The 72,089-nt window shown below is 37.3% G+C and overlaps 2 protein-coding genes, 1 long non-coding RNA gene, 1 other non-coding gene and 2 pseudogenes across 4 annotated transcripts; 1 reads left to right on the top strand and 5 right to left on the bottom strand.

Annotated features, from left to right (window-relative positions):
- Window positions 1–19,191: 19,191 nt before the first annotated feature.
- Window positions 19,192–21,999, bottom strand: LOC147505658 (uncharacterized). Its single transcript, XM_086558135.1, has 3 exons — window positions 21,757–21,999; window positions 19,878–20,069; window positions 19,192–19,719 (listed from the first exon to the last, which is right to left on the bottom strand). Exons 2-3 carry the CDS (start codon window positions 20,049–20,051, stop codon window positions 19,648–19,650), a joined length of 246 nt encoding a protein of 81 aa, XP_086414261.1. The 5' UTR covers window positions 20,052–20,069; window positions 21,757–21,999; the 3' UTR covers window positions 19,192–19,647.
- A 6,757-nt stretch (window positions 22,000–28,756) lies between these two features.
- LOC147505657 (cytochrome P450 94A1 pseudogene) lies at window positions 28,757–37,573 on the top strand (annotated as a pseudogene).
- A 1,163-nt stretch (window positions 37,574–38,736) lies between these two features.
- Window positions 38,737–42,789, bottom strand: LOC147505656 (putative linoleate 9S-lipoxygenase 5; annotated as a pseudogene).
- Window positions 42,790–45,064: 2,275 nt separating this feature from the next.
- On the bottom strand, window positions 45,065–49,606 carry LOC147505655 (uncharacterized). The gene is made up of 4 exons (XR_015220640.1): window positions 49,374–49,606; window positions 48,975–49,082; window positions 48,079–48,117; window positions 45,065–45,479 (listed from the first exon to the last, which is right to left on the bottom strand). It is a non-coding gene; the product is annotated as an uncharacterized LOC147505655 (long non-coding RNA).
- Window positions 49,607–51,480: 1,874 nt separating this feature from the next.
- LOC147505654 (uncharacterized) lies at window positions 51,481–52,155 on the bottom strand. Its single transcript, XM_086605599.1, has one exon. It carries the CDS (start codon window positions 52,153–52,155, stop codon window positions 51,481–51,483), a length of 675 nt encoding a protein of 224 aa, XP_086461725.1.
- Window positions 52,156–59,664: 7,509 nt separating this feature from the next.
- LOC147505653 (small nucleolar RNA R71) lies at window positions 59,665–59,773 on the bottom strand. The gene has a single exon (XR_015194059.1). It is a non-coding gene; the product is annotated as a small nucleolar RNA R71 (small nucleolar RNA).
- Between the last annotated feature and the right edge of the window lie 12,316 nt (window positions 59,774–72,089).

Genomic DNA, 72,089 nt, shown 5'->3' with positions numbered 1-72,089 from the left:
ATCGGGAAATGTCAATTTTTTAGTAGTGTATAGCCCCATAAGGGGTGACAGCAGAGACAATGAAAGGATCAGACCATCGAGTTTTTAATTTTCCTAGAAAAATGTGTAATCTTGAGTTGTACAACAAAACTTTTTGACCAACTTTGAAATCTTTTCTCAATATGTGCTTGTCATGCACTCTTTTCATGTTGGCTTTATAAGATTTCGAGAGATCATAGGCATCACTCCAAATTTCCTCGAGCTCATTTAACTGCAATTTTCTCTTTGCGCCTGCCGCATTAGTATTATAATTGAGGCTTTTGATGGCCCATAGAGCCACGATGCTCAAAGTTCAACCGGGTAATAAGGTTTTCCAAAACGAGGCGATAAGGAGACATCCCTATATAGGTGTCTTAAAAGTCATTCAGTATGCCCACAAGGCATCAGATAATCGTAGAGACCAGTCTTTTCTAGATGGATTAACAATTTTTTCCAAAATGGATTTGATCTCTCTATTAGAGACTTCTACTTGGCCACTGGTTTGAGGATGATACGGAGTTTCCACTTTGTGCGTGACTCCATATTTCTTTACTAATGATTCAAAATTTTTATTATAGAAATGTTTTCCCCCATCACTAATAATAGCTTTCAGAACGCCAAATCGAGAGAAAATATTTTCTTTTACAAAAAAAACGACAGTTTTATGATCATTAGCACGACATACCAATGCCTTAATCCATTTTGACACGTAGTCGACTGCTACCAGTATGTAAAGGAAACCATGAGAATTTGGAAAGGGACCCATGAAGTCGATGCCCCATACATCAAAGATTTCCACAATTAAAATGGGATTTAAGGGTATCATATTACATTGCGTAATGCGTCCTAGCTGCTGGCAGCGGTTTCATGCTTTGCAATGCTCATGTGTTGGCCAATAAAATCCACATTGTAGAACCTTGGCCGATGTTTTCTTACCACTAAAATGACCACCACAAGATTGTTCATGGCAGAAGGATAACACATCATTGTGTTCCCAGTCGGGAATGCAACGACGGATTAGTTGGTCGAAACAATACTTGAAGAGGTAGGGATCATCCCAGAAATAAAATTTCACAGTGGATAAGAATTTTTTTCGGTCATTACGAGGCCAAGATGAAGGGACTTCCTCAGTAACTAAATAATTTACTATGTTAGCATACCAAGGGGACGAAAAAATGGAATATAAGTGTTCATCCCTCGGAAGGTTTTTATCTCTAATTTCTTGATAACCACATTTTAAATCTCTAATTTCTAGAGTAAACTCTTGCAAAAGGAGAATCCATCGGATCAACCTCTGTTTTGCATCTTTTTTGGCTAATAGGAAACGAAGCGCCGCATGGTCAATGTGGACAATTGTTGAAGAACCCATTAGGTAAGGACGAAACTTATCCAAGGCATATACAACGGCAAGAAACTCTTTCTCAGTTGTTGTATAGTTATGTTGAGCTTCATTAAGAGTTTTACTCGCGTAGTAAATGACAATTGGCTTATCTTCTCGGCGTTGCCCTAGTACAACTCCAATAGCATAGTCACTTGCGTCACACATTAATTCAAAAGGTTTAGACCAATCAGGTGGTTGAATTATGGGAGCGGTAGTTAAGGCGGATTTTAAAGTCTCAAAAGCTTGTTTGCAATTGAAACTGAAGTAAAAAACGGCATCTTTAGGCAAGAGATTGGTTAAAGGTCAAGCAACCTTTGAGAAATCTTGAATAAATCTCCTATAGAAACCTGCGTGTCCTAAAAATGCGCGAATGTCGCGAACTATTTTTGGTATAGGAAGTGAAGCAATTTTTTCTATCTTAGCTTTGTCGACTTCAATTCCGTCTTTTGAAATGATATGTCCTAAAACTATTCCTTTTTTAACCATGAAATGACATTTTTTCCAATTAAGAACAAGGTTTTCTCTTCTGGCGTGTAAAACCTTTTCAAGATTTGATAGACAGCTATCGAAAGAATATCCCTATATTGAGAAGTCGTCCATGAATACTTCCATAAAATGTTCAACCATATCACTGAAAATGTGAAGCATGCAGCGTTGGAAAGTACTAGGTGCATTGCAAAGGCCGAAAGGCATTCGTTTATATGCAAATGTACCAAAAGGACAGGTGAACGTAGTCTTTTCTTGATCAGCAGGATCTATGACTATCTGAAAATATCCTGAATAACCATCAAGAAAACAGTAATATGCATGACCGCTAACCGTTCAAGCATCTGATCGATGAAGGGCAGTGGAAAGTGATCCTTACGAGTTACTACATTAAGTTTGTGATAGTCAATGCATATTCGCCATTTCATTGGAATATGAGCGGAGATGCATTCATCTTTATCATTGCGCACAACTGTAATTCCATATTTCTTTGGAACAACGTGTACTGGACTCACCCAAATACTATCAGATATAGGGTAAATAATACCTGCATCGAGTAATCTTAAAACTTCCTCCCGTACCACATCTTTCATGGTTGGGTTTAGACAACGCTGCGGTTCACGAGACGTCTTAGCATTTTCTTCAAGATGTATGCGATGGGTGCATACATTAAGGTCAATGCCCTTAATGTCATCGAGGGACCATCCAATAGCAGAACGGTGTTGTTGAATGACATCTATTAAACAAGATTCTTGATCATCAGTCAATTGAGATGATATAATAATTGGATGACTACTATCTGGATCAAGATGTACATATTTTAATTCCGAAGGAAGAGGTTTTAAGTCAGGGGCGGGTGGAGTGGATATTAAAGATTCTTGAGGAAAGTCATCGGCCATAGAGTAAACAGATTGATGTTTATCCAATTCGCTGGACATCACGATCGTATGTATGGTCAAATAATGGTATTGACTCTAATAATTTGTTTACTTCTTGTGTATAATCATAGTCCTCAAATTCAAAATCACTAAAGGAAAGAAATTGGTATTCTTCATCTTCAGGAAAAGTGTTTGTTAAATACTCTTGCACAATGCTATCAACCCTGTTCACCTCACCATCAATGTCAGGCTCTGGAATTTGTTTCATCATCTTGAACACATTTACCTCGACCGAAAGATTTCCGAAGGACATGGTCATGGAACCATCCCTACAGTTAATAAGAGCATTAGTAGTTGCTAGGAACGGATGTCGTAAGATGATAGGAATGGAATCACATGCAACTTCAGTATCCAAAATAACAAAGTGGACAGGATAGAAAAAGTCTTGGACTTTTACAAGGATGTTTTCCATAATTCCTTTTGGATACTTAATGGAACGATCGGCTAACTGTAGAGTCATAGTGATGGGTTTCAGCATATGAAGACCTAGTGGTTTAAATAAGTAATATGGAAGTAAGTTTACACTAGCTCCTAGGTCCAGTAGTGCAGTAGCCGTATATTTGTTACCTAAGGTGCATAGAACCGTTGGTCTACCAGGGTCCTTGTATTTGACTATACCATTGTGTTCGGTGATGGATGGAAATTGTTCGGTGAGGAATGCTTGTTGATGAACATTAGTTCTCCTTTTTGTGGTGCACATATCTTTTAGAAATTTTGCATGTTTTGGCAATAGCTTTAAGGCGTCGAGAAAAGGTAAGTTGATTGTCAAATTCTGAAAAGTCTCTCGAATTTCAGCAAAATTCTTATCAGGTTTATTCTTTGCTAAGCGTGCAGGAAATGGTGCCTTAGGGCGGAATTTGGCAAAGGGGTCCACTTGCTTGTTTCCTAAAGGCAGACCATTATTTTGAAAATTTTGAGTAGTGATTAGACAAAAATGGGGACCAAGACTTGGGTGAGTGGGTTCGAGATAACATAAATAACTTTTATGATCCTGTGCTCAAAAAATTTGCCGCTTTTAGTAAAACTTTCTTTAGGCAAAGCTTTCTTATCTTCTCAATCCTAAAGTTCCTTCCTATTCAGGTAAAATCCATCACTGCCTAACAGTGAATGTTCTGGATAGTGCAAGGAACTAGTTTCCCTTTATCAATTCTCTCTTCTCTTGTAGTCGGGTAAAATCCCTCACTGCCCAACAGTGAGTGTTCCGGTTTATTTTCTCATACAAGTTGGCATCTTTTGGTTTTCCTTGCTTTTAGGTAAAATCCACCACTAAGGTATAGTGAGTGTTCTGATTAGCTTCAGGAATCGGTCTTATCCTGTTTTAGCTCATGATTTCTTCCTCATTGGGTAAAATCCTTTGCTGCTGACAGCTAAAGTTCTGGAGAGGAAGGGTCAGTCATGGACATCTATGAGTTTGAGAACCCCTATAAGGTGTCCAATGAAAAGCTACAATCACCACTGCAATCCATCATCAACATGGTTCGAGCTGAAGATTTAGCTCAGAAAGAAACACAGAGGATTTCCTATGCGGATGCGACAAAGCAACACTCTAGGGCGCCAGTGGAATTTCAAGAGTTGCCAACTCCAGAAAAAATGGGAGAATACCCCGCTGTCACCATACCGGAAAAAGCTTATGAGAAAGGGTTGCTCTATTGCAAGCATTGCTTGGTGGGATGCATCGACCTACAAAAAGTCCCAATTGACAGGGTGTGAATGTTAGTGAAACAAATCTGGTACCCAACAGGAGAGTGGCTCATTACACCTATTGGTAAAGGGTTCATATTTCTAAGATTTTCGAATGTAGATGACCTTAACAAAGTTTGGGCAAAGGGTTCTTGGGATTTTGATAAGAACCCTATGAGAATCAGTCAATGGACTCCAAATTTCAACCCCGACAGTCAAAGACAATCTCATGGATTGGTCTGGATTCGGTTGCTGGGGCTAGGACAGGAATACTGGGAGCCCGAATCCCTCATGTCAATTGCACGTGGAGTGGATTATCCAATGCAAATAGATGAGAAAACACTTAATCGAGAGTATGGATACTACGCTAACATCTTAGTGGATGTGGATCTGTCAGAGCCTATCCTGGATCAAATCTACATCAAAGCTAAGAATTTCAACTTCGGCAAACAGTAGAGGTTGGGAAACTACCAAAAATGTGCACGCATTGTAAAATTGTTGGCCAGTTGGTCACAGAGTGCAGGAAGCTGAGAAGGGATATGCAGCACAACAAGGATAAGGATAGGACAAACAAGGATAAAGAGGTGGTGGTGGACGCCACACCCCTCCCGGAAAATGGTGGAGAAATTTTTCAAAGGAGGAAAAGGAGGAAACGAAACTCAGGGGAGAGCAGCAAGCAAGGGGAGACTATCTCGAGACCAAAAGCCTCGGAGAAACATAGAGGGGTTGATGTCCAGAACAGGTTTGACGGACTAGGAGAAGTGGAGGAGGTTCATGTTATAGAGGATCAGGAACATATGGTCTCTGACCAGGCAACAAAGTTTCCTACACGTTCCGCACCTGATCTTAGATTTTCTCAGCATGAGCAAGAAGCTTCTGGTCATGAGCAACACACTGAGACTCGGGGTACTCAGGGTGTTCAAGTAGATTATGGATATGTGCAGCAATATGATAGAGAGCAGGAAAACTCTCCTACAAATCAAGTTCTGGGGAAAGATGGTCTAGGTTCAGGAGATGAGGCCTGTGTCTCTAGGCAGAATCGAGAGGTCTGTGTCTCTAGGAAGACTCGAGAGGTCTGTGACACTGGGTAGACTTGAGAGGTCGGTGTCCCTAGGCAGACTCGATGGGAGGAAGTGATCCATCAAACTGACGGAGTAGCAGCAGCAGAACCATCACCTCATTTGAGAGAGGAATACTCTCCTATAGATCAAGTTCTGGGGAAAGCATGTCTGGGTTCCGGAGATGAGGCTTGTGTCTCTAGGCAGACTCGAGAGGTCTGTGACTCCAGGCGGAGACTTCGAGGAGGTTCAGGACTCTAGGCGCACTTCGAGAGGGTCCGTGACTCGGCAGAATCGAGAGGTCTGTGGCTCTAGGCAGACACGAGAGGTCAATCTCCCTAGGTAGACTCGAGAGGAGGAAGTGATCCATCAAACTGAGAGTGTAGCAGCAGCAGAACCATCACCTTATTTGAGAGAGGAGAATTTGATCATCTCGCGCAATGGAGACAGCCCGGTTTTTTAGAAAGGAGTCTCTACTTCAGAGTCTCTATCTCGTATCCATACGACTTCAGTGGGACTAAACATAGCAGACTCTGAAGCGGAGAAAGTGCTGCACCTACTGGTGCAAAAGCAACAAGTGAGGGAACTTGAATCTAAGCCTCCTGATCCTACCTCTCCGCAATCATCGAACTGGAATGATATGATTGAAAAGGAAGTGGATGATCAACTTCAAATCAGCAAAGAAAGATACAAACCACAATGGCAGTTACAATCTCACACTCTCCCAACCACCAGGTCCAGATCAAGATATAGGACTAAGGGTCGGGACGAATAATGCAACTTTCAACATCAACCAGAATAAATATCCAATATTCTCAATGAGGTGCATATATTGGAATATTAGAGGTATAACAAATGACAAGTCTCAGAATCGACTGTCCAAGCTTATTAATAAATGGGAACCAAAGATTGTGGGTATTGCAGAACCGATGATTTATCCCAATGATCTCCCCATGAGTTTTCTTCAATCATTGGGAATGAGTAATGCTTTCTACTCCAATCCTAATTCGGATCCTAAAAGAACTCCTAATCTTTGGCTCATGTGGAAGGATTCAATTTCACCTCCCAATATGATCCACTTTTCAAATCAGCATATTACAGTGATGGTCGACAATGTTCTAATTACCATAGTGCACGCCCATTGTCTATACGTGCAAAGAAGACATCTCTGGTTAGAACTATCCACCATCAACTCATTAAATTTGCCTTGGCTGATTCTCGGAGACTTCAATGCCTACTTAAGTGTCTCGGAAAAGAGAGGGGGGAATAACCCCACGACAGCATCCATGAATGATTTCAATGACTTCCTGAACAACAATCAACTGATGGAAGTTCCCAACTCTGGGTTTCAACTTACTTGGTGGAATAAGCAAGTTGGAGCATTTAAAAATTCGGGCAAGCTTGTGGAATGCTATGTAATCTGGTTGGAGTTCCACATTCGAGGATGGAGATACAAGGTGAAGAGCAGAATTTGCTCGGATCATTCACCCTTAATGGGAGGTAGTATAAGTATCCAGCGACCCAACAACATGCTATTCAAGTTCACCCATCCCATCCGAAATTCAAAGAAGATGTGATGGAAAGTTGGCGAGGGAGCCAATAATGGGACACTCTTTATATATTCTCACCGTAAACCAGAAGAGACTAAAGGCAGTTTTAAAGAAGTGCAATAAAGACTCTTTTGGTAATATCGATTCAAGGTAGAGGAAGAAACCAAGAGGTTAGAACTGATGCATGAGCATTTTGAGAGTGGGAATGTTACGGAGGAATTCATGATGAACATGGTGGACCAAGAAAATCAAGTGGGAGCTCTTTGCTTTCTGGCCAGGAACAAGAATTTTGGAGACAGAAGTCAAGAATAAAATGGGAAAAAGACAATGATCGGAACACAAAAAAATTTCACACAATGGCCAACAGAAATAAGAGCAAGTCCCTGATCACATAAATGAGAAATGAGGAGGGCGTCACCCTTCACACTCAGGAGGAGATCGGCAGACACATTGTCAACCATTACACTACCAAATCTAGGCGAGTGGAGCATAACATGGACTGGGAACTTATACATGCTATGCCTCAGGACCTGCATGATGAGGATAATGATTTCCTCACCACCATTCCATCACCAGAAGAAGTGAAAGCGGTCGTCTTTCATTTGAACCCAGACAGCTCCCTAGGTCCTGATGGGTTCTCCAGATGTTTTTTCCATCATTGTTGGGATATAGTAGGGTATGATCTTATAAGGGCCATCAGCTACTTCTTCTTAAAATCTAGACTGGCATTTGGTATTAACACCAACTTCATTGTGCTTATCCCAAAGGAGAAAAATGCCAATCAGTTAGGCAGATTTCGGCTGATATGTCTCTCAAACTTCATTTTCAAGGTCATCACTAAGATTCTTGCCACAAGGGCTGCCCGTCGATGCGTAAGCGAATCATCAGCAAGGAACAATATGGCTTCATCCCTAACAGAAATTCACAACAAGCCATTGGCCTAGCATCGGAACTGGTGAATGATTTGCAGACTCTTAGACATGGTGGAAGCATTGGGATAAAGCTGGACATCTCTCAAGCATTTGACACGATGGACTGGGATTTTCTGTGGGCAGTTAGGCAGGTGGGGTTCAATGAAAGATGGATCTAGTGGATTCAAGCACTTTTCCAAAGCAACACAATGTCTATCATGATAAATGGAGGTCCTCAAGGGAACTTTTCTGTGGGCAGAGGTCTAAAACAAGGAGATCCTCTATCTCCTTTGCTCTTTGCTTTTGCGGAGGATTGCCTAAGCAGAAGCATCAGTAGACTAGTTATGGAGAAAAGATACAGCATATGGTGATAAACTCCAAATCTTGTAGTCCCTCACATTTGATGTTTGCGGATGATATTTTTCTTTTCTCGCAATGCAAACATGAGATGTATTAAGCAAGTTGTGAAGGTTCTTAGCGTGTATCAAGACACCGGGACACTCAAAAATAAAGAGAAATGCAAGATTTTTCTAAGCCCAATGCAAAGCGAGAAAGAAGGATTTGATTCAGAAACAATGGGAATCAAAGAGGGAGCTTACGGAGAAATATCTTGGAGTACCATTGATCATGGGTAGAGTAACAAAGGCAGCACTGGCACCGCTAGTGGACAAGATTAGGAAAAGAGCGGCAGGATGGGTAGGGAAAATGCTATCATTTCAAGGAAGGGTGGTTTTTGCGAGACATGTTCTAAATAGTATTCAAATCCACAATATGGCGATCTACGATGGCCACAATCAAGTGATCAAAGAATGTGAGAGAATCATCGAATTTCATATGGAGTGGTAACCCTACCGAGAGGAAATCTTTTACGGTGTCTTGGGAAAAACTTGCAAACCTTTAGAGGAAGGTGGACTAGGCATTCAGAGACTAAAAGATATCAACCTCTCCATGCTCATGAAACAAGCGTGGGGATCGCTTCTGAGGAGGAGAATGACCGGTCGAAGTTTGTGAGAGGAAAATACACAAATCGATCTGGCAACTGGACAAATTACAAGACATCGACAGTTTGGGGGGGTATCAGATGGGCTCTTAAGGAAATGACCGAACTTCATGGATGGATAGTGGGTAATGGGGCTTCTATTAATATCTGGCGAGAAAACTGGTTACAGCAGAAACCCATTTGCGATTTCTTCCCAGCTGAAAGTAAAGATATCAAGAAATTCCAAGGAAGATTACAGGAGTTCATTCAGGGTCGGTATTGGGAATTCTCAGGTAACTTCTCACAAGTGCTTCAGGCAATCGGTATTAACCCCCTCTCTCTCCAACAACCTGATGACTCTAAGGCAGATGAGAGAGTATGGCTTTCTGATGGCAAGGGTTTATTTTCGGTAGCAGCAGCACACGAGGACATCAGGAAGAAAGCAGTGAAGCATAAGGGTTGTAAGTTCATATGGAGCGCCATGATACTTCCTAAAACGCAAGGCATTGCATGGAAGCTAGTAAGAGGGACATCGAGAACAGATGATCAGTTACAAAAGAGGAAGACGCAGCTTACTTCAAGATGCTGTATATGTAAGCAGGAAGAAGAAACTCTCGATCACATTTTGTACCACTATCCTCTGGCAAAAAGAGTTTGGAATCATGCGCGACAAATTTTCAGTATTCGACCATGTATTGAATATTTCAACGATATTATGCAACAAAGCAAGCATGATAGCGCATTGATCTTGGATATGTGGAAAGCTTGCTTTCGCCGACTTGCATGGTTAGTTTGTGGAAAAAATCGAACAAGGTGATATATGAAACGTAAGAAATCCAGTTTTGAATATCCGCTTCCTAGCCGGGAGAGCCATCATCGAGCCTACCCTGTTCGCTCATCGTGTACTATGAATAACCGCATGAAGGACATGAAAGCTCGCACACCTTCCATCTTCCACATAAGGCCGGAAGAGCTCCTCAAATTATCGAATGCTATCGGCTTCCCCAACACAGGATCCTAAAAGTGAATGTAGGCGGAAGCTCGTGGGAAATCCAGGTATGGCAGGCTGGGGAATAGTACTAAAGGAATACAAAGGAGAATTCTTGGGGGCAGCAGCAGGGGGTTTAGGTACTGCTACTAAATATATGGCAAAAACTATTGCGGTTATTGAAGGAATTCAGAGAGCTCTGGAATTAGACTAGAAATGTATATTTGTTGAATCGGATTCTTCCTCAGTGGTTAAAGTCTTTCAAGAGGACACAGTACATTGGAAAGTTAGAACCAAATAGAGGCAGCTGAAGGAGAAAGCCAAATGGATAAATGTAACTACAACATGGCGAGAAACTAACTTAGGAGCGGACAGTTGTTCGAGACATGGAGCAGCACTACAAAGGGGGGAAGGTAAATGGTGGGACACAAGGCCTCTTTTCATGAGAAACCTGGAGAACCATTTCACTACCTATTTTCGATTCTCTTATTGATTTTGGGTTGTAATAGGTGGGTGCACATATGATGTTACTCACACTAGACAACTTTTCTCTACTTATTCTTTTCCTTTGTATCTTTTCAAATTATTCTTTTAATCAATTACCTTTTAGCAAAAAAAATGCTTGTTTCCTAAATTTTGAGATGTTGACTTTGTTGTATTTGGTGAATCCTCCATAGGTTCATTATTGGAAATAGATTCATTTGAACCATTAGATTCCTTTAGTTGATCATCTGGCATACGTATTTGATTGTCTACAGTTTTTCCAGATCGAAGAGTAGTGATTGCGTGCACCTCACCTTGGTTGGGAGTACTTGTACCCGATACATTGGTGAGTTCAAAGGCAGTGTTTATTGGCTTAGGGTTTGGAACTGCTTGTCCAGGAAACACGCCTTTCTGACTCTTTTCTTACGCCAATTGTTGAAGTGATTGTTGGATAGACATTAAAATTTGAGATTGTTGGTTCATGTAAGCTAAGAAAGTCTCACTTGTCCTATCCGTAACGAGTGGCGCAGGTTGTGCAACAGGTACTAGATCACGATTATTGTTGAGAAGTTGTTGATTATAGTTGGGATTTGGATTGGTTGGAACAAGGCTACGGTTGGTTTGATAGTTAGCATCCGAAGTATTTTGAAAATGATTCTGACTTTGTTGGTATTGTTGATTATTGCCTTGGCGGTATGGAATAAAGTTGTTGGTTGGTCGAACAAGTGGATTAGCGAAACCTAGAGGAGCCCCCAGCTATTGGTTATTCTGGCGCCAAGCGAAATTTGGATGCTGTCGCCAAGGTGCATTAGGAATGTTGAATGCACATGCCTCTTCTGATGGTTGAGAAGGGGAGGCATATAACAAGGAACAATAAGCATCAGGATGGTCAGGAATGAGACAAAGAACGCATGGGGATGTGTCAACGTTCATGACCTATTTTGGGAGTTGATCGTTTACTTGAACTGCAAGGGCATCTACTTTTTTAGTTAGGGATTCTATCAAATTTTTTAATTCGGGATCGGGTTTTACCACAAAAATAGATGTAGCCTTTGTTATCATATCCTTTGATGATCTAGACGGCTCAGTGTTACCCCAGTGTGTACCTATTTTTGCTTGTTTTTCAAGAAAAGTATATGCTTTAGTAGCTCCTTTGTCCATGAAGCAACCTCCGTTCATTATATCAAGAGTTTCTTTTTTATGATCAGAAAGTCCATTAAAGAAGGAACAGACAAGGACAACTTTGTCTAGTTGGTGATGAGGACATTCTAAAAGAAGATCAGTAAAGCGACTCCATGCTTCCATAAACGATTCATGTGGATTTTAACGAAAGAATTGAATTTTCTGAAGCATTTTAGTATTTTTCTTTTGAGTGTAAAATTGAAGCATGAAAGCTTGAACAAGTTTATTCCATGTGTCTATGGATTGTGGCTGTTGTCCTGCAAGCCAAATTGACACTTTTTCTGCTAAGGTGAATGGAAATAGCCGAAGCAAGAGTTGTTCCTTAGAGATAGCTGGATGGTGAAATATTGTGGCCACTTGTTGAAGCCTATGAAGATGATTGTACGGTTTTTGTGATCCAAACCATGGTATTACGTAACAAAAACTAAAACGCGTTTGGTGGGATACGAAAATCACCGACAATGTCCTCAAGTTTGATGCAGGAACAAGGTCCTTCATGTAATGCAATACAGAAGTCCGACAGGGGCTTCTCAGCTGGTGGAGGATCATCAGCCATAACTGCAGAAGTTAATGGCGATGAAGGAACTTGATTAAGGTAATTAACAGAAGGAGAACAATTTTTAGGTGAGAACTTACGCAGTTGCTTATCGTATTTTTTTCGACGATAGGTATGTTCAAATTCTTTAGTGGAACTAGACCTTAATCTCATGCAAGGATAAAATTAGATCTAATTGATAGAAGGAACTTATTATTACTTGAATTTTATGATTCTCTTAAAGATTTTTGAGTTGAACAACGTAGGCCTAAGCTGCTACTAATGTAGCAGTGAAGCGAGGAATACGTGTATATAAACCAACGACCAGGTTACAAGAGAGATATGAGGGAAGCTTTCCGTGCAAGCACGGTTCTAATTAAGTAACATCAATCTTTCAAGTTTCCTAGACACCATTGGAATATGATTAAGATTTATGGAATTAAAATTTATGCAAGGTCGTTCTTAATTAATTTTTTTTTTTTTAAGATTTATGCAAGGATGAAAGTTCAAGCATGCAAATACGATCTACTCATACAATACTAGATACAGTAGCATGTGAAGATACTCTACTCATACGATATAGCTATACGAATAGGCAAGGTTGTATCATCGATAAATACTTCCATCGTCATACGGGCAAATATACATCGAATAACATATATGGACGCTAATTTGTAGATCGATATTACGTAGACGTATATTAACAGTAACAGGCAAATTTGAACCACTCATTCGTATCTAAATACAGTATCATGCGAATATAGTATACGTATGTATATAAATAAGATAATGCTAAAACTAAACATGCAACGTATTATACATAGACTAAAATACGACTCTTGTATTGCATAATAAAACGATTTCGGCAATACTCATGGAGATTGTGAGTGTCATATAGAGAGCAGCTTCACCCCGTAGGGTTTAGAAACAACTTACCCAACTTAGATTTTAACCCTCGTTGGAATGTTCTCCTCTTTCTTGACAAAATCGAAGTATTATACAAGATGTGTACTTATACGTAGATAAATATTAAACATGCAACAATAGACACTTATATGTAGAAAGACAAATAACCATGCAAAACAGTACCATTTATATGTATATATACATTAAGATGCAATTCATGCCCAGTTAATCGTATATAAATATTTTTACGTGTATATGAACATGATTCATGCATATTTCTAGGCTAACACGTAAATAATAATCTATAAATTAGCACATAATAACTACGTACATGACATTCATGCAAAAATAGTAAAAATTTGGAACCTGTTGCTTCCCGTAAGTCCGCCAAAGAAATGAAACAGACGTTTCAATCCATCGACGTAATTAATCCCAGAAGATATTCGAATTTTATGTCACAGTTCCAGAAAGTTAGGCCTGGATCTGGATTAAGATTTATTAGTGGATGCTGGAGGTAGAACAGGAGTAGAAAAAGAGAAAATACACCCGTGGACGCGGGTTACACCTGTGGACGCGAGTCCAGTACCATGCACGAGTGTTGATTATGCCACAATGAGTTCAAATTTTCACAGAAACCTTAGAATCTTGTGTACTTTACTTTCCCGGTCCTAACTTTTTGTCCCTGGAAGTACAACAAAAAATTCGAGAGAGGTCAGGTCTATTGCGAGACAAAAATACGAAAATAAAACAAAAACGTAAAAAAAAAAACGAAAAGGAAAGAAGGATGAGAGTGGGGTTCCCCTTGGAGCAATTTCCAGTCTATAGCACAAGCCCTTGGTCTTCAGAACGGCAGCGGCGCCATTTTGATATTCATCTTTTGTTACATTAGAGATTTGAATCTCTTCTTATACGAAAGTGCGAATTCAAAGATTTTCCTTACTCACGATCTTCGTGTTCATATAGTTTGGAGTAAGGATTCGAACCAACCTAAATTCTAGGACCACTTACAACTTGGTTTTTACTCTTTTAGGGAACTAGTGAGTAAGTTTAAATATGATTATATTAATACTAAATATTTGGTTTCTTACTACACAAAAATTAAAAACATTAAGTTACGAATCATGCAACTAAGACACAATAAAATTTTACTAAAACAAAAGTGGAGAGTTAATTCTCGTCATGTGAAGATTACTTTTGTTATTTGATTTTTATAAGTGCATTAAAATCTTCCTGGAACTCATAGACAAGTTCTACTAAAAGAAACTTGATCCCTAACAAATATGACTCATCTCTAAGCTCATACATGCTAGCATGTGGAACCAAACAATGACTTATCTCTAAGCTCATCACTTGATCCCTAACTAGACTCTATACCAACTATCATTTTTGGATAGAATGTAGGCCTAGTTTTTCTTCCTAAACACTTACTAAACCAAATAACAAGACTTTTCCCTCACATGAGTGTTATTAACTCCCCACAAAGGGAAGGTTTAGCTCATGATCCTTGGGCAAAAACTAAATCAAGTGTGGAATGTAAAAAGAGAGAGAGAGAGAGAGAGAGAGAGAACAAAAAGAATAAACTATTTATTTATAAACTCACTTGCATGAAGAAGTGAGAATTTTTCAAGAGGAACACAAGGTTTCCTCCATTAAAACTATTACAAGCTTTTGTTTCCAAAACCAAAAACTAAAAATTATCTAAAACTAAGGAACTAAAATAATACATGGTAAAGGAAAATAAGTCAAGGGAGTAAATGGCATTTTTGTCTTGACATGCTCCATGATTGATGACTCATCAAATCTTGCGGGCCCGTATAGTGGGTCCACGCGTGTAGTCGATGGTGATCCGGTCTTTTGGCAATTTTACAACTTCCCGCCTATCGTAGAGTTCATCGCCGATTATCGAAAGAGCTCATCATTTGTCGCGATTCGAATCATGGTTCAAGAGGTAAAAGCGGAAGTTTGATGCTTCGTGCAGATTTGTTGGGCTTTACATGCTGATTTGGAAGAATTCATATATCGTCGTTCCGTGACTTTAACGAGGTTTAACCAATATTTTCATGTTTACTGCGAATACACCAAAAATCACGAAAATATATTTATTTTATGATTATTAAACACATAATTAACCAAATTTATATGTCTCAATGGGGTTTCATATTACAGTTTTGGGTGCTTATCAAGGAAACATGATTGTAAAGGATGGGATCAAAATGGATTGGTCCCTAGAGTGAATAAGCACATAGCCAAGATGATAGAAATATGTCCATCCTACATCTTTGAAGGTTCAAATGATGATCTTTTTGTTGTGAAGAATTACCATGGTGATAGGTGGAGGGTCAATATTGTGGACCACACTTGTGAATGTATGGTATGGCAGATGACTAGAATTGTATGTGTTCATGCTGTGAGAGTGCTTTTACCAAGAAGAGTTGAGTGGGTTGAGTACTGCAACTCTTACTTTTGGGTTTCAGAGTATAACCTAGCTTACATGAGTAATGTGAAGCCCATGAAAGATGTCAAAGACTAGCCTAAACCTGTAAGTGTTTATATATTTGTCTGGTTTAATATGCTTATGTTATTTACACTAAATCGTAGTAACTAATCTTCTATTAATCTTAAGTTTTCTTAGGATTCAACCAAACTTGTCAAACCACCTCCTTTGGTGAGGGGTATTGGAAGGCCTAAAAAGCAGAGAATGTGTGCTGAGGATGAAAATGAGAATGGTCATGTGCAAAAAAAGAGGAAAATGACTTGTAGCAAATGTAAAGGAGAAGGGCATAATGCAAGGTCATGTAAAGGTCTTTCTGCATCACAGAAATAGCAAGCAATGCAAAGAATAAAGCACCAAGATTGAAACCTAAACCTTGGACAAGGTCTAGAACTGTCACATGAGAGTCCACTTGCATGGATAGGGCAAAGTAAGTTAAGTTTATTAATATTTGTTCAACTACTTTGTTTATACTAAAATGTTTTTACTACTTACTTTATACTTTGTAAACCTTGGCATAAAGATTGTAAGAAAGACACAGGGTGGCATTAGGCAGGCAAAAAAAAATAGTGGTTTGCAAAGTGGAAGTGATGCTCCTCCAAGTGAGTCCATAGCAGAACCAACAAGCAATGCTCCTCCAAGTGAGTCCATATCAGAACCACCAAACAACGCACCAGTAAGAGTGGCACTAGTGAGACATGAACACCCTAAAAAAAGCCAAAACTATGGACCAACATTATTCAAAGCACCAGAGCACAGACATACTATGGGTGACTTGATTAGAAAGCAAGGAAAGGGGAAAAAGAATAGTGCAAGTGTGCTAGTTGCTACAAGACAAGTTGTGAAGGGAATAGGAGCAACTTTTGCAAGTGTTACAGCTCCTTTCAAAGCACCAGCAGTTGTGAAGGGAACAACCAGAAATAAAGCACAAGCAAGTGTTACAGCTCCTGTCTGTCAAAGCACCAGCACTTGTGAAACCAATACAAGCTAGACTTGGATGAATATATGTTACATCTCCTTTCAAAGCACCAGCCAGTTTGCTTTTGATATTCATGTACAATTGGTTTTGGAAAGATTTCTTTTGGAATATATGTATACATAGTTGGACTATTTCTTTTGCAATGTGTATAGAATGTTCTATTTCTTTTCAGTGATTTCTTTTGCAGTATTTTCTATTTAAATTGCATTAAATATTATGTTAAATTTTATTAAGAAAATGTTGGTAGTTTTGGTAGTTTTGGTGATTCAAGTATGAGATATTTACTTGTAGTTTTAGACTTGTTTTTAGACTATGTATAGGTGGTGAAAAATCAAAAAAATGTCTCAGTTTTGGTAATTCAAGTGTGAGATATTTACTTGAAGTTTTAGACTATGCATAGATTCATTTGACAGATTCATTTTACTAGGGTCGTGAATCTTTTCTCATCAGACTAACCCCCAACAATCTCATTCAATCTTTTGGAAGTCATGGCTACAGGAAGAATAGCAAGAATTCAGCTTGATAAAAACAAAATTGATGATTATTTTGAGTAGATAAAAGCATTGTTAAAAGAAAAGAAAGATAAGCGGGTGTTTTTAGAGTTGATAGAAAATGAGGGCCAAATGAGTTTCAAGGTCTGCAAGGAATGCAGCAATATGTGTTATTTAAAGTTGACTAATACCATAGGGCAATGTCAAGCAGAAGAAGCAGCATCACCATATCCTCCACCAGGTTTTCCTCCTAAGCCACGCTTTGCTCCTCCACCACCAGCAAAGGGATTCGATTTGAAATTTGTTCCAAAAGCTAAATCACAACCAACACCATCACCACAACCCGCAGCAGTCCCTCCACCACCACCACCCCAACCACAACAAGTCCCTCCACCACCATCACAACCAATATCAGCCTCTCATTCACCCAGGTGATCAGGAGGATTACACACTCCACTTCCAGGACCATCACAACTTGGTCAATCACAATCACCAGCACGTGAAGCTAAAAAAATTGTATTAGCATTAGTAGCAGCTGGAGTGTGCATGAGCAACAAGAAGAACAAGAACAAGATGACCTAATGTGTAATGTGTAATGTGTCATGGTCTAGTGTTATGTGTTTTATGTGTCCAAGTTTGATGTTTGTGTTAGTTTGAACTAGTTTGAGTGTGAGTCTCTGTTCAATGTTAAAGTCTCTGTTTAGAGTCTGTGTTCTATGTTAGAGTCTCTGTTTAGAGTCTATGTTCTATGTTGCTTCAATGATTCAAGTGTTCTTTGATTAGAGTGTTTTGAACAACAACAACAACAGTACTGTAACTCTTTCAATTAGAATTCAAATATAGAACTTACAACTTCAAACATGAAAGTTACAACAGTTACAACTTCAACTTCAACTTCAAACTTCAAACCATAGTCACTTGTGCTTCAAATCCTAACATCAGTTTCAAACCAACTTCAAAATGATGATTAAACTAAACCAAATACAAACATCAGTTTCAAACCACCCCTTTCCCTTTCATAGTCACTTGTGCTTCAAATCCTTCACATAAATTATCCACTTCAATTTGAATAGAAACTTTGGACTTCCCATTAGAACTCCCTACAGACGAGCTCCCCCCAACTTGAGAAGACAACTGACTAGGCTTTTGCTCGGGCATTGACTCCTTCAGAGCATCCTTCATCCATTGAAAACTCTGGCATTTTGGGCAACTTAAAAACTTTTGACCCCATGAATGAGGTTGTTGTGAAGTTTTCACACAACGACCTGTATTGCATCTCTTGCAAGGAGAGCCAATCCAAGGGCATCTATCATACCAATGATCAAGTTTTCCACATGAGAAGCAAGCACGAGCCTGAAATTAACAGTATGCAACTTTAATTAGTTTTCCATTGCCACCTGAATTAAGGTACAAAGTCGAGGAAATACCTTCTCTATTTGTGCTTTGGACGAGACAAGTTCACCACAACCTCCCATTTGTGCTTTGGACGAGTCAATTGCATCCATTTCCAGTTACAGATGCGTCTCCTACTTATAGATGGAAGAGCAGAGCCCAACGTTAAAATATAACGATTCGATTCTCGCATGAACCAACTATTTCATGAAAATTTATGAACCGTTGATTTCACTTCACAGGATGTTGACACGTGGCACATGAGAGAAAATGATTGAGGGCAGTTTGGTCAATTCAAGTTAGCAAGAGTATTGGGTGTCATTTAGGAAAAATATTTGGGTTCGTTGGATTAAATGAGAGGGATGATGTCATGTGTCAATTTGCAAGCTTTTGGACTTGACAGAGTCAATGGGCATTTTCATCATTTTGCCTGCTCAGGGGTAAATGTGTCTTTACACATGCACAAAACGGAAACAGTTGAGTCAACTGGAGAGTGAAGTCTAATTTGATAAGTTGGTGGGACGTAAGTCTAAAAAACTGTTTTTTTTTTGTGAGCAAAAGCGTTTCTATAAGGCCTTGGCTGTTTCTTTGGAGGTGGGATCACAATTAATTTTTAATTTTTTCATTAGACGCATAATGAATCAAGAAAATATAGATCAAAATTTACCTCTTGCCATAACCTCAGTGCGAGATTTATAATACAACTTCAAACGACTACAATTTAAACTTATCAAGCCAAATAGTGAAGAAAAATAAATCGATTTACTTACCTTGGATTCTACATTTCTAGAACATCCATATCATGATAAATGTACTTCATATCATACTAAACAATACCCCCTTCCGTTTCATAGGTGGAATGTGCGGAAGGAAAATCATGACAGAAATTTTACAAGAAGCTAAACACTAGTTCCAAGGTAACACGTCTAGAGTTATTGTTAAACAAAATTGTGTGTGAAAGCAATGGAGCCCAAAGAGTAATACGTAAACAAGACAACAATACCATAACAATAAACAAGACAACAATACCATAACAGCACAATTTTTGCCACTCAAAGTGACTGTAAATGAAAAAGAGTTCTACGCATCTACTGGCCATAAACTCTGATTAAAGCAAATTCTTCTTTGCCGCAAGTTGAATCAAAGAATAATCCATATAAACGCGTCGGGCAAATAGAAACCTTGGGCAATCGAAATAACTACTTCCTGCCTCTGCTAAGCCTCTGTAAGTGGTAATTGATGCTTCCCCATGATGTTCTACCTTTCCCAGCCTGCAACAAATAAGAAAATTGATTAGGTTGATGCAGTAAATTGATTTAATAAGAAAAGGATCGCCTTCAGTTACAGTGGCAGTAACACATGCAAACCAGGGAAAAAAGAAAAGAAATTACTGCTGCAAATTTTATAATCTTGAAAACAGATTTTGTACCTGAGCATCCATACAAGCATTCAATTTCTCCTTGAACAGGACGCACCTTTCATCATTGTTCTGGTTAAGAGACAAACAGTTCAGAAATGCTAACATCTCCTTCATGCACGGCTTCCCCATTCCACCCGCAAATTTCTTTGGGTTTATGTATAACCCGCCAGCTTTTCTCCCCATACTTTCACCAGTTTGAACCTGCACACTCAAGCATGTAGCCATCAGCCTCAGCCTACCGGTACAAAGGATATAAAGAACTCTGAGAACAAATAGAAAAAACAATAGATCGCATTGGCAGTGTTATTGTCAGTCTTGACTACTGAGATCATGTGATAAGAAATCAAACAAATCCCATTTTACAGCTGTGAGGTCATCAAAATCCTTCATATTTTGAACCACCGAATTGCTGTTGCTCCTTCCGCATGCAAGTTGTAAAGTACATTTGTTCAATGCTCAATCAAGGTGAAAGTTCAAAAGTTTGGATGGATGGAACATACTCATAGACGCATCCCCACTACCTTACATGCGTGTGTGGAAAAAAAAAGTGCATCCCCACTAAACGAGGAGATCTAATGGTGAACAGGGTGCTGACAAAACATTTTAAAGCAGAGCCCCTCATTCTCAAAGTCTGACAATAATAGAGAAAAACTGGAAGAGAATGACAGAAATTAGTATACTATAGGAACAAGCTCAATGTTGCCTAGCACTTTCAAGATTTAAAACTCATTTTACTTGAAGACTTGATTACAAGTATAGTATGCAGTAATAAACATCGTTATTGGTCAGTCATGGAGACTGCAATAAGCTTATAAAGAAGATGATTAAGAAATGGTGATAAAGGTCACTTACGAGAACTACTAAATCTGACTGAAAACTGCTCACCCTATCCTATGCTATGGTTTTCCTAATGAGGAAGTCTCCCTGTCAAACTGAAATGTATACAAATCTCCAGATAAGATGATGAAAAAACAGTATGTAGGATGACAAACAATGTGTATTGAGGAATATTAAAGAAACTAGATGTGACAGGGGAGGAGGACGAGAACTCCAACAAAGAACATCTCCCTAAGGATGTGATATTACCGTTCCAAAATTCATAGAGAAGTTGCAGATTTTAAGTAACATAGAAACATATTGCATAAAGGCGGTTCCAAATCTTCCTCCCTAGCATCGATCATGGGAATCTAAGGGTTTGTATGCTATGCCGTTCCCTTTTCTTTTCCATATTTTTTTTTATCGGTACAATGTAATTACATTGACAATAAGAAAAAAAGGTGTTAACAGTCTAGAAATCAAAGCCTTCCTACAGCAAGAGGCTAAGACCAAGAGTACTTAACCACTCAAAACAACAAAAACAAACGTAACAACTACATAACTAAAGTATCTCAGTTACACACAAAAATCTTGATATCGCAAGTCCCTCGAGCTAGTAACAGCCCTAGTGCAATCTTGCACATCTCCTTGGATTTGAATTAAGAAACACCCGAGTTTCCTTCCTTCCAAACATACATACGATGGCATCCCACCCTCGGTAAAACGGAACGAACTATGATAGATACATATACAAACCTAATCGATGACAATGAACCATGAGCAAAAAACTTTCTACCACACTTAGAAAGTACCCCTGCATATTAGTAACCACCATTTATAAAAATATGATGAATAAAAAAAAAAGAATAATAGAAAAAAAGAATACCTATTTGAGAAATACATTTAGAACAGCATAATTTTGTATTGCTAGTTTCATTGCGGCATTTCTTCAAACATATGACTTCATTTCAAACAATACCAATCTGATGTAAAAATGTTAAGTTGATATATCTAAAATTAAACTACACATGGGGAATTCAGATTAACACATTATTAATGATTCAATTCTTACCTTTGAAATCGATTTCTTTGAAGCTTACGCTTCACCGCCTTCAATTTATTTTTTTGTCGTCTCCAACAGTCACTTTGAGACTTGCAGAGTTTATTAGCACTTCAGTTTTAAGCATGCAGCACGAAATGTTCCGAAATATCATGGTTTGTGATGACATGCGTTGAAATATCAACATTTCGATGAGTTTTTACGGAATGTCAAGGATATTGCTAGGTGGACAGGCGTAAAGCCTAGCAGCAAGCCAGCAATGCACCATTAGACTGATGCTCGAAATAACAAATCAGATGGTAACGAAATCGCAATAGTTAAAATTTTCAGAACAAAATCAACTGACCTTATCCATGCAATGATGCAAATAGCAACAAGCACATTAAATGGTTATTTATCAAATGCCAATTGTCAACAATCAAATAAAGTGGCTTTGAATTAACATTATATAATGTGAACTCAAAATTAGGTGATGAACTTCTATAGCCTATTTATACTCGGCTTTCAGAACGACAATCGCAGCACCACAGTAGTAAAATGGCATCTTGTGAAGGTAAGTCCAATGTTCTTAAGCAATGTTGTCAAAGTAGTATCAGTGATGACTTTCTGTGTATATAATGAATTTCTATGAACAATATTGTTTACAGGTAAACGTGTATGGCCCGAGCTGATTGGATATGATGGGGAGGTCGCAGCGGCAAGGATAGAAAGAGAGAATCCTCTTGTGAATGCTATAGTTTTGCTGGAAGGAACACCAGTAACACGGGATTTTAGGTGCGACAGGGTTTGGGTTTGGGTTGACCGGGAGGGAAAGGTAGTAAGAGCACCTCAAATTACCTAGAAGAACGCGGATGGATCATACTATGTACTAAATGAAGTTGTACGTATATGCGTTCAATAAATATAAGCACAAGTAGACCTTGTTTTTGCATCAAATTACTTTGTGGCTTATATTAAATAAATTCTGCAGCCTATAACAGATCAGCCACAAATTACCTGGTCGACAACTTTTCTTGTGTTGAAGGTCTATATATAACTGAAACTAAAACCTTCGATCTTAGAAGACATATATCATGGAATTATTGTTTAGTGAACAAAAATTGGCTCTTCGCATTGGAGCAAATTGATTCATATTTGGCTAGGCCTCAAGTGGGTTATATTTTCTTGTCAAAAAAAAAAGTACCAGATGTTACATCCCCTGGAATTCTGGAGCGAGTTTGAAGAGTTCAAATTCCAAACTCAGCCACAGAAATCTCACAACTAACGAAAAGGGGAAAGGAATTTCATATCATTAACAAAATCCAAAATTTTCTCCCCTTTTCCGACCTTGTTCACACTTCACACTCTTCGATCATTTATCCTCTCGTGAGTTCAAAAGTTTTTGAATACTATGAACAACAAAAAATGCAATATATAGAAGTTGTTAAATTATGATAGGAGATACATATAGTGGTTAGCTAGTTAGGTTAAAGAGATGGAGTAGAGAAGAAGAAGAAAGGATGGAGGCACAAGAAGAAGGTAGGGTTTAGAGTATATTTTACTCTAACCTACAATTCATATATTTATATTGGGTGATAGGTTTCACCGAAATAGAAACTACTAAATAAAATACAGTCTCACACTTATAGAATGTGTGAGACTCTACATACTTCAACCCCCCCCTTCAAGCTAGAGCATAGATATTGCTCATGCCCAGCTTGTTGCCAATATAATTCAAAATTGGACGAATCACTAGTTTGGTGAAGATATCAGATAACTGATCTCGAGACGCCACATAAGGAGTACTTATCTCCTTTGTTTCAATCTTATGTCTGACATAATGACAATCTACCTCTATGTGCTTAGTTCACTCATGAAAGACTGGATTAGAAGCGATATGAATGGCTGCTTGATTGTCACAATGAAGAGGGATCAGTAGTTGTACCTCGAAACCTAACTCATGTAGCAGATTACAAATCCACATTAACTCACCACTCCCTTGAGCCATAGCTCTATACTCAGCCTATGCACTAGACTTTGACACAACTGTTTGCTTTTTACTTTTCCATGTCACCAAATTTCCACAAAGAAAGGTACAATACTCAGTGGTGGATTGTCTATCTGAAACTGATCCTGCATAATCAACATCTGAATATCCAACAACATCAAAATTTCCATTAGAACGATATACCAATCCACGACCAAGAGAACCTTTCAAATACCGCATAATACGAATAACTGCCTGGTAGTGAGGAATCTGTGGTGCATGCATATACTGAGATACTACATTGACTGCAAACAAGATATCTGGGCGAGTGATAGTAACATAGATCAGCTTAATTTCCCACCAGTCTACGGTATCCCTCAATATCAGCATACAACTCTCCAACATCTGATTGGAGTTTGTCATTCGAATCCATAGGAGGCTCTACTGGGCGAGCTCCTAAATTACTTGTCTCACTGAGCAAGTCTAATACATACTTTCTCTGTGAGAGATGAATTTCACCAGGGAACCTTGTAACTTCAATGCCTAAGAAATACTTCAGTTCTCCTAGATCTTTGGTCTGGAACTGTCTTGAGAGATTGACTTTAAGTCGAGCAATACCTTGTTTGTCAGACCCTGTGACAATGATATCATCAACATACACAACTAAGACAATAATTCCTTCTTTGGGTCTTTTGGTAAAAACTAAAATGATCATATTCACACCTAGTCATTCCATTAGCCATCAAAACACGGCTAAACTTCGCAAAACCAAGCTCTATGAATTTGCTTGAGCCCATAAAGAGACTTCTTTAATTGATGGACTTTTCCCCTTGAGCAACAAAACCGGGAGGTTGTACCATATAGATTTCCTCCGGGGAGATCTCCATTTAAAAGCATTCTTCACATCTAATCTAAAGCAGAGGCCGATTGATGATGAACAACAAGAGAAATAACAATACGCCGCAGAGGCTAACTTTGCAATAGGGAAAACGCCTCGGAGTAATCAATACCATAAGTCTGGGTAAAGCCTTTTGCAACCAGGCGAGCCTTTAAACTAGAAATAGTACCATCCGGATTATGCTTAATAGTGAAAACCCACTTACAAGCAACCGCTTTCTTCCAAGAAGGAAGATCCGTAAGGACCCAAGTGTCATTAGAATACAAGGCACTCAACTCCTCGTCCATTGCTTGCTTCTAGCCAGGATGAGATAGAGCTTCCCTGTAGTCAGAAGGGACAGAGACAGACAACAAGGACGTAGCAAAAGACTTGACAGATGGTGGTAAATGATCAGTAGAAACATACTGAGAAATAGAGTACTGGGCATACTTACTAGGAAGACGCATACTAGCAAGTGGACATTCAAGTTTCCCTAGGGCAATAGGAACATCGAGGTCAGACGAAATGGCAATAGGATCCACAGACATAGTGGGAAGAGGGGAGGGCAGCAGAGCAGTTGAACTTTCAGCCTCAAACTCGTGAATAGCAGCTGTAGGTAAGGGGCATGTGCGCGCTTCTGTAAGGCCATCTGTGGGTGCACACGCGCTCTATCTACTGGATTGCGAACATCAACTATAGGCAAAAGGTGCGCACGCGCTTCTGTAAGGCCATCTATAGGGCGCGCACTCGCTCCGTCTGCTGGAGCTCTAACATCAGTAGCGGTAACCTGATTATTAGCTCCCTCATTAACACCAATAGTCGCAGGAAGATCAACAACACCAGATGGCAGAACACAATCCTCAAATGGTTCAGAGGACACCTTCCTTTTTGAAGAGTAAAATGGGACATCTTCAAAAAAAGAAACATCAACACAGACAAATGATTTGTGCAGATGAGGACTATAACACTTGTACCCTTTTTGTGTAAGTGAATACCCAAGGAAAACACACTTAATAGCACAAGAGTCCAACTTATCACAACTCGGTTGAAGATTATGAACAAAGCATACACAACCAAAAATACGAGGGGGAAGATAGAAAGAAGGTTGCCTAGGAAAAAGAACAGAGTGTGGTTTTTTTTGTCTAACACTGAAAAGGGAATACGATTAATCAAGTATGTGGCAGTAAGGACTGCCTCTGCCCAATAAAACTTTGGGAGATTTGTTTGAAACATTAAGCATCAGGCAACTTCAAGAATGGGTCAGTTTTTTCTCTCAGCAACCCCATTTTGTTGAGGTGTATCCACATAAGAGGTTTGATGTGTAATGCCATGGTCATCTAAAAAACACTTGAATATTGCAGAGGTATAGTCTTTGTCATTATTAGTTCGAAAAACATGCATGTGTGCAGAATACCGATTAGTAATCTTAGCATATAATTTTTGAAATACAGAGAATACTTAAGAACGATTTTCCATAATATATACCCAACAAACACGAGAGAAATCATCTATAAATATAATAAAGTACTTGGCTCCAAAAAGGCCAGTGGTTCTACAAGGACCCCAGACAACTTAATGAACTAATTGAAAAGGAGCACTAGAACACTTATTTAACCTATTTTTGTAAGTAGCACGACGATGTTTAGCTAACTCACAAACCTCACAACTTAAAGACTGAATACTAGAAGAAATACTGGGAACTAATTAAACTTCGCAAACTAGCCAGAGGAAGATGGCCAAGACGTCTATGCCACTAAACAGGAGAGACTGAGACTGTGAAAGCCTGCTTCTGGTGAGAGTTCCCATTACCATCTTGAAAGTAATATATGCCCCCGTGCTCATACCCCCCACCAACTAGTGTCTTTGTCTATAGATCTTGAAACACAACATGAGTGGAAGAAAACATGACATTACAGTGAAGAGATTGGATGAGACCACGAACAGACAATAGATTAAAGGGGAAATTTTGAATAAGCAAGACATATACAAGTGATATATTACAAGTTAATTGAATAGTACCCCGACCAAGAATACTAGCCTTAGCCCCATTTGCTAATGTGACATATGATGGTGTGTGAGTATACTCAAGATTAGAAAACAATTAGGGATTACCTGTCATATGATCAAAAGCTCCTGAGTCAATGACCCAAAAGTTGTTACCACTTGTATGAAGACATGTTTTACCTGAATCGGCTAGGGTTGCAGTGGGTTGGTTGGATGAACTCGATAAATTGACTGGAATAGGCTTGTATCCGCTTCATCAGGGTTGCAAGGTCTTCTTGAACTTGTTGAAAATCGGTCACTTTCTGATCAACTACTGTGGCATTGTTGACTTTGTGCAAAGGTGGGCGTCCTGTTATATCCCAACAAAAATCAGAACTATGATTTGTGTGCCCACAATGCTCACAAGGATCAAAACTGCCAATACCACGACCATGGCCACTCCCTTGGTTGCGACCACCTCCACGTCCACCACCGGCTCTACCCCTTCTACACCTCCATTACCACGACCAGAGGAGGGGTTGTTATTGCTGCTTGGAGGGATCAATAAAGCCGCACTGTCATTGTGCCTTGGAGGAGGTGCAATAATACGAGAAAGACAAGAATATGCTTCAAACAGAGTAAGAAGCTTAGATTCAGCTTAAACTTGGGCTTTCACATTAGCAAACTCGGGACGTAGCCCAGATAGGAATTTTGAGACTCAAAATTCCTCTCTTTGTTTCTTCAACTGATTTATGTCTGTAGTAAGTGGGTGATAAATATTCCGTTCTTCCCACTTGCTATGAAGAGAATTATAATACTCAGAGATAGACATATCGCCTTGAGTGAGATCAAAGATGTTCTCATACAACTGAAAGATATGAGAAGTATTCTGAGATTGAGAGTATGATTCTTGTAGATACTCCTAAATCTCCTTAGAGGTTTTGAAAAATAGCACAATATTACAAACATCCTTCTCCATAGTATTCCACAAAAAATTCTTAACCAAGGCATCATCTTTCGTCCAGGTTGTCTTTCCTTTATCATCTGGGGGATCTGTTAGATGACTTTTCTTACCTTTTCGAGTAAGATAAACAGTAACTGCTTCTGCCCATTGAAGGTAATTGGTTACACCCTCCAATTTAACAAAGGTCATAGCAACAGAGAAAACAGACGTATTACCGAATTCATCGGATTTTGGAACAACATCAGTCATTGTAAAGAGAAGAAAAACTCACTTGATGGAAAAGAAGAAACTACGAGATACAGTACTTCGAGCGCGTGCGCACTTCAAAGACTTCTTAAACTGAGCGCGTGCGCACCTATCACAAGAAACTTTGAGATATAGTACTTGAGCGCGTGCGCGTGCGCGCTTCGAAGACTTCTTAAACTTAGCGCATGTGCGCCTACACATAGAAATTGAGAGATACAATGAGATAACGATACCACGCCTTCCCCCTTTGAAAACGAAAACCTGATGTACTCCTCTTTATCAATACCGAGAGATTGCGGAAGCAAAACAATACTAAGATAATAACTAATACTAACACTGGAACCTTGAAACTGTGGATCTCTCTCCTAGCATTCTCTAAACAGAGTCGGCTCCTGATACCATGTTAAATTACGCTAAGAGATACATATAGTGGTTAACTAGTTAGGTTAAAGAGATGGAGATGAGAAGAAGAAGAAAGGATGAAGGCACAAGAAGAAGGTAGGGTTTAGAGTATATTTTACTCTAACCTACAATTCATATATTTATACTGGGTGATAGGTTTCACCGAAATAGAAACTACTAAATAAGATACGAACTCACACATATAGAATGTGTGAGACTCTACATACTTCAACAAAAGCTTCTCTACAGATGCAATCCAAGTCACATACTTCAGACAAGAGTTCACCTTCTGTAATCAAAACCTATATCTTGGCATCGATGATGCAACAAATAAGGTAAGCAAATCATAGCTATAAGTAAACTCCAGGTTTCAAGCATCATCTAGCGTTAGACGCGTTACCTTTATCATATCAGCCACAAACAACACATAATTAACAATCCCTTGCACATAGTATTCGTATAACTTTTATTGATCATGTTCCTGTATGGAGTATTTGTAGTTTTCCTTCTTTTCGTAGTTCCATTCTTCTTCCTGATCTTCATCAACATCAATATTCATTAAAAGTGAACTTCATGTTCGGTCTCTAAATTGCCTAGATCTTACCCATTGGTAGGTTCATTTTTCACCCTCTTCGCTAATAAAGACCGACACAACCAATGGGTTGTGGAGATTCTCAGTGAATGTCCTAATGGAACATTTGTTTTTGAGGGTGCTTTAGGTTTCCGTCAGGTTGTTACAACCAATCCTTTCAATGTGTAGCACATTCTCAAGACTCGATTTTCTGTTTACCCTCAAGGTAATATCTTTAGCATTGCATTAGTCAATTTCCTTGGCAATGGTATATTCAATGCCGATGGTGATAACTGGAAGTTCTAAAGACAAATTTCAAGCCACGAGTTCAACACTAAGTCCCTACGAAAGTTTGTCGAGATTGTTGTTGAATTAGAACTCTCCGACCGCCTCATCCCCATTCTATCAGATGACGCGGCAGCTAAAAATTCAGCCTTTGATCTTCAAGATATACTCTAAAGATTTGTCTTCGACAATATTTGCAAGATTGCCTTTGGGTTTGATCCTGAATACTTGTCTCCTTTACTCCCACAAGCAGCATTCGCAGTAGCTTTTGAGGATGTTGTAAGAATTAGTGGGGAACGCTTCAGTTATATACTACCAATAATCTGGCAGCTGAAAAGGGCACTTAACATTGGGTCAGAAAGGCGACTAAAGCATGCAGTTACACTGATTAGAGAGTTTGCACAACACATTGTGAGTGAAAAGAAACAAGAACTCAAAGAAAATTCATCACTTGATTCGGTCGATCTTCTATCAAGGATTATGTGTTCTGGCCATTCAGATGATGCTTTTGTAATTGATATGGTTATAAGCTTCATTATAGCTGGACGTGACACAACCTCAGCGGGGCTAACATGGTTTTTCTAGTTAGTTGCCAGCAACTCTCATGTAGAAAAGAATACATTAAAAGAGATTATGTTAGAGACCCCTCAAGCATCTGTCTATGATGAAGTGAAGGACATGGTTTATACTCATGCCTCACTCTGGGAAAGCATGAGATTGTACCCACCAGTCCCTATAGACACGAAAGAGGTTGCAGGCAACGATGTTTTTGTTAGGGAAAACGATACCAATCGATCCCCACTAAGAGAGCTTGCACTTGGACAATTTACTACTCTAATAAAAAATCTAAGAGCAAGTCCAATGGAGAAGCTGCTAAATTCAACGCTAAAAGGTATCACATAGGCCTTTTTAGCTTGCCCCCGCTAAATTTGGCACCCCAAAATCAAAACCAATCCAATCGTGTTTTCTGTTTTGAAGTGCTAAATGATCTGGGACAAAGATAGTTTTGCCGTCCGTCCATTATTTTGTAACTTAAGTTGAATTTTTTTTGGACGGATGGCACAGTTTCTGCCGTCCGTCGAAATTTAACACACGGACGGCATAAACTATCCCATCCGTCTCCCGAACTTATTATAGCAGCTGCTAGCGAAGGTCTTAACTTTGGTTGAGCTTTTGACTCCTTCCAAATTTAAGACCCATTTAGCAACCCCATTGGAATGACATTTTTGTGGTTGGGGTGCTATATTTGCCTTTAGCAACCCATATAGCCCCCATTGGACTTGCTCTAATCTTTCACTACAACAAACAACCACAACCTAAACTATGGATATAACTATCACAAACAAGCAATAGAAATATAAAACAAGTAAAACACACCACAACACAAAGATGTACCGTGGTTCGGCCAATGATACTTACTTCCACAAGAGCTAATCCTTTTATAAGTATGGGAAGGAAGATTACAATCACTCTTCTCAAGTCTCTCCAACTTACTAGATCACTCATCTCTCTCCTTACAAGCTTTTCTCTTTACAAGAGTTTTCTCTCAATTTTGATTGCTCTCAAAATTGGGTTTCTATTCAAGACTTGGTTTCCCAAAACCTAACTTTTGTTTTTATAGTAATATGAAATTTCGGCGCGTCTGTGAAATTTCGGTTCCAAACGACATGCCCATGTCAAAATATAAAGTCCTGAACGACATGCATGGTGAGGTCGGGCTGATGTTGCTCCAAACGGTCTGTGCAGACCGTGGAGACTTAATTCCACCAGACTCAATTTTGAACGACGCGGCCGGGTCGTTCACTCTTCTTACCTCACGATACATGCAGACCGTTCAAACTTGATTCCAACAGAACTAACTTCAAACGGCATGGCCGGGTCGCTCGCACTTCTTGTGAAATGGTACCATGAGGTCGTCCATCTTAATGGTGAGGGACCCCAACAATCTCCCCTCGAAACCATGAGGGGGATACTCCACTCCCCTAATCAACATGAGGAGTATGCGACCATTCCGGCGGTAGCACAACAAACATCAAACTTACCTTTCAGTAAAACTTTGGTCATCATATCCGACCCGTTCTTGTCGGTATGGATCTTCTTAATACACAATTGCTTGTCTTCGAGAACTTCTCTATTCCAATAATAACGCACATGTATGTGCTTGGATCTAGAATGAAAACTCGAATTCTTGCTCAAATGGATGGCGTTCTGACTTTCATATATAACTACAAACTATTTCTACTTTAGCCCTAGTTCATCAAAGAACCTCTTCATCCATAGCATCTCTTTACAACACTTAGTGGCTGCAATATACTCGGTTTCTGTAGTGGAGAGGGCAACACACTTTTGCAACTTAGATTGTTAAAAACTGCTCTCCCTGCAAAAGTAAACAGATAACTGGAAGTGGACTTCATAGAGTCAACATCACCTGCCATGTCTGCATCTGTGTAGCCTTCAAGCAAGGTCTTACTCCCACCATAACACAAACAAGCTTTGGAAGTACCCTTAAGATATCTCAATAACCGCTTAACACCTTCCTAATGCTCTTTACCCGGATTTGACAGAAAATAGCTTACAACGCCAACGGCAAAAGTAATATCTGGTCTTGTACACACCATTACATACATCAAGCTATCCACTGCGGATGCATAAGGAATCTTTTTCATTTGACTATGCTCATGCTCACCCTTTGGACACATATCTATGGTCATGCGGAACTGGCCACCAAGCGGACAACTGATTGGCTTTGCTTGATCTATGTTGAATCTTTTTCAACACCTTCTCAATATAGCTTTCTTAAGAAAGCCACAACTTCCCACTCTTTCTATCACGAGTGATCTGCATCCCAAGTATCTTCTTTGCATGACCCAAATCCTTCATCTCAAAGGATTTACTCAAGTCTTTCTTCAGCTTAGATATCTTGTTGATGTTCTGGTCAACTATCAATATATCATCCACATACAACAAGAGCACTATGAAATCCCCATTTGGAAATTTTTGAACAAACACACAATGATCAGAAGCGGACTTCATGTAGCCATGTTTCACTATAAAGGAATCAAACTTTATGTACCACTGTCTTGGTGCCTACTTTAACCCATACAAACTCTTTCTTAGCTTGCATATCAGGTGCTCCTTGCCTTTGACCTCAAACCCTTCTGGCTAGTCCATGTATACATCTTCTTCAAGATCTCTATGAAGAAAAGCTATCTTGACATCTAGTTGCTCAACCTTTAGGTTCATACTTGCAGTCAGACCCAATACCACCCTGATAGAAGTCATTTTAACTACAAGAGAAATTTTTTTATCAAAGTCAATACCTTTCCTTTGACTGAATCCCTTCATAATAAGGCAAGTTTTGTGCCTTAGATGTGGATTATTCTCCTCATGCTTAACTTTGAAGATCTACTTATTCTTGAGAACTTTCATTCCTTTCGTTTTCTCAACTAAGTCATAAGTGTGATTCTTATACAAAAAATCCATCTCATCATGCGTGGCCTTCAACCACTTCTCTTTTTCTGTACCTTCAAGAGCCTCTTGATAGTACATATGGTATCCACCATCAGATAGTAAAATATATGTATGCAGTGGATACCTAGTTAAAGCTTGTCTCTCTCTATCGGGCCTCCTTACCCCATCTTCTTGTAGCTCAGGAGGATACACTTCATCTTGCTCAGGTGGTGGTTCATGCACTTCATCTGCATCTTCTATATCAATAGGTTCTATCCTATCATGAGCTATAGGATCATCATCATGGGCTTCAAACCCATGGTTCTTTGCATTCTTAATGCCTTCTACACGTTCTAGAGTATGAACTTCTAGTTCTAAGTCAACAAGATCATCAATGAAAGCTTCTAGATTCTCACCATTCTCAAAGTCTGCTATGGTTTGGTCTTCCAAGAACACAACATCTCAACTTCAGATTACCTTCTCGTTGATCAGATCATAAAGTTTGTAGCCAAACTTCTCATCCCCATAACCCAGAAAAATGCACTGCTTGGCTTTGTCATCAAGTTTGGATCTCTCATCCTTGGGAATATGAACAAATGCCCTGCACCCAAATACCCTCAAATATCCATAATCAACATCTCTACCTAACCATACTCTCTATGGATAATCACTATTCAGAGGCTTCGAAGGCGATAGGTTGATCACATGTACAGCTGTGTGTATTGCTTCTACCCAATAACTTCTAGGTAACTTAGAGTGAGACAACTTGCATCTCATCCTCTCTACAATGGTCTGGTTCATCCTCTCGGCTATACCATTGTGTTGCGGAGTCTTAGGAACGGTCTGCTCATAACGAATCCCATGACTCTTGCAATACTCTTCAAATGGCTCAATGTACTCACCCCCATTATCTGAGCGAATACACTTCAAAGGCTTCCTTGTCTCTCTTTCCACCATGTTATGGAAAGTCTTGAACACGCCAAGTACTTCATTCTTGGTCTTCAGACTATATGCACATATCTTTCTGGACGCATCATCAATGAAAGTCAAGAACTACGAAGCTCCCCCATTGGACTTTACTTTCATAAGACCACATAAGTCTATGTATGCTAGCTCAAGGACATTATCCTTTCTGTGAGAGGGGAATATTTGGAAAGACACCCTATGTTGCTTTCAAACCAAACAATGAGTACATCTATTTAAAAGCGTACCTTTTATGTTTGGTAAGGCCTTTTGCTTGGCAAGAACTTCTTGATAGGGTTATATACTAAAAACATTATTTTTGTATTAACTCTAATTCTTTATATTTTGAATGAGAATCATATAGGCAAATGTTATGCATATTATATATGTTATTAGTTATATGCATGTGTCTAATACTTTATGTTGTAGATGATATGGTGTGAACACACAGAAGATCATATCATCAGTACCTTATAAAGTATAAGTAATCGTTCACAACCTAGATGGATTTGGACAAACCATTAGTACGGTTGTAGTATAATCTGGTATTAGTCTATCTTGACTATAGGATTACACTAGTACACTTTGTGTGTATTGAACAGGACCAAGTGAGGTTGTTTCTCCTTATACTGACTCTATAAGAGAACAAACGCCTCTGTTATTATGGATGTTTGTCCTCCTAATCCGGATATAATAATAGGCACTTACATGCATTGTACATTGCTTTAAATCATCAATGAGTGAGATTCATTTGTGAATCAACAAACTCGATGGATTGGGTAATGACATTGTATGTAAGGTGTGTTGTTGATTATAGAAGGAATTTGTGTCCCGCAAGAAGTCGGGTTGATGATGTCCCCTTGAGGAGCTCAAAAAGATTGTCATGTAAACCCTGCAGGTGGATTTATTCCGACATGACAATGAGGTTGAGTGGTACTACTCAAGGACATAAGAAGTTGATTAATGTAGTTGTCAGTAACTTGACTTAATCAACGGATATTCGATATCTTAAACACGGGGAGATCAACGAGTATATAATATGGAGCCCATAAACGCTGACACGTAATTTGGGATTAGGGCGGTAGTGCAACAATGACCTTTAATGGAATAAGCCATTTGTTGACGGACTTGGGCCGTGTGTTTGGGGTGAACATGGGAAACCCAAGCCCGTCAAGAGGCCCAACCCTAATTTCTCCTCATGGTCCCTATTGTAGCCTATAAATAGAATACTCTTTCTCTCTGTCCGAAATTCATTATTCACTGGTTCTGAAAAAGAGGCAAGAAAAGTAGATCTGAATTCGTTTATGATCTTGAGAGAAAGAAGGGGGTTGGTAGATCATTGTCCACACAACGTCTAATCTATTCTAAAGGAATACAACAGAAGATCAAGATGTTGATTTCGGATTTCATAAAGCTTGGATTCTTAGAGTTATCTAAACCGATTCTCAAAGGTATGTTTTCCAATCACAAATTGTGGACACCCATTAATTCCGCTGTGCGTGGTGTTCAAGCGATTTGTAGAAAAATAGGCATTGAATAACGGTTCCTACACTTCCATGCCTTTTTTCTTTTTATATGACACAATCTCTTATGCCATAGTTAGGAGGAAGCTTTTTCTTTGTGCGATTCAACTCGCTTTATACAAACTAGCCTCGGTGGTCTTGCAAAGCGAGCAAATTTTCTTCCCTTTGGCTACTACAATGGAACCTCTACTCAGTTTTCATACCCCATTACCAAACAAGTTTTGAAAGTCATCATCATCTAACTTCCCAGTGGAAATTAAGCTTAGCCGAATGTTAGGGACATGTCTTACATCTTTAAGTGTCAAGGTGTAGCCGACATTGGTTTCTACATGAACATACCTAATGCCTATAATCTTCGAGACTCCATTGTTACCCATCTTCACTTCACCAAATTCACTACAGCTGTAGGTAGTGAAGAAACTCTTCTGCAGTATGACGTGATAGGATGTTCCTGTATCTATCACCCACTCTGTATCCTGGCATGAGGTACTAACACAGCACTCACCACAATCTGACATAATCCCCACTAGATCATCGTCTGCTATTGCGGTAGTATCTCAGCTTGTGCTTCTGTTATTTACTATGTCTTCATGTACACAGTTATTCTTCTCATCCCTCTTCAGTATTCTAAGCTCATACCTGAAGTGATCCTTGGTGGCACAATAGTAACATTGTCTATCGGTCTTATGAGTTCTAGCTTCACCCCTAGATTTGCTTATGTCACCACCTTTAGAATGAGATGGTTTTTTGCTCTTACCTTTCCCCCCGCTTATCTGTGAGAAGGATCTCTGAGTGAGATGAGCTGCTTAGTGAATCCCTTCTTGTCTCCTCATTCAACAATGCCCCGGTAGCCATCTCCATGGAAATTATTCCATCCTTAGTGGCTCCATTAAGAGAAACTGCTAACATTTCCCAATTGTTGGGTAGAGAATTTAATAGGAACAGAGCCTCAACTTCGTCACCCATATCAATTTTCAACAAATACAACTGATTGATGGTATTCTGTACTTCATTAAGATGCTCAGACATCGAAGAACCTTCTTTGTACACTGTGTTACCAAACTTCTTAATGAGTAGTATCTTGTTTTCGGCCGACTTCCTCTCATAGAGGTCTTCGAGTTTATTCTACAAGCCAAAAGTGGTAGTATCTTGAGATATATAGTGGAAGACACTATCGTCAATCCACTATCGAATGTACCCAATTGTTTTTCTGTCAAGTTTGCTCCACTCAGCCGCCGCTATTGCATCTGGTTTTACTCCATTCTTAATAGGTTGTGTCAAGTCCTTCCAATAGAGCAAGTCTTCCATCTTGGCTTTCCAAATAGTGTAGTTAGCCTTATTCAGAATAGTTATGCGAGTGTTTACAAAATGGTCCATCTCAACAAGCTATTTCAACTCAAAACTCCTCTTAAGAATTTTATAAAACACCTTTTGGGCAAGATTTGGATAACAACCTTGTTGGGCTTAATCCAACCTGGCTCTGATACCACTTGTTGGGGAAAATGATACCAATCGATCCCCACTAAGATAGCTTGCACTTGGACAATCTACTACTCCAATTAAAAATATAATCTTTCACTACAACCAACAACCACAACCTAAACTATGGATATAACTATCATAAACAAGCAATAGAAATATAAAGCAAGTAAAATATACCACAACACAAATATGTACCATGGTTCGGCCAATGATGTCTACTTCCACAAGAGCTAATCCTTTTATAAGTATGGAAAGGAAGATTACAATCACTCCTCTCAAGTCTCTCCAACTTACTAGATCACTCCTCTCTCTCCTTACAAGCTTTTCTCTTTGCAAGGATTTTCTCTCAATTTTGATTGCTCTCAAAATTGGGTTTCTATTCAAGTCTTGGTTTTCTAAAACCTAACTTTTGTTTTTATAGTAATCTAAAATTTCAATGCGTCTGTGAAATTTCGGTTCCAAACGACATGCCCAGTCGAAATATCAAGGCCCGAACGACATGGTGAGGTAGGGTTGTTGTTGGTCCAAACGGCCTGTGCAGACCGTGGAGACTTAATTCCAGAAGACTCAATTTTGAATGGCGCGGCTGGGTCGTTCACTCTTCTTACCTCACAATACATGCGAACTGTTCAAACTTGATTCCAGCAGAACTAACTTCAAACAGCATGGTCGGGTCGCTCACACTTCTCGTCCATCTCAATGGTGAGGGACCCCAATAGTTTTACCAGACAGGACAGTTATAAGGAAAGGAATGAGGGTCACATATCATCCTTATGCAATGGGGATAATGGAGAACTTGTGGGGTGCAGACTGGGCAGACTTTAAGCTAGAGAGATGGCTGGAAAGGGAAGAAAATGAAAGAAAACTAAGGTTTGTCGCAAGGGATTCATTTACTTATCCTGTGTTTCAAGCTGGGCCAAGAATTTGTCTTGGTAAGGAGATGGCATTCTTACAAATGAAGAGAGTGGTAGCTCGAGTTCTGCACCATTTTCAAGTCTTGACAGCATTGGGTGATGGTTTCAAACCTGTGTTTTTCTCTTATCTCACTTCTAAGATGAAATGCGGTTTTCCAGTGAGGATTAAAGCTAGGGAGGGTGATACGCTCAGCGAGTTATAGTCGACATGTTTGTGGTGTCCAGTATTATGATATGGTGTGTAGTAGTTGATCACTACTTTAAGTACTTTAATTTTTAATACATAAGGTGCGAGTTAAGTATAAGGGTTAGTTGCTGGATGTGAGGGCGAAGATGATGATCTCAAAGAATGAAACTAAGATCTTTAGCGATAAAGTAGCACTTGTTTTGCCTAAGAGCTCATCAAGGTATGTAGCGCCTCCTGCCAAGGATCAAAATCAATGGACTACTATGAAGCCAAAAGGAAGCAAAAGGATGCAAGAGCATTCTTCAGGAGAAATAAAGCCTACGCCTTGCAATGATGAAGAAGGTAAAGTCGCTAACAGAAAACCAAAAGATAAGACGTCTTGAGGACCACACTAAAGAATATTAGGATGATACTTTGGGACTCACTTATGTGTGTTGTGCTTGTGAATGATTCTTTTGTAATTATGAGAAAGCACAGACTCATCTTAGGAAGGGTCATCCTAAGATTGTTAAGGACATCATTTTCTTAGGTTCAAATGTAGCATGGTCAATGTGTTATCTTAAGTATGTTAGGCTTGAAGCCTATTGTTATTGTTAGGGAGGCTTTGTAAGGTTTAACTATTTGCAATATAGCATAACAGGTGGGGGTACAGTTTGCCTTAATCCTAGCTTAATTTTTCAAAAAAAAAAAGTATAAGAATAGGAGTTAGTGCTCACTGAAATTTTCTCAATGATTTATTTGTTACAAAGAGTTGTAAAAACTTCTTAGTACTTACAATATACTAGTATGTGAACCGTGTTTTGCACCGGTTTCTCGAAAGTAGCTGATGCACACGTGGTATTTTAAGAAAATTCTACTCACAAAAAGATTTTTTTATTGATCTTCAGCAACGGTTTAGGAAACGACCGGACTAAATGAACATGTATTTCGAAAGTTGTTGCCATTTCAAGTTTTCAACCAATTACTCCCAAGATTGTGAATGTTCAGTTTTGAATTTTGATAATATTTATATTCATTTAAATTGGTTTATTTATAACAATGAAGGTTTAAGTATTGGTAAAGGTTGTACAAACTAGATACCATCTCTTTGATGTGATCAAGATTTGTTTTTCAAAGAATACAAAATGCCGAGTAAAATACTATTCTCTGCTAATCAAAGAATACAAAACACCCATATGGCTATATTGAGACGCTGTTAAGAATCCCCCGTCCTGTATGTCCACCAACCCGAGAAGTATCAGAAGTGCTGGGATAGAGCAAGGTGTATGGAACATTTACAGGCCCCACCCGATTCCTCCAAAGCATGTTTTTGTTTAACTTTTCAATTCTGTTTTCAATCTCCACCAGCCTATCTCTGAATCGCTTAAATGCTTCCTTTGATTCTACATCAGATGTCCATTCTAGAGTATCTCTCTACCCAAGATAGACCTCATTGGTAGAATGGTGGACAATATTTCTATCAAGGAAATGCCAAGGAGTGTTGGTAGCTAACTTGTAATTGTTCTAAGGAAGACTTTGTCAGGGTTGGACTCGAGCTTCTCAAAGATACTCGGGTGTTCGTGCTCAAGCATGAAACGACGACTTATTGTTGGACGGTTCTTTAAGTCGTCAAACTCATACCAAATACTTCACATTTTTATGGAGAATTGACTACCATGAGCTTTTTCAAGATTAGATTACACACACCATGATATGAAGCTCTGATATACTTGTCAACTGCACCAACGTTACAACCAAAAATCACATTAAGCCTATGGAGAATCAATGATGGTAAAATATGTTTTTCACGCACATTTGAATTATACATATACAAAATTGATGGTTTGAGTGCAGATATGGACTTCTGTAGGCAGTTAGTCAAATTAACTTAAATTCAAAGTTCTACATAGAATCAGCAAGTGTTAAGACCTCTTTCATGTGCCCACATACGCATTGCATACCTGTGTGTGACATGGGTGGGGGAGTAAAAAGATGTATGCTACACTGCGTTGCCAGTACGAATTCTAGGAAAAACAAATGCTACAAAGCATTGCTGGAGAGGTATATAATAGCCTGCAAAAAAAACAAAAGACAATGCAACTTTAGAAATCTACCAACACCAATCTTGGATATATAATAGAGGTGAGCATATATAACACATGAGTACAGCCCAAAAAACCACTAAAACATTCATCAAGATAGACGACGAAATTAATCTCACTACACAAGGGTGTCCACAGGAACATCACTGGGGGTGACAGGAATGACCCCATCATCTAATATCAGCAGATTGTACGACAATGCAACTGCAACCAAGCCAGGCCACATAAACACCAATGTTAAAAAAAAATTCTTTCAATTCCAATGGAAATTTCACATTTAAAGAAACAACATAATTAGGTATTACCTTGAAGAGGTTGCTTCCATTTGCGCTCCATGGAAAGCTTTTGGTATTTCTTTACAAACATATCATAATATCTTGTCAATTTTTCCAATGCACGATAACAAGACAATCAAAATCAGACAAAGTTTATATGAATCTCAGCGTCTGACGCGTTTAAATTTAATGTCATGCAATCCAGTTAAACAAAAATACCCATGAATAGAAGGCTCCTACTTCATCCAATCTGGAGATATCAAACACCAAATCGGCACCTTATTACTAATCAAGAATCCTTCTTGACATGCAGTATGTGATTCGAATGCTTAATTTACTCCAGTAAGTATCCTCAAGACTCATAACAGTCAGGCAGATGAAAACATTTTTAGTTGGAGAACCAATATTGAAGGGCCAATGACCTGTGTGGTTCCTAACAGCACTCATAAACATCTACCAACTTTAACTTCAAACGTCTTCCTTGAATATCCATACTTAGAGTGAGTCGTGCAAGATAGACAACATGAAGGTCTTTACTGAAAAGAGTGTTGGGATCTCGACCCCAGCTCAAAGGTAGCACGTCCAATCTCATCTAAATATATAATTGTTCCATCTAACCTTGGATTCATATATATATCTTTGTACGTTTTAGTGAACTCCTCCAATATCTGGATTCCCACCCAACATGTGTTTAAAACGTGTGACGATAAATCTCTTAGCGGGGCGATATATAAAAGATCGCCAACTGAAGGAAAAAAGACTTCAGACTCTTTTGATAGAAATTTAGGCCATCCTCACCATGAATGATGACCGTCTTGGTGTAATTAAGATTTAGTATAAGGCTTAGGTAAGAATATGCAAATCAATATTTTTTTTTTTTTTTTTTTGGATTGTAGTATACAACTTTCATTTCTCCTTTTATTTTTATTTTTCTGTTTCTATAAATCAAAACCTCCTCCTCGTCCCTACGAGTTAACGACATAAAGTGGGCAAATCTTGTATTTGTTCCACAAAGAAACAGTAGAGTCTCGTACTGACAATAATATACGAACTCCAGCTTACTACCTCATCTTTAGTTTGTTAAATAATATGAAAACAAAAAAAAGCATGAGGCAATAATATACCCCAATCAAAATCCTCTTCCATATATCATCACAAACTAAGCTGCTAACCATCCCCAAGTTGGTATCCACAAAAAAAGCTATCTTGATCATTTTTCAAGTTCCCATAAAAATTGCAAATGCCAACCAAGCTTTGTAAAACGGTATGTACAAAGGCAGAGTAATCAAATACAGAAGTCTCCTAAAAAAATAACATGTTTCCACCAATCTTCTAAAAATGGGCTATTTTCATAATATTTCATACACAGTCAGAAATTCAATTTCACTTAAATATCGTATTCCTAAACATTTATAATTAACTATAACATCAAATAAATATATGTACCTCAAAATTTCTGCATGGAATGCTAAGGCCAGCCATATTATGATGGTACATGATTCGGTGAGCTCAGTGACTGTTTGCATCTTAGGCCACCATGGTTCATTCTTCTTATCACCATGCCCCACGTCACGAATTTCCGCCCACCAAGACTAGAGCTCAGAGTCGCCTTGGATAAATACATCGCTTGGGTAGTAGAAAGAACAATACCCCTGAACCCAAGTTTCAATCGCTGACTAGATCTCTAGACCATCAACAGCATATGGATAATCTTCAATCATTAGATGGAGGCCATGAGGGTGGCTTGGGGCTTTAACTATTATTCCTCTGAATTAAATTTGCATGGAAAATATGTTAGTTCCTTGCACATATAACATATAAGTGCTAGAGATTTATAGATGTTTGAAACTTTAAACATATTAAATTACCTTTTAATGAGATCTGCTGGAAGTGTCAGTACAGAAAATAACAACACGCTTACACGCCTAAAGGTTTTTTCATGCTGAAAAGTCGAAAGCTCTTACCCAATTATATGGACATTTATAAATTTTGAAAGATGTTTTCAAGCCAAGAGTCAGAAGCTCTTCCCCACCTATACAAAACATATATACATATGCATGCACTAAATCTCCTGAAACCTATATACAGACTACGAAGAAAAGTAGTCTTAAGACTTATTTTCCTAAAACCCTCCTGTATAATGAAACAATGTTCTTAACATATTAGTACACATTAGTTAACATCTTGTATAATGAGATCGTAAAGAACTTTCAATTAAGTGGAAGACAATGAGCAAATAATGAGTTTAATGTATGTATAATATCCCTTTAAATAACAAAAATATATAAGTAAAGCAACTTCAACATATAACTTGAGTGTATTTTCGTATGTCGTGTCTAATTGAATTTTTTTTCTCGCACTCTTTCGTTTACGTCATGATTCTATTGATGAGAAGCCTTATGAATTCAATTAATCCTGTAGTAAGAATAATTTTAAATCTCATTAGTTATTCTTTCAATATTTTATTTCCAAGTATTAGGGAATGAGTATGTTACCTGAATTTCTACACATTGTTTTTTGGCATTTGCTTCTTCATTCTCTTGTTTGATTTTGATGCCCTATTTTTAAGATAGTAATTGAATAGGTTAGTAGTAGAGCAAAACGTTAGCTATGACTATTTCTGGGGTATGAAAGGAAGTTAAAGTTCCACAACTTGCCTAGGCAATAAACTGCAACAGTAAAATTTTAACAATGCATTATAACCAACAGTAAAATTTGTACTTACCTTTTTTAATTTTGTCTAATTTTAAGACAGTTAATGAGCTATATTTTCCATTTTCACAGTTGTACTTTGTTATTCTGACTTCAAATTCATATTCCTTGCCAATTGCTTCTTCTAATATTTCAGAAACCAAGTCGAAGCCATTTTCCTGCATAGAATATTTTAATATCAACGTGCGAGATTTTTTGTAAATAAATGTAATTTTAAAGAGTTAAAGCTAATTAATACCTTTTTCTCAATTTTCAACAGTTCATCCAAAGGACATTGCAACAAATATTCGGCCTCATCATCAAACGTTGTTATCAACTTTTTGCATGTTGAATCTTCTATTTTAAATTGGACTTTGTACTTGCATAGAATGTAATTACTTTAGTCTCTATGAAAATATTTGTAATTTTCTTAATAATATTTGTTTCAATACCTTTTGTTGGTTCTTTCATTGAAATGGAACAATAGTCACACCACCATTCTCGATATTTTAGTTATACTTTTCTTCACTCAGACTCGACGCTTTCATAACAATTGTAATGCCAGTTGTATTTGTTGTCAATATCTAATATTTTTGCTTTAAATTTGTACATTTTTCCCTATACATTGATAATTTCAAATTTTGTTAAACAGTAAAACAATAATTAAAAAAAATAATTACACATGAACTTGGATAAAGGTAGGAAGTTACCATCGATGAAATACTCATTAGCAATGTATCAATTTATTCTAAATTTTTCACTTTAATTGCCCTCATTTGCATAGGTAGGTGACTTTTTTCTTGAAATTGGCAACTCTGCTCATTGATTGTTTGAACTGCATTTTACATGAGAGATATGTCATAAACTTTAAAGTATGTACATGATTTTTTCTTGTGAAATAAGTAATTGTTACCTATTTTTTTTAACTATGAGCATCATCTTTCCAGTTTATATACACCTTTGATTGTCGTCGGTGTTGTTTGGAGTACATATTTACCGAAGCCCAATAACTTTGTACATTAGCACATATCACTCAAATTTATTGAATGTACATATTTAGATAGATGCACACGAGAACAATGATATTGTTGTTGAAGTCACAGCTTATGATATCTCTTGGGCCATTTTTGTTAGGACTTGTGGTATTTGTTTAATCCGATCTCCCCATAAAAGTAATTTCTAAGCATTCCATTAATCTAACAACAAATAAGGAAATAGAGTTCAAAATATACCATTGGTGATTAGTTGGTTTATTAAATAGCAAAGTATCATTAATAAGAAAAAACATACCTCTCATTATCAATGTAGATTGATTTTTTTATATGATTGACCCATTCTTGTGTGAACAATTTTTTGCAATTCACCGATGTTGTTGTAGAATCCAATGACATCTGAATAAGGTAAACTTTATTGGTAAGCCTATGAAAATTTTACCAATAAACGAACTAATGTACTTTGAAAAAAAAAATGTTAGAATTACCAGTAAGAAATTCGTCTTGCTTATCTCGTGGGGCTAATTTCTTGAAATCGACAAAGCGGAATAGTCGTCGTGGAATTGATGTTTCATCTAAAATATTCCTCATGGTTGTATACTTCTCAAATGTTATCTTGTTTTTATTGTTCACGGGGCAATAAGACCTAACATTTTTAACGGTGAATTTTTCCAAATGTACCACTGAACCATCTTGAACTTTTTCCTTAAATTGTGGATAGATCTCCATAGGTATAGACGCATTGATTTGGTCACCTTGTATGAATGACAAAAATAATGGATATAAATCTTAAAGTGATAAAAGAGATGTTGAATAAGTGTGGTACTTACTTTTTCGTCCATGAGGATCATATCCTTACTTAACAATGTCTCATTTCCAGCCAGGTAGTGGTCCTAGCTTCTATCAATTCTTACTCTGAGCTTCAAATTCCTAACTGACTTGGTGCCTTGCTTTATCAAACTGTAATGAGTTGTCACTAGGTGAAAATAAGACTTTTTTGACGGGCAGAACCCGTCAAAAAACACTATTTTTTACTTGACATTGCTCGGGTCGTAAGGCTCGGCCAAAAAATTCGCAATTTTTTTTTTTCTTGACAGTTAGTTACCGTCAATAATTTTAAATTTATTTGTGGTGGTGAACGCCATTAATAAATAGAATTGTTGACGGACTATAAACGTCAAACTTTTCTATTTCACTAGTCAAATTTATCCAATTTTAATGGAATTTGGGATGCAAATTTGAAAATTATTGACGGTATGCTACGCCAATTTTCTCAGATATACATAAATTTTCTTGACGGTCTATATCCGCCGCTTTTTCTGAGCATTAATGTTTTTAAAAGAAATTCTTATAATCTAAATTTCATATCCATTTTTCCTGCAAAAATTAAACCATCCAACTCAAATCAACATTCTACCAAAATACAATAGATACGGGAGTAAATTCTTTCATCAAAACACACATGTGATTATCTAAAACACCAAAATATTGTAGCAAATTACATTACATGAGTTTTAGTATACTCCATAATCCATATACATACATCATATGTATGCAAAACCAACTAGGTTGCACAAAAAAAGTGAAACTACTAAAATGCACAAAAAAGAGTTCACCAACTCACATCAAATTGGCTCCACAAAAGGCATGGGCCATATGATTGTATCTCCAATTGAAATGTCGTCAAATGTTCATTCCCCAACATATAACTCAGTTGTGTGATCAAAGATACCGTCAATTGTTATGTTATACGAGTCGGCAGATGGTACATCATTAGACACACTTCCAAGTGCAACAGTTCTTTTCCAGAAGTTCTTTAAAAAGCATCGTGTGGATGGTGGAACATATGACACTTCATCAAGAACACGTGATTGTCTTCTTACCTATAGTACAACATCACAGGTATAAATTAATACAAGTATACAAGTTCAACTCTCAATGAAAACACAACAATATTTAAATTTAAATACTCAATTTAAATTGGCTTATTAGCTCAATTGGTTATAGCAACATCCATTCTCTCTACCGAACGGATGCTTAGAATATACAGTACGCAATTCCATTTCTTTCTTCACCGACTGGATGCTTAGATGTTATATAGTGCACAACATCCAGGATAGAATCACCAATATATCATATTTCGATTACCATTGTTCGCAATTATGGAAAACTATAGACATGTAACCAAGATATAAGTGGCTTAAAAAGGTAAAATACCAACACTGTTCCTGCTTGATATGGGCTGACATTATGACAACTAGGGTACAACAACTATTGGATGGTGCTCTGAGCAAGAAAAGAAAAGAAAAATAAGATGCATACTACAACAATGTGCAAGACGTCAGCAACATATCAGTTCGGACTAACAGACCTAGTACTCCCTACATGTACATGGCCTCATTCACATTTTCTTAGTCCATCTAACGTCTCTACAGATGCCAAAGCCTCTTCCAAAACCATAGGAGCTACTCAACCCTAAATGTCAGTTGCATTCAACCATAGGAAACTGTTTAAACACGACTTCTCCTGGAGAGTCTCGCTCTGAAAAAAAAGGTTTTAATGAATCCGAAGAAAAGAGCACATTATGGCCATGATCGGCTAAATATCACAGCCATCTCACGAATTGGATTCGAACCAATCAAGCTACTTGCCCTTTAGTAGATCGTGAGCAAGTCTATCATATAAGGGTTCATCAGCACCAGTGTTTTCATTCTCCCAAGTTGGCAGTACTACTTCGTCCGCGTCTCTTCCATCTCAGCCAGTGTTTGGTACCCCAAACCCAGCTGTCCCGTTTGGTTCAAACCTTCAAAGTACTAATAAGATGAATATTGAGGATAACATGGTAGAGGACACAGTCCAAGCATCTAATCCTGCACTTCCTAAGAACTTCTTTTCAGTAAAAATGAGACACTGAACTTCTTTCATTTCAGTAAAAATCGATAACGCCTCAATAAATCTCTTGTTCTCAACAAAGTACTAAGAAGTGTACAATAACTAATAGTATCGGGAACAACACCAACTTCTCTCATTTCATAAAGAAGCTATGTCGCTTCACGAAAAAGCTTAGCTTTATCAAACACATTAATCATAGAATTATAAGCAACTAAATCAGGAGTAATACCAACATTCTTCAATCTCATAGATATAGATATTGCTTTACTATAATCGCAAAGTTTAAGCGATTTCTAGATGCCCATAAAATAACACCTGTAAAAAAAAATCAGCACAACTATACGCCGTAAGCTGTTATGTTAATGTCACGACTAAGTTGGCCATGCACCAGTTTTATATTTCCAGATGCATGCACATATAGACCAACCAAACTGGGGTTTGTAAGTCAATCTAGTAAGATCAAGTTGTACCAAACGGGGGTTTGTAACCAGGGTAAATATAGTCTGTTCTAGTTGAAAAAGCCTTTCCCGATAAAACCTTCTATCTGACAACAAGCACCTCTGCATGCCCTATATATACATGATGCTAAGAAAGGTAAAGAAGATAGCGGGGTAACATGTAATCGTTCAGTAGACTTGCATGAATTAATGAGGTTGTTCCCCTTCCTTGGTTTTGTCTGTAATTGTTCAAGCAGTCAAGAGGTGGGGTTAAAATGTAATCCAACTAGATCCCAAAAGGAGCTCAAATTGCAATCTTAAAAAACCACCTCGACTTCATGAAACCCAAGTCGGACAGGACTCAACAGCCCTCTACCTCACCATTACAGAAACAAAAATAAAAGAACACGAACACAGACAAGAAACAGGAAAATACATATCCATGCTAATAAGCCTACAGACTGGAATGATGCAATGCCCTTGTTTTAATTTCTTTAATAACATCCAACCCCTCTGCTAGCTGCTTAAGCAATAAGCATGCAGTGTCTTCATTCTGCCCATCTCATTCAAAAGAACTTTAACACACAAATCTTAGAGGCTTTAGAGCATTTCAATTGCAGCTCCATAAAGCCCAAGCTAATTTCAAATTTGAGCACATGTTCAGTAGTTAACTTTGACATTTACTAGAAATTAATAGTCAGAAATAACCTCCAATGGCTCCAGATAACCGACATAGAACATGCCCACTAAATAACTACAATTAGCTTACTTAAAACGGTCATAAGTTACACTCAACGTCTAAGTTTTGTCTAGTTCTAACATCACCGAATCACTAACAAGTACCACTGAATATGGTAAACCTTTGATTTCTCTTACAGAACCCGTTGGATTTGTATTATACAAAAGATTTTATGCATTTGCAGGATTTTGGTCGTGAAACGACTATAACTATAGCATGGCTTTAAAACAGCTTCATTTAAAATCACAGCAATAAAAAGAAATAAAACAAAGAATACACAATATTTAAAAGATAACATATGAGGATTGAAGCTATGTAAATTGAAGTTATGAAAATAAGAGGTAAATGAGAGAGACTACATCTTGCATTGGTATGAGAGATTAAGTCCGGTAGATCAACATATAAGAAACTCACCTTTGCCAGATTTACTTAGACTGAAACCACAAGAACCACCTATTCAAGAGATGTAAAACAAAAGTAAATAAACTAAAATATAATCTTAGGCATCAGTATTTCATCAAAAAGCAAAAAGAAATATGAAGTAATGACAAACTTAACGCAAACCCGTATCAAAAACTATTCAACCTACGTCATTTATCAATTTTTCCCTCAGATTGTCTTGCTTGTTGGCTACTCTATACACTAGCCCTCAAAAGGAATTAGATTTACTTAGACAATAGAGAGTCGTATCATGTATGTACCACATAAAAGGTTGGTAGTTGGTACAGAGTGCCCTAAGCAAGAATGATAGATTAAATTCGTTACTGGGTTGTGAATTTGACTAGGATACCACCAATTCAACAATAATTGCTAATAAGGTTGATTTGCAATCAATATTTAGCAATCAAAGTAACATACCCTACAATATTCACATATAACGGTACAGTTGACATAAATAATCACTATGTAAAACTTGTATTAGTTGTATGAACTTATTGACGATGTGATCTTTGGTTTGTAAAAGCATTTATGTAGTCTGTCTACCTACACCTTGCCTTATTTACCAATAGCTAAATAAAATTAAAAGAATGCATGCTAGATTGGGACACTCAACAGCTTGACTCCCTTCAAGCTATTTGATTAAAGGCATAGTATTAGTAACTGTTAAAAGAGTTACACCTTACAAACCCTACAAATTGCAATAGACCAATAAAACCCTGAGATAGAATTGTGGAACCCAACCATATCATATATACTTCTAATCAAAAGAAATTGTTATATCTAGTTATCTCCCATACAATTTTTGGCATTTTGCATATGCTTCTAGAGTAATATATAATAGATACAGAAAGACTGAACTATAGACTCACCGTTGACGGTAACACTTATCTATATCAATTAGACCATGATATTTCTCTGGCAATGGTAGCAAAGATTTTGTGAGATTGCAAATGACCTTACACAAACAGAAAGCACCCCTGAAAAGAGAATAACAAAAGCAACTTCAATCCAAAGATTGTGCAACGAAAGAGCAACACGTGTAATCGTCATGGTCATTCAGAATAAAAATCTATAAGAAACACTTCATGAAATTCATGCTCAAAAACCAAACAAGAATATGTATAGTGGTTGCTTCTGAAAATTACCAGGAACCACCAAAAACTACAAAATTACAGACACTAATTAGCACACATTTATAACTACTTAGAAATATACTCCAATTAGCATAAGCTAAAACTCTAAAACAATGATGTTTCATATGGAAATACCTCGTGCTACAGCATCTTCTCTCCGCTTTAGTTCCTTAATGCCATTTAAAAAATGCAACCAACAGATTAATTTTTAACTGAAGGCAAAGACAATCACAAAAAATGAAAAGTTAATACTCTTCTATGTATGGCATCAACTACCTAGTCTAATGTAGCACACAGATATCCAAGGTCGACATGCACATGCTTATACAAATCTAAAGCAAAAGCAGAAGATACCTACTCCCTTTTCTTCAATTCACTGCTTGAATTGGAGTTCCTTCTCCTTCTTTTGATATCCCCGATTCAAAACAAGTACCATATGATGAGTTCAGGTTAAAGCTTAAATAGGGCATCCTAATAAGGTAATTTGATGTCTGAAATTTATCTCACCTTTGAAGAATCAAGAGGAATATCAACTGTTGCACCACATTGAGCGGGGAGAGAGGTTAAAGCCTTGAGTTTTTGGGGCAGGAGTAACACTTCCAGGATTCTAACAATCAAACCAAAATGTTAGCTTGATACAACATAATACATCAAATGAATCTTAGAAACAAACAAAAGGATAAAAAGCGAAAAAAACTCCAAGTCATAGTAACATATATAACTAACAATTTCATAAATTAGACATTACCTTCAAACAAAGCAAAACCCCATGGCACCATCTACCCGAATTGAATCAAAACAAACAGATATGAAATTCCAGTGAACTAGATACCTAGTCAGTAAAACCCCATGGTAGGTTACCTTTAATTCCGCTTCCTGCCCAACAACACATCCAGTAATCCCCAATCTTTAATTGCATGATAAAAGCTTGTACATCACCTTCAACTTGTAATGGGGAGAATCATGTTTGGATAAGAGAAACAAAGCCTTCTAAGCCCTTTCCCGTTTAGTAAATTCTAAGAATTAAAATTGAAAATGTAGAGATGAAATTGTTAGCATTCGCAAAATTTGTTGTATATGACGGCGAGTTTTGGTTTTGACCAAATAAAACCGAAAGAGAGAAAATTGGAAAAGAGCGAAAATTTGGGGGGAAGGTATTCGTGGAAAGAGAGAAAATTGGAAAAGAGCGAAATTTTTGAGGGGAAGCTATTCGCGCTTTGGGTTGGGATTTCGGGGAAATTTTTTTGACAAGCTTGGTCGATCAATTTTTTGTTTGACGGTTATGGACCATCAATTTCATAAAAAAACCCGTCAACTATATTCTTGACGATTAGTACCCGTCAGTTCCTACCCAGGTCAGGAGTCAAAAAAAACCATATTTTCACCTAGTGTGTCATGTCTAAATGCTGCAAGTTCAGTTTGTTGCATTATATAATGTTAGATCGGCCAAGAACAGATAAGTAGGATATTATCTTTTCAAAGTTAATATAATTAACTAAAAAATAAATATAAAATGAAAACAAAGGTATGTCCAATGAAGTAGTAAACTGTAGTGATTTCAAACACTTGGCATATATAGAAAATGGGTGTGTATATTCCAATAAAGAACAAAAGAGAATAAAAAAAAATTGGCGAATGTGAATAGTGTCTCCATAGTAGTTAATGGTCCTCTACACTGTAATAGAATAAAAAAATTAATTAGTTAATAATTAATTCGCTCTATATGAAGTTAAAAAATGAAAATTTGAGATTGAACTAATATTTTTTATACCTCATTGTAAACTGTTGAATGCTTCTTTGTACACAATTTTTTGAGTGTATCCTCCTGGTTTGTCACCATTTTTCTTGATTAGGAATTTCAGTCCTGAACGTGTAGTTGTTCGTGATACTACAACGTATAGTTGTCCATGACTGAAAACTGGCTTAGGCAAGTATACCCCCACATGCTTCAATGTCTGTCCTTGACTTTTATTTATTGTCATTGCAAAACAAATCTTTATTGGAAATTGTATTCTCTTCAAACTGAAAGGCCAATTCATGCACTTATAAGTTGTCTCTATCCTTGGTATATCAGTTTCCCCCCCAATGTTGCTCCCTGTTATAATTTTTGCTCTAATGACCTTTGGAGCTAGTTTGATAACAATAAGTCTCGTTTATGTTTCTAATTAGCATGATTGGCGTACCAAGTTTCAACTCCAACTTGTGGTTTGGAAGACCAAATCCTTTAATTGTGTTAAGAAATTCAACTGGGTATCTTTGCATGATATTGTTTCTTCAATATATTTTCAAATATGGAGCTTATTGAATCAGCGCTGAAGTACTCACGCATTTGTCCCTCGAAAGAAGACAGGATGTGGGAGTTGATATCATCTACAGACTCGTTTGTAGGCAACAGAATGAATCTATCTATGAAGTAGTTGTCATCCATGTATTTTGATGGTAAATCTTTGTAAATACTTGACACAATATCACTTATACTGTCATCGCCAGGGGGAATAAGAAGATCATTAGGAATTTGGATCCAATTTTTTTCTTTACCTTCAAATATGGAAATGGCAGGTAAGTTTCCTTCTCTGAGGTCTAATACCCACTTGCTGAAATCTGATGCCAATGAAGAATCCACATTCTCTAAGCGCATGTTTCTATTTAGCTTGAAGACTTTGCAATGGTGCCAAATATGTGATATGTTTATCAATGAAGAAATTATTAATTCCCTTGTACCTCTTGGAATGACAGGTAAAATCTGCCTGAAATCTGCCCCTAGCAGAATAATTGTACCTCCAAAGATCTTGTTTTCATTTTCTTTGCCCATTAGATCTTTCAGCGTCCTGTCTACTGCCTCAAAATCATGCATGTGGGTCATAGGAGCTTCGTCCCATACTATAAGATCAGCTCGTTGAATAAGTTTGGCCAGCATGGTGTTTTGACTTATATTTCAGTTTGAGTACTCATCAATATCTATTGGGATTTTAAATCTTGGATGGGTTGTCTTTCCACCTGGAAAAAGTAGAGCTACTATTCTCAAAGAAGCAACTGCAATGGCTATTTTCCCTTGTGACCGCAGTTGGGTCAGTATGGTATTGTAGAGGAATGTCTGGCCAATCCCTCCTCCTCCATAGACAAACTAAATCCCACCTGAGTTTGTATTGACTCCATTTATAATTTCATCATATATAGTCCTCTGGTCATGATTCAGGCAGTTTTGCATTTCATGAAATTGTTGGTGCATTTCATTGTGACTATATTCTTGTTCTTCCGTGATGGATCTATCTGGGTCTCCAGGTTCTAACCTCATATCTTTGAATGGTATCTTAAAATCCTTGGTTGACCGGTTTACTTGTTTTGATAATCTATCAATCTCGGTCGGTAGATGGTTTCTAAGCTCTTCAGGTGTTAAAATCAGATCACCGTCATTTGCTCGAGTTCCTTCTTTGTCTAGTATGTCGTTTGTAAACAACTCCCAATGTTTGTTCCATAGAACCAAAGGTTCACTCACCTCACAGAAAATTAATAGTGTCCCAAATAAGCGCCTCAAGGAAGCACTACCAGCCCATTGACTTGCTTTAATGATTGCATCGTTCCATTCGTCGTCATTTTACAATAGTCCAAGTGTAACACATGTTGATTTGAAATCCTCATACACCTTACCGTTGACAGTTCTGAGATCTTTATATGACGTTGCACCTTTTTGAACATTTAATACCATTCACAAATAAAACTGTTCGCCTGACGTCAGATGTGCATAAAAGATCCTTCCGATTTTTACTCCTTTCTATCTTAATTGCTAATATTTCAGAGAATTAACCCAAACAAATTTCAATGGGAAATCAACATACCTCAGGTGTCTACCATCTTCATGTAATTGGTTTTCTTTGCACTTTCACGGGTGTGATAACTTCATCTGTGTTGTCATCATCATGATAGAACACCTTATGTTCGCCTTCAAGATGGAATGGTAGTCTCTCAACAGGTGGGTATCGATATTGGATATCGTATCCAAATAATCTCCAGCAAGCTTCATGTGCAAATACATACCGCCAGTCTAAGAATCTTTGAATTTCATCAACTTGTATTATTGTTTCTTCGGTTTCTGTGTTTTCAACAGTGGTATCACACCTCGCCGTATTTGAAGGAAGAAGAGGTTTGCGGCAGGGTGACCCAGTCTCGCCGTATTTGTTTGTATTGGTTATGGAAATTCTGAGTACTCTTCTTCAACAAAACTTGCAGATGAACAGACTCAGTGCTCATTCGAAGTGTAGGAAGCTAAAAATATCACACCTCTGTTTTGCGGACGACGTTCTAATATTCTGCAAAGGTAACATTGAATCTCTGAAGGCAATAAGGGATACTCTGAAAATCTTCTCTAATGCAACAGGGCTCCATTTCAGCAAAGATAAGACTACACTACTCCCAGGTAGCATGAATGAAGCAGAAGGGCTTGAGTTGGCAGCAGTTCTGCACATCTCAGTGGTTGCACCACCTGTTACCTACCTAGGCCTCCCCCTCACCGCGACGAGACTCGGTGTAAGAGAATGCTTGCCGCTAATAGAGAAGATTACGGCTAGAATATCAAACTGGAAGAATAAAGAACTCAACCGAGCGGGACGAGTGCAATTGGTGAAATCAGTGCTAGCCTCCTTTCAAACCTATTGGGCTCAAATTTTTGTGCTTCCGAAGACGGTGATAGAAAAGGTGGCAAAGATATGTAACAGTTTATATGGGTGGGCCAAGCATGAAAAGAAGATGCATGCGATGAGTAGTGCGACTCTCGGACTAGATAAAGAACAAGGAGGGATAGGCCTGGTTGATCCTAGAGTGTAGAATAAAGCTGCATACTGTGGTTTGGTTTTTAAACTGGCACAGAAATCGGATTGTCTATGGGTAAAATGGTCTTGGCAACACCACATCAAGCAGAGACATTTCTAGACCATGAAAGCACCGAGGGACTGTTCATGGGTGTGGAGGGCATCTTGAAACATAGAGAGATCTCATGGAAGTACATCGATATCTGATGTGCGAATGGTAAGAATACCCGACCCGGCATGACCCATGGTGTTCAGCCATTTGTTCCTAAATAGTCGGGCCAAAGCATTGCTAGCAAATGAAACTTAAGACGAATGGTGTCGAAGTGATAGCCGATGGTGGTTGGGCCGGGAGTAATCAACGATCTACAAGAGTGTGAAATTAAGAAATGGATCATGGATACAGAGATTAACTCCTACATCATGGAGGACCAGGTCATATGGGCGCCCTAACATTTCGAGTATTTTTCAAAGATCGGCATTCGGTACTAAAGAATGTGAGGAGTAAAGTCAAATGGTTCAAGATAGTCTGGGGGAAGTACTCAATACCAAAGCATTCCTTCACTGTTTGGCGACTGTTGTCCGGAACTCTCCCAACACAAAATCGACTGGTGGCAAAGAAGGTAATAAGAAATACAAAGTGCTGTTTGTGTGGTAACCAGGGAGAGAGTTCAGCTCATCTCTTTTTTGATTGCTCATATTCGAAGATAGTCTGGGAAGAGTTCAAGAAGGCGATGGGTCTACCAGGGGCAGTAATAGCATCACATGAAGAATGGTACTACCTAATGAGACTAAGCAGGAAGAATAACATGGTGTCGGAAGTGATTCGAGCCTTTACTTGAGTGCAAGCTTATATGGATTGATATAAATTGAAAGTGCTAAAGAGGAATCGATCCAAGGCAGCTGATGAGGTAAGCCAAAAGGTCATAAATAGCATGAAGATATACATGGGGAAGACGCTAGAAGCTATACAGGAGGATGTGGGAGCTAAAGTGATGTTGGAGAGGTTGGGTATTAGGGTCCAAGTAACACAAAAGGAGGAAAGATGGGTCAAATGGGAGAAACCAGGGAGTGAGACGGTGGCTCTAAAACACAGATGGGTCGGTACAAAGAGGGATGGCAGGTTATGGAGGTGTATTGAGGGATAGAGATGGGGAAGTGCTACAGCGCATAAAATGGTGGCAGTTCAAAGAAGAAATCGGTGATCTATCGTGAACTGCTAGCTGTTCTAAAAAGGGCTGGAATGTGCTTGGAAAACCTGAGGATAACACAATTAAAGTGCAATCGGACTCTATGCAGGGGGGTACAGATTTTAACAAAGCAAGGTAAGCCACCATGGTGATCAGAGGAACCTGGTAGCCTGATTCAAACAGTGAGCTCAAAGTTTGACATAGTATCCTTTGTCCATGTCTTCGGGGAAGGTAACCAAGTAGCTGACTACTTATCGAAATTAAATAGAGACGAGTGTAATGGATTGGTGCTCTTTATTCCCCCGATGGATCAAAAAATGCATGTCCTGATCACGAGGGATAAGGAAGGCACTATGTACATGAGAAATTGTAGTTAATAAAGTTTGGAAATTTTGAACCCTAGTTATTTCAAAAAAAAAAAAAAAAAAAAAGTGGTATAGTGGTATCTCAACAACAAAGAAGTGGATCTATCTTGACCTTTGCTCAAGTATTTGAAGAGATACTTGACCATTCGAACTCTCTTACATAACTCTACGTTGATGTGTGCTCCATATTTCTTTGAAAGAGCTGGATTATAAGGAACAACCCATCTGTTATCAATGGTGAAAGTTATCTTCTTCCATTTTTTTGTAGCTATTCTACCTGATCTTCTCATGTACTTTGCAAATCCATTGTCATCGAATGTAGTTTCTTCGCAGAATTCTTTTGGATAAAGTCTGGTACATTTTCGTTCGTTCATGCAAGGTGAATTCTTGTCTAGCTCTCCACATGGACCATGAATCATGTTGTCTAAGACAATTACATATAACAACGGGTCATCATTTTTGTCTGGAAGTTCAACTGATATAATTTTATCAATGTCAGCTGGTGTAGAAGGCTTGTCATCAGGGTGCAACCAGAGTAATATGTGAGCGTGCGGTAGACCTCGTTTTTGGAATTCAATAACATAGATTGCTGCAAAATTCAAATTTAAAAGTAAATAAATATGAATGCTTGATACCACTATATCACACGAAACTCTGCTGGTTAAGGAAAAAAAAAGTGAGATGGACCTATTTTTTGTTTTATTTCCTCAAAACTCAAATATCACAATCAGTATTTATGGTGAATGGGTCTTTATTACATCATGTGTTTGTATTACTTGTTCATTAGAAGCTTCAAAAGTTTGAGAACTTTGTTTTTGTATAAATTCTTGACTCTCTCCGATCCTTAATACGAGGTGCCCTCACGGTTACTCTGAGAGTAAGACAATTATAGGTCACCTGGATATAGGAGATTGCCTCGGTACTCTTACCCTCTTCCCATTTCTTCAGTATTTTAGATAACATATGTAGTAGTAGTTTAATTCACGGTGGTTACTCCACTAGGAGATTTATTAGTGGGTAATGTTGCTTCAATACGCAACGAAAAGGTTACTGTGATACCATAAAATAACAATGTTTACTAACAATGTTTACTTCCACTGTGGGTAATGTTTTTGAGTTAAAAGTGCTACACACTCACACTTAACTGCGCTAACTACTTGTATAGGTTCTTGATCAGGATGAGACATCTTTTCTTTACAGCGTGTGATAAGTGCTCAAAAGTAATGATTTATAACCCCAATTATGTGTATGTCAGTCTCCATTTTATATTTAAATATTTTAATATGATGCAATTTGAGTTTTTGCAGGTCAAAGAACCTAAATGTTAAATATGGAGGGAAAAGAAGTCAAACAAGTCAAAAAGGAGTCACTGGGAATTACAGCTAAAAGCCTAGGGCAAATATGTCATATTTGTCTCCATAAGTGCCAAGGCTAATGGGACTCTAAAAGAGGATAATAATTGAGTTAGAAGAGTCTTCAATTTGATCTCAAAGCCTTAATTTCGACTTCATAGGAAGATGAGATCAACATGGAAAAGAAGTCAGAGTTTCACAATAATTAGGAAACTGAAAGCAGTCAGAAGCTGCAGCTTGGGAAATAGCCTGCAGGGAAAAGTGGGCCATGTCCAAATTTGGTCCAACTAAATTTAACTTGTCCAGGATTGCTTCTAGAAATATTACAGAGAGTTTGACACCAAATAAACATAGGATTCGGATCTCTATCCAAACGAGCATGTAAGCCAATATATAAGGCACAAAAACCTCAGTTTACATCATCTAGGAAATTTAGTGTTTGCATCTTAGATCTAGAATTAAGAGAGAAGAAAGTTCAGACCTTTTCACCATTAATAGTTATAAAGATTATTCCTTTTCATATTGTGTTCATAGCATAGTATGAGGGGTTAATCTCCCTTCTCTTGGGAGGGGAGATGAAGCCTTTTTCGTATGTTTTAGTTTAGTTCTTCTTTTATTATGTTTTAGTTTAAATCCCTCATTTAGTTTCTTCTTATTCGTCCATTGATCTAACGCTCCTGTGGAGGTTAGGAGGTTTTAGGGTAATTCATGATTGTGTAGAGCCAAATACCACAAACCCTAGATTCTTTTCTTTAAGTTTTAAGTGTTCTAGTGTGATGATTGGATTCTTTATGGCACCTTAATTAGTTGTATGGTTAATGCCACATGTGGATTTTCCATGGCACCTAAAGTTGTATATTGAATGTCACTTAAAGCACAATTTGGTTAGATAAAAGATATCATTGGAGATTGAAGAAGTATTTAATGGAAAGATAGAAAGCATGTTGAAAGCCACATATTATCATCATGGTTATGAGCATAAGGTTTGTAAGTATGGTGAGTTTCTATTTATGATTTATATTAAGCATGATAGGTAGATCTATTAGACTAATTGTATGATTTTGGTAGATTCATCTCTTCCAAGATATTCTCTCTATTGATTCATATTAATATATTTAATTTAGTTTAGTTTATGCATAGTTTACATCTCAAATCAAATCAACTATATATTCATCATTACTTAGCCACATATTTTACTTGCATCAATTAGAGTAATTTAGATTAGAAATATCTATTAGTAACACTTAGTTATTTAGAGTAGGATTGATACCTTGCTAGCCACTATACTAATCAATATTTAATAGGCTAAGTAAGATTTGCAAAAGATACGTAACACAAACAACGACAAAATAAATACGTCTTGTGTGCTTTTTCAATGGCGCCGCTGCCCGCTCGGTAATTTTACAAAGTTGATCTGTACAGTATCGGTAATTTATTGAAATTTTTTCGAATTTTTAGTACTTGTCTTACCTGGGTAACTAACATTGTCTTTGCAGTACCCCTTTTTCAGTTTTCAGGACGCAAGCATCTATAAAAACAGTTAAGTAGAGTTATTTGCACATTATCAAAAATTCTAAATATTTTACAGGAGTAACCTCGATTTGTCAGGAGCTTCCAGTAAAAATTTGAGTATTGTTTGACCTGTTTTGACCACTTAACTAGTTGCTTGTTTTCAATGTGTTTCTGCAGCTTTTCATGACCAAGGTCTCTGGAAGAACAGTCGTGAAGAAGGATCTGTAAAACTCCAAATAATCCAAACTTTTTACAGGATCATCCCTGAGACGTCAAGAGACTCCAGTAAAAATTTCGTGATTTTTAGTTCTCTTTTACTTATTTATTCAATTGATTGTTTACAGTGTATGCAGAAAACTTCTTCATTGGACTCTGCAGGATTAAACAGTACAGAAGAGGGAGTTAGCAACCTCCGATTGCTCTGAAATTTTTCAGGCTACTTCCTGGACATATCAGGTAGCTGCTATAAACATTTACAAATTTTTGGACTTGTTTTGCTTGCTGTAACAGTAAGTGCTTCTCTTCCACCATGAATCCCCTGTTAGCGGTTTCATAATTAGCATTAATAGTTAGCATCATATAGTTTGATAATATAATTTAGTTAACTAAGTACATATTAGATTATTTTATATAGTTTTATTATCTAGTGCATGAAAACTTGGTTTCGTGATTCACCTCGTAAACGTTTAATCAGAAGAGCTAATTCTTGTAACAATCTTCCAATTCTGGTTTTGGAGGAGACCACACCATCGAACTCAGGATCTAATTCTGAATCTGAAACACACACACCACTAGTAGACTTAGAGGATATGATACACCAGAGAGAGTACCATTAGCCGCCATGGCTGATCAAAGAACTCTTAGCACCTTGTTTCAACCTATCGCGGTTCAACCACCGAACTGCATAGTGATGCCCGACAATAACAATAACTATGAGATTAAGCCCACCATTCTTAATATGTTGCCAAGATATTATGGCAAAACAAATGAAGAACCATATAATCATCTGAGTAAGTTCTTGAGCATATTAAGTACTTTTAAAGCACCTCATCTTTCCCCTGAAGAAACTAGATTAAGGTTGTTCCCTTTGACTTTTGAGGATGCCGCACTCTGTTGGTATAGATCCCTACCCTCTAATTCTATAACTACTTGGGAGCAACTATCACAAAAGTTTATAAAACAATATTACGCTTTACGTAAAACTAAAACCATGCAATTGGCTATTTCAACCTTCAAAGGAAAACCTAATGAAGAGTTTCATACAACATGGGATAGATTTAATGATTTACTTGTCCGCTGTCCACATCATGGTTTTGACATACTTAATATCAGTACATTACTTTATAAAAGGTCTTTCACCTATGAACCGTCAGTTAATTGAATCAATGAATGGAGGAAGATTTACTAGTCTTACTCCTGATGAAGCCTACACTTTTTTACAAAACTTTTCTGAGAGTTCTAAGGATTGGGCCAATAGTAGTGACCATGAAGACATGGCACGGGTAGATGGGGGGATGAGTTTTAATAAACAAGGTATGTATGAGGTTAGAAACGATAGTGATCAAGAATTAAAAGCTACACTAGTTAGTTTAACCACAGGAATCGAAAACTTAAACAAGAAATTTGATTCATTCACTTTAAACCCTCCAAGGAATAATCAACCTCAACAAGCAATGAGTGCCAATCAATTTTGTGAAAGTTGTTTCGCCACAGACCATGATACACTAGTTTGTCCAGTATTTGTTGCCCATAACTTTAGTAATAACTATAACCAAGATCCACGAAATAATTATCAATGGAGACAGAATATGTCTCCACATCAAAACCAATATGGTTTTCAGGGTTATCAAGGGAACAATAGGCAACAATACATGAATAATAGAGACGTAGTAGTACCTTTTCCACAGTATTACCCACAATAACAACAACAACAAACAAACATGAACAGAGAATTAGCTATTGATCATATGGCTAATTACCAAACCCAACCCACCCAACACCATAGATGAAACCATGAAAGCTTTAGCCACCAAAACCGAAAATGAATTCAAAAGAATTGACCAAAAATTCGATGTTATGACTCAACAGATAAGCCAACAATTCAATCATATACTAGCTAATCTAGCCGAGAGACCCAAAGGAACCTTACCAAGCCAACCTGAACAAAATCTAAAAGGTAGAAATGTTTATTAAGTTGAAACCACCCCTTCATCTGCACCTACAGAAGGAGTTAACTCCATATCTACCCTTAGGTCAGGAAAGAAAGTAGATAACAAAGTTGACATACCTGATTCTGATGAAGTTGTTATCACAAAAGATAAGGAAAAGCCAGCTGAAACTAAGAAAACCAAAAGGTAACCGAAAAAAATTCCACCCGCACCATTCCCTCTAGGTTAAAAGATAACAAAAAGGAAGCACAATATAATGAGATCATGAATATTTTTAAAATCTACATATCAATATTCCTTTTCTAAGTGCAATTAAACAAATACCTTCATATGCTAAATTTATAAAAGACCTAGTAAAGAAGAAAACAAATATTCCTAAGGGCGTTTTTATTGCACAAAGTTGTTCATCCTTTCTCTGAGAACAAAGCGTGAGTAGTAAAACATAAGGACCCGGTAGTCCTACGATTCACGTGTAGAATAGGAGAGGACTACTGCGATCAAGCATTATTGGATTTAGGTGCTAGTGTGAATTTATTACCATACTCGGTTTATAAACAGCTAGGGTTAAAGGACTTGAAACCAACAACTGTTAGACTACTGATTAGTCGATAGATCTATTAAGATTCCACGAGGGATAATAGAGGATATGATTATCAAGGTCTCGATTTTTATTACCTAGTTGATTTTATAGTTCTTGACACTTTACCTACAAATAGAAACCAAATTCCTATCATCTTGGGTAGACCATTCTTAGCTTAGCCAGAAGCTTTAATTAATTTTAGGAATGGAAACATGTATATCACTTTCGGGAATATGAGAGTAGATGTAAACATATTTACTCTATTTAGAAACCCTGGCGATGATACGGAAGAGATGGATGATCTATGTGCAATACACACAATAGCTAATAAAAGTTTTAGGAACACTCACTATAAAGATCCATTTTTATCATGTGTATCACAATTAGGCATGAATTATAACAAGGATAATGTTATACACCATATTAATACATTGCTAGACACTGGTCAACCTCATGAAAAAATATAAGATATTCGAGCATCTTTATGTCAAGCTACTTTTAATCGTAGATTTATCAAAGATTTAATTAAGATGGCTCGCCCTCTACTAAAATGTATAGGTCACACATGGAAAATAAGGAAGATAAAAAGAGCAAAAATCGGATTACAAACAAGTTTTAAGTCTAGGGAATCTGACTATAAAAGACCCACAAATTTATAAAATTAACTACCTAAGCTAGTTAGGGGGGTAACCTTAAGTTTCCCCCCTCTGTGTCGGTTGGCGACATTAAACTTAGCGCTTATGGGAGGCAACCCAAGTAGTTTAAATAGATAGCAGCTCATTCTTTTGTTTTTTTTTTTTAATAATAATAATAATAATAAATAAATAGATCGTGCAGCACTGTTAAAAAATATATAGCAAAAACCTCACTGAACTCACATTGCTTCAACAATATAAGAAAAGTTTTTTTTTCCTACTTCCACTTCAACTCTCGTTAGCTTTATATTAATTCCATTTTAACTAGGATCAGAGGACTTAGGATAGTCCAACATAACCCAAAAGACTAAATATATTCGTACAAAGAAAGAAGAGAGAGTCAGGTAGTCTATAGAATTCGAGTTCAAAAAGGAGTAGAAATCTACCCAGCATCAGGAAGCTGTAGCTTTGCGTTTCTGACTAGGAGAGAAGTGGAGCACTTCTGAAACTTCTCCTATAAAGCTATACTTTGTAGCGTCTCCTGAGTTCACTACTTCAATACTTTCTACATCTCTTTGTCTGTATCTCATCGCCAAAACATGTCGAGGAAGAAATGGACCCATACTCTCCATATTTCACCGCTTTCACATAAATACCTCTCAAATCATAAACCTGACCATGTGCTACAATGAATTACATGAACTTAGGTTCATTCGGACTATTGAATTCACCTAAATCAATCTCTCCAGATGCCAAGATCATACCAGAGAAGTGCTACCAAGATTTGTTTAACAGGCCTTTAGGACATTACTTCGGAAATTAACTAGAAGTTAGAAAGTGGACTGGTTTGCTTTATACACCAGAAGACACTTACTCTCCTCAGATGGTTCGTGAATTATATTCTTGTCTTCAAACCTTCAGCACTATGGGATACTTAGTAGGATCTCTTAAAACCATGCACTTATGCATAAGCCCCGAAGTGATCGCAAGGATGTTTGGAGTAGAAGATAAAGAGATTAGGCGTGACCTAACAGGATTGGTGGAGGATATGAGTCGAGGAGTCAATAGAAACTTTCTAAAACAAGAACCAAAGAATGGGGCGCTCACCTACGAGAAGCAACTAGGACCAGGTTTAAAAGTAATAGATCGCAAGCGCATCCCTATAAACACCTTTGCTTGGAACCGTGCCTTAGCTTTGATGTGGATCTCTACCAATATCTTCGGTGATCATAATCTATTTTCCGCTGATAAATATAGCCTACACTAACTAAAGGCTTTGGAGAACAGTGAATTTTAGAACGTATTCTATAGAATGCTAACACAAATCGTATACGTCTTTCTTAGGAACACCAACAAGCTAGTGCTCCCCATTTTTATTTGCAAGATGGTACGTCACTTGTGTCCAGGCTTAGAGAATCACTACAAAGATTGGATCCCAATTCAAACAGTCAATGCACTACACATCACTCTTAGGCACTCTAGACTCTTGGCTTGGGATTATAAGGTTAAATTGGACATCAAATACGGAAGAAAGTTGTTGTCGAGGTGTTATTGGAGTGATGAAGATATTTACAAAAATTGTACCGACAAGGAAGTTTGGAAGATAATTTTTGAGCACATTGATAGCAATGACAAGGTTAAGGAAGGAGCTTGAAGTATCAAGAGTATGAAGAATTAATATATTTTTAGTCGCTATGGTATAGTATAATATTAGGAAGAAAGTAGTAATAATAAGTTTATTTCTTGCTATCATGGGTTTAGTTGTTTTTATTTATTTTTTTTTCTTATTTTATCAATAGTTTATGAATGTGATTATTATTATTATTATTATTCATTGTTTAATTTTTAATTTTTATTTTTCAGTCGTGTCATTTGTACATGTGACTCTTACATTCCACTCTAGCACCTTTTCTGTCTTTTTAGAGACGTATAACTCTACGGATTGAGCACATGACAAATATTTAGTCGTTGTAGTAATTATTGATCCTTATAAATCATCACTCTTATTTGTTTTGTTAAGGATATAAATTCTACAGATTTTAGCTAATGTAATTTTGCACGCATTTAAGGTAATAACCTTCCTTCTCTGATTATTTCAATTATGGTAAGCTTTCAGTTATTTTATTTAGTCATTGAGGACAATGCCTAATTTAGTTAGGGGGGTGAGAATTAAAATTTTGCAATATTTTAATTACAATATTTGGAAAGTTTATATATGAATTATGGTGATTCTAGGTGAAAAGTATATTTTTATCGTTTAAACTGGCTAATAAAATTAGAAATTATAAGTCATGACCAGGATTAGTAAGACTTTTAGACTAAGTTTCTATTACTAGAAATAGATCTCACTGATAAAAGTCTTAATCTAAAGTAAGTTCATATAATACACCACTAGAGGAATTTCAAATGAAAAAACAACTTAAACTTCTACCAAACTAGAGGATTCGTACAGAGACTTGACCTGTGAGACTTGAGCCTTTCAATTTTAATTTCTTAGAGAGTCTTTATGTAAATCTGAGTCCAAGTTGACTCAACCATTTTTCTGTGCTTAAATTCGTTGTGTAGTCTCATTTATTCTTGATTTGGTCAATCACAAGGTGGCATTAACTGGGGAGATAGCCATTAGGTCTTGTAGTTTATTCAAAGCGAAATATCATACTGATAAGTCAAGTAGTGAACCAATCAGCCTTTATCCCACCTAGTGGGATTATCATGTTAACCACTTTTGAGTCTTATATATTAAACCTTTTATTCTTAAACCAATCATCTTAAACCCAACTCTAGATAAGGAGTATATCCCATATTATTAGTCTTATCCATATTTCTGAGGATTTCTAAAAAACTAAAGAGAAAGCTAGAACGAAGAAGATTTTGAAGGAAATTTTACCAAAGTCAAATGAAGAAAATCATTCCTTTTGCTCAAAGAAAAAGAAAAAAAAAAAGAAATATAAATAATTGAGCAAAAGTAGTGATAGAGTTCAAATGTTGCAGTCTACAAGTGAAGAAAATTTCCAAGAAGGTCAAAAGCACAAAGTCTTTAGTATATTCTCAGAAATTTTTGAATCCTTTTTTCCCTTTTCTTGTTAACCTATCCTAAGCCCCATTTTAATACCCAGATTTATCACTAAAGTATGATATGAAGTGTAGAATAGGTGAGAGGATGCTAAAGTGAAGGACCCAACACTTCAAATGTGATTGACATGCATTCTTTCCATGAGACTTTATTTATATATTTGAAAATTTTCGTCTTTCTGACTAAATATATGTGGGATGTTCTAATTTTTACTCATTTCCCTGCATATGGAGGTAAAATAGAAAATTTATCTGAGAGAGATTTTCTTGTGAGTGTATGAAATGGTGAGATTTAAAGTCAAAATACTAATCCAAAGGTGAGGTAGAAATTACGTTGCTTGGAAAAGAGAAAGGAATCAAAATGGTTAAAAATGAATAAGCTCTGGTTAGGATGATTAGTCAGTCTTTTCTATCTTTATATGAATAGAACCTTAGCCTAATGTTTTATGATCATGGGTATGATAAGTAATAACTTTTTGATTTAGACATTTTAACTGAAAAAGTTGTTTTATCTAGATTTCACCATAGTTCATATGTAAAATTGATTTTGTGGCTATATCAACTGAAAACCCTCACGAGGCTATAACTCATCCTTTATGGGTAACTTAAAGGTTTAAGGCCTTGTTGCATATGGTAAATGCAACCGCGATGCCTGCAAAAGTGAGTTAGTTTATTATTTAATTAGTATTGTTAGCTTTGAACACTTCTCTAGTATAACACATATTTCCTAAGAGACTAGCAAAATGCTAGTTGGGGGTTGTGATAAGTGCTCAAAAGTAATGATTTATAACCCCAATTATGTGTATATTAGTCTCTATTTTATATTTAAATATTCTAATATGATGCAATTTGAGTTTTTGCAGGTCAAATAACCTAAATGTGAAATATGGAGGAAAAGAAGTCAAACAAGTCAAAAAGGAGTCTTTGGGAATTCTGACTAAAGGCCTGGGGCAAAAATATCATATTTTTCTCCATAAGTGGCCAAGCCTAATGGGACTCTAAAAAAGGATAATAATTGAGTTAGAAGAGTCTTCAATCTGATCTCAAAGCCTTAATTTCGACTTCATAGGAAGATGAGATCAACATGGAAAAGAAGTCAGAGTTTCACAAGAATTAGGAAACTGAAAGCTGTTAAAAGCTGCAGCTTGGGAAATAGCATGCAGGGCAAAGTGGGCCATGTCCAACTGAATTTAACTTTTCTAAGATTGCTTCTAGAAATATTACAGAGAGTTTGACACCAAATAAACATAGGATTCGGATCTCTATCCAGACGAGCATGTAAGCCAATATATAAGACACAAAAACCTCAGTTTACATCATCTAGGAAATTTAGTGTTTGTATCTTAGATCTAGAATTAAGAGAGAAGAAAGTTCAGACCTTTTCACCATTAATAGCTATAAAGATTATTCCTTTGTATATTGTGTTCATAGCATAGTATGAGGGGCTAATCTCCCTTCTCTTAGGAGGGGAGATGAAGCATTTTTTGTATGTTTTAGTTTAGTTCTTCTTCCATCATATTTTAGTTTAAATTTCTCATTGAGTTTCTTCTTATTCGTCCATTGATCTAACGCTTCTATGGAGGTTAGGAGGTCTTAGGATAATTCATGATTGTGTAGAGCCAAATACTACAAACCCTAGATTCTTTTCTTCTAGTTTTTAGTGTTCTAGTGTGATGATTAGATTATTTATGGCACCTCAATTAGTTGTATGGTTAATGCCACATGTGGATTTTCCATGGCACCTAGAGTTGTATATTGAATGCCACTTAAAGCACAATTTGGTTAGATAGAAGATATCATTGGAGATTGAAGAAGTATTTAATGGAAAGATTGAAAGCACGTTGAAAGCTATATATTATCATCATGGTTATGAGCATAAGGTTTGTAGGTATGGTGAGTTTCTATTAGTGATTTATATTAAACATGATAGGTAGATCTATTAGACTAATTCTATGATTTTGGTGGATTCATCTCTCCCAAGATATTCTATCTCTTGATTCATATTAATATATTTAGTTTAGTTTATGCATAGTTTACATCTCAAATCAAATCAACTATATATTCATCATTACTTAGCCACATCTTTTACTTGCATCCATTAGAGTAATTTAGATTAGGAATATCTATTATCAACACTTAGTTATTTAGAGTAGGATTAATACCTTGCTAGCCACTATACTAATCCATATTTAATAGGCTAAGTAAGATTTACAAAAGATACGTAACACAAACAATGACAAAATAAATACGTGTTGCGTGCTTTTTCAGCGTGGTCTTTGGCGAAGGCGTTGTTAATGATGCCACATCAGTAGTGCTTTTCAATACAATCCAGATTTTTTATCTGACAAACATCAACTACAACACTGTCTTAAAGCTTGTTCTGAACTTTTTCTATTTATTTACTGTGAGCACACTGCTCGGAGTATTTGTAAGTCTCTCTCTCTCTCTCTCTCTCTCTCTCTCTCTCTCACACACACACACACACACACACAAACTTTTATCTCTTTCTTCTTACAGGCTTGCCTACTTAGTGTGCACACAAACACACACATTCTCTAATATTTATCTCTTTCTTCCCTGTAGGTCGGCCTACTTAGTGCATAGATTATCAAAACATTATATTTTGGCTGGTGAGTTTATGACCTCCTATCACTTTCTCTATGTTTGTTTCAGTGTAATATTCTTGCATCTCATATCACCTGCTTAAAAACCAATTTGATTTGATTCTCGGGTACGAAGATATCAAATGGGATACATCAAACTCGCGTGTCCAGTAACTCATGTGTGGTATTTGAAGTGTCTTCCTAGATATATCGCGAATCTTTTAGATAAACCTCTTAAAAAATTAGAAGGCCTTGTATATTGCGATGTTAACATCTTACATACTGACTGACTACACTAGCTCGATTAAATTTTAGAAGGAAAAAAGGTAAAACTAGCAAAAAATAAAATAAAATATTAATGAATGATTTACGGGAAAAAAAATGAAGAATAAGATGTTTACAAGCCAAGAGTCACATAGTTTAGGCATCACACAAATAAAATTAAGATGTAAAATATTTAAAATTACCTGCCATAACTTTGCCAAAGTGTTCTTCTTCTTTGAGGTCCTTCATAATCTAATCCACTTTTATCTTAAAGGCTCTAACAACAACTTCGGGACAGTATTCGGATTTTAGACCTTCAACTCTTTTCATTGCAAGTTTAATTTCATTCCACTTTGGATTGCAAGTGAATGTGATGAATAGATCTGGAGGTCCCGCCCATCTGCATATAGTAATGGCATCCTGATAATTCTGCACCATGTACCGTGGCCCACCAGTAAATGAAGAAGGCAAAACTAAAACACTTTCCGACTAATCTTGCATATGTGTCTCCAGCGTGCACTGAGTCAACTATATTCTTATATAGTTCTACTCTCATTGTGGACTGGTTGTTTCGAAACCAATCAAGTCTTTCTTCTTCTACACATGTGTATGGAAATAAAAGAGGATATTGCATTGCCATAAAGCTAGGATAATGTTCAGTAATTCGTTTGAGACCTTCTTCTCGGTGTTCAACAACTATATCTCGATGATGAAATTCAACTCCATTTCCAAGCATCAGTGCTGCTACTTCAGTAGATGTAGGCAGGTTGTAATGTTTTGCATCTTTTGAGCATGTGCCGGTGAGTCTAATGTGTACAAGTATGTAGTCCTCTTCATTGAACCTATCTCGTGCCATTCGAAAGGCCTTTGCAATTTCATTTTCTGCATTGAGCGTTGTTATCAATCCTTCAACTATACTACCATCTAATGCTTGTCCGAGTGCTTGATTGGGCCGAGCACTTAACCTATTGGACACCTCGTTCTCTGTGTCATATATATAAAGCTACGCAAACTTTGGTTTATCTCCTGTTGGAAGTAACGATCCAATTTTAAGGTAATTTTGTCCATGAATTCTAAAGACATATGGACCACCACCATTGTTAATTGCATAGTCTATTTTTCCACCCATTGATGTGAAAGCAAATATCTAATTATATGATCTTATGTTTTCAATAAAATGAGTGCTTCTTGGTCCCCTTGATTCAAGCAGATCCTTTAAGAATTGTGGAGGATTCTTCAATAGTGGAAGTTGTATCTTTCCCACTTGACAACAAATGGAGAATGTAGGAAGTTGTCCCTTTTGTTTCATGTTGTTCCTTTCTTCATTCCAGAGTATAGCTCCACAGAAAGAACAAACTTTGTTGGGTTCACCAAAGTCCCATATTTCTATATATATAAAAAAAAAATATATAAGAAAAAAGGATATAAGTTATTAATCGAAATATTCAACGTGTTTAATTTACTACTTACCAATATCGCGAATACTTTTGCGAAGTAGAATGCTGTCAATGAAATGAAAATATGACAAATCAAAATTTGTTGAATTGTTGTTGATGTTTTGAAAATCAACATCAGTAGTGATGCTTCTTTGCCTATTCACGGTTTCTTCTCTATGCATAGACTGAACTCTTCGAATATTTGAAATTCTGCATCTTAGCCTTGATTTACGAACTTGTTTATTCTTCTCCTTGGCCATAGGGATTTCTTATAATAAAGATAAAAAAAATGCAGAATTATAATTGTAAGGGACACTTAATATAGAGTAGTTAGATTGAACACACACAAAAGAAGTACTCATATATATAGAGTAGTTAGATTGAACACACACAAAAAATTTTAAATCATGCACTCACAAAAAAATCTAATATAAAGAAAAGAAGTACTCAGATATATAAATCATGTAATTTAAAATTTTAACATTACCTGTAAAGAAACGACGACAAAAACGAATCCAGTAGGTAAACTCTAATATAAGGTTCTGTTAACAATAGCAAAGCAAATAAAGTTTTGTTCAGAAATAGAAAAACAAACTAAAACAAAGCCCTTCAACAAAAAAAATTACCTCGATTAGATGTTGTTGTAGATGTTGCGGTTGAGATTTCATAATAGTTTTAGGTTGAAAGATTAAGGGAATATATATACAGATAAATTGGTATGGAGTTGGTGTGGAGTTGGACATTTAAGAAATGTAGGTATGTGTAATTGATAGGAAATTAAACAGTCTAATTAAATAGACTAATCTAACCCTAGTTAAACCGCAAGCACACAGCTATCGTTGAAAATAGTTGCGTCAAACGGGTCGATCCCACATGGATTGCTACTTCAGACAAACGAGTATTAAAATTATACTTAATTAATTCTACTAGATTTTTTATGTATGATTTAATCTAAATATTGACTAAGCACAATTAAACTATTAACTACGAAAGCAATAAAAATATGGATTAACTATCAATGAAGAAAACACTAAGGCTTTCGAATCCACCCTAGACCGTTGTAGATTATCTTAGTTTAATTTATTTTAAAGTTCTCTTTTTATTACAAGTAGCATGAGGGAAAGGCAACCCTTGCTTGCTCGAAGATGTGAGCATGTAATTCTTAAACAATTTTAACAAATCGTATTAATCGAATTCAGGAAATAAATATAAACCCCTAACAAAAATTGTCTTTTTATAGCACAACTTCTCACAGGTTTAAATAAACTTTAGAACCGGTGTCTTGATATCAACAGAAACTTAATCCAACAATTGACTAGTCTAGACATGCAGGATATAATCAATGATAGAGTTTCTACAGAAATTAGAGAATTCAATTAATTATTTACTGTAAAACTTAATTCAGAAAACAATAACCCAATTAAACATAGAAAAACCTACGCAAGTCTAGGGCTTTATCTAAGCCCTAGCTTGGAATTTAGCTAGACATGATAACTTGCAACACGAAAATAAAAGAAGAATAAATCATCGACAAAACCGTAATCCCACTTTGATATCTTCTTCTCCACTTCGTCTGCTGCTCTCGGCTCCAATTTGTGCTCTCCAAAGATGATCCTCCCTTTGGTTTTTACTGGTATATATATAGGTTTAACAATGAGAGTTTGATCTGAATTAGGAGTATCTAATTCGGTCGAGTTGCGTGAGATTCGAGACTGGATCAGTTTGAGTGGAAGTCGGTCTCTGTTGGAAAGAAAATATGGGATTGGTTCAATGATCTGGTGGTATGCGAATTCATGAAAGGATTGATAGATTGGCTTATTTAGTTTTGGAAGCTTGGGCTCGTGTTCGATTTGGTCGGCCGGAATTTGAGGGGTTTTGGGTTTAAACTAAAGCCCAGTAGGTAAGATAGAGTTGGGCTTTAGTTTTAGTTTTAGTTGGGTGCACATGGTCCGGTCTTTAATTCTTGGTCCACCCCCTTGCTGGTCATGTGACTACTTAAGCTCATGGGCCATAACTAATTTCGGCCCATAATTTAAACAAACAGATCCACGCCTTTGCTCATGAAGGATCTTATAAAAATCAAGCTTCCACTCTTTGCTAGTTGTCCGTGCCCAGGCTGTGAGGGCATTGATATATATTTTATTTTTTGGAGAGCGAGCTGTGAGGGCATTGAGAGCTGTGAGGGCATTTTGGTCTTTACATGTTTTAATTCCTTTTTTAGAAATCTTTTTTCTACTTGTAGAAAAAATTGTTGATAAGGTTTCTCTTTGGAGGGAAAACTTCCCTTTCGAATGGGTTGACCGGCCTGACCGGCGGTTAACCCCATCCCTCTGATCGGTTGAGAGGTTTCACAAACATGGATGAGACTTCATCAACAGTTCTTGGGGCTGAAATGAGTAAAGCTCCAGTCTTTTGTCCTTGGGGTTTTGAATGAGGAAGGAATCTGAGAATCTTTGGGTCCAAGAATCTGAGGTTGTGGAGAAACCGCCGTCAAATGGAAATGTGACTAACAAGGGTCAAGAAACTCAGAGAAAATCATATGCTAGGGCCACAAAGTCTACTTATGGGAGGGAAGTTGATACAACAGCTCTGCTAGGTGCACGGTCGGCAAGGTGAGTACCCTACTATCACTATTCAGTGAAGAGGTTGAGAAAGGGTTAGAGTTTTGCAAGCTAGCTCTAGTGGGAGACTGGACATGTCTAAGCTTACTATGAATGTTGTCAATGAAAAGGTTAAACAATTGTGGAAACCGAACCATGAATGGCAAGCAACGCCTTTTGGGTCGAGGGTACATCATGTTTCGATTTACCAATGAGTTGGACTATCACCGAATTTGGGGTCGAGGGGAACTGGGTTTTGATGATCAAATTTT

The sequence above is a fragment of the Coptis chinensis genome, chromosome 4, assembly GCF_015680905.1.
Source record: "Coptis chinensis isolate HL-2020 chromosome 4, ASM1568090v1, whole genome shotgun sequence".
NCBI lineage: Eukaryota > Viridiplantae > Streptophyta > Magnoliopsida > Ranunculales > Ranunculaceae > Coptis > Coptis chinensis.
This window is presented reverse-complemented; position numbering and strand designations above follow the sequence as displayed.

What these genes read in the sequence shown, in the direction of transcription:
- LOC147505658 (XM_086558135.1), bottom strand. Translation starts at nt 20,051, where the DNA reads ATGGGGAGAAAAGCTGGCGGGTTATACATAAACCCAAAGAAATTTGCG. An exon ending in ATGCTTGTATGGATGCTCAG is followed by an intron (nt 19,720 to 19,877) that starts GTACAAAATCTG and finishes TATTTGTTGCAG; the next exon opens with GCTGGGAAAGGTAGAACATC.
- LOC147505654 (XM_086605599.1), bottom strand. Translation starts at nt 52,155, where the DNA reads ATGCTGGCCAAACTTATTCAACGAGCTGATCTTATAGTATGGGACGAA.